A 65,379-nucleotide genomic window follows, 5' to 3' on the forward strand; every position below is an offset into this window, starting at 1 on the left:
ACAGGATAAATCTTATTTCTCATACGCACGAATCCAAGGAAGATTCTGTGACGCTCTTAGCCCTTGATAATGTAAGAGAGGAACACATGTCACATTAAGAACCTGACATGGCATTAGAGTGCTATAAAATGTTCAATTAAACATGGCAACTGCAGGACAAATGGTACCCAGGATACAGTTCTTTGTTTGCCTTTAAGAACTTTAATGTGTCTTATTTATTGAGGGCAAAGAACATAAGATAGTAAAGTGACAGCCTCCAACCCATCTGAAAATATTTGTGTTAGTGTCAAGACAAATAATAAATGGGGCTGCCTCAGGATCTTAGCCTTTTCATAAGATGGACAGAGTTGCGTTTGGTGGATTGCACCTTACGGAATTAGAGCCAACTTAAGGAAAACTGCTCCAGCATCTGTCTTCTTTCAAGCAGATTGTCAAGAGGCAAAAAGACCGGGGAGGGGGGATAAGTGGAGTGGGGCAGAAGAGGAGGGAGAGTGAAAGGTGGGGAGGAGGGGAGAGAAGCAAGTAGGGACAGCTTGCATGTTTTAAACCTTCAAGATAAGCTGTCGCTTAGAACCTTGACGGCTCCAGAACTTGACACATGCGTTTGCTCTCTGGGGGCCCTTTCTTGCTGCTCTGTGAGCAGATCACGGCCACTGAGCTGTGACGCCCCGGCACTTGCCTGACCTGACATAATGGGCAGCTATTTACTGCAAACAAGGTAGATGGAAGAACATAGGCTTAAATGATGCTCTGGTGTAAGCAGGAATCCACTGGGATCCCTTGCAAACCAGTCAATCTTCTGGGGTTTTTTCCCCCCCTCCTCTCCCCTCCCTCTTCTTCTAGGTTGGGACTATTTATTTCTTTCCCTCAGGACCAAACCACAGATGCCTGACTCAGAGCAATGCTCTTCTTCCGTCCAACCCCCTTCCCTTCCCACTCAAGATCAATAGAGTGGGTTAGAGAAGCAATTGCATGACAATAAATAAAATAGAAAACTAAGTTTGGATACTACCACTTCCAAAATGACTGTTTCTGGCATTGTTTTTAATCCATTGCTAAGGGAAAAAAAAAAAAAAAAAAAAAGGAAGAGCCCCAGGAGGCTTTCTGGTTACACTGTCAGATCGCTTCAATGAGAAACCCAATCAGACTTGATTTGTGAAGTGTCAAAAGCTGTAGTGAATCATGTACACATCGTCGTCTATTACGTGAGGCTGTTGCTTTGCAAACTGAAGGCTCCTCATGCGCGTTTCTGAAGCTGAAGCTGGTGGATGTTTATTTTTCCTGCATCTAAGAACACACATTTGCACTCTCCATTTTCTGGTCAAGGGGAACGATCAAAATGGGAGCCTTGGGTAGTGAATGTGAGTGGATGCACAACAAGGGGGATTTGCAGTTTTTGCCTCTATCCTCCAGACCTAAGTCCTTCATAATAGAGAAAATTATTAAAAAGTCTTTCTCCCATGGCATCCTACTTTTCAAAGAGCCAGAGATTTTATTTCTGTCATTGCATGTATTTTCCAATTAACTGAAGCAAGAAGGCAGGTGTACAAACAGGAATCTAAGGCTCATTTGCCAAAGTCAGCGTGTCAGTAGCACAATTTTCTCTAAGTTTTCTGACTTCCAAATTGGTCCCTTACTGTCCTGGATTAAAAAAGAAAAGAAAAATCCTTTTCTTAAATCTTATAAAGATTTAAATGGCACAAATAAGATTAAAAACTTGTTTGTCTTCAGCCTCCGGAGACTCAATGCATACCAGTTTGGCTGTGAATTTCCTTTTCTCCTTCTTTTCTTTTCTTTTGTCTCTCTCTCTCTTTCTTCTTTCTTTCTCTCTCCCTCTTTCTCTCCTTCCTTCCTTCGTTCCTTCCTTCCTTCCTTCCTTCTTTCTTTCTTTTTTCTTTGTTGACAGTCTTGCTCTGTTGCTCATACTGGAGTGCAGTGGTGTGATCTCAGCTTACTGTAACCTCTGCCTCCTGGGTTCAAGTGATTCTTGTGCCTCAGCTGGGATTACAGGCATGTGCCACCAATCCCAGATAATTTTTGTATTTTTAGTAGAGATGGGGTTTCACTATGTTGCCTAGGCTGATCTCAAACTGCTGGCTTCAGGTGATCCACCCACCTTGGCCTCCTAAAGTGCTGGGATTACAAGCATGAGCCACTGTGCCCAGTCGTGAATTTCTTTACATAATATAAGAAGCTCAAAATGAGAAGCTTGGTTCCTGAATGTCTGACAAGAATGGAAGGCAAGTTCTTTTTGGAAACTGATACTTTTTTTTTTTTTTCTTGGAAATAAAGCCGGCATTAGCTATAGAGGACAGAAATATTGTATAATTTTATTATTAGATTGTAATAGCTTCGTTGGACCTTTATACCATGTTTAAGTATAAGGTTATGGCTCTTTTTCAAACAAGTTCATAAACCAAGAAAATCACCTTATAACTCCAACTCTCCTTATTCATTGTTTCAAATGCTTTTATAAATCTTTACTGTCACTTGATAATTATTTACAGTAACATGGAACAAAAGCAAAACAGACATTTGAAATCTACAGATGACCTCTACCTCCAGTTCAGGTGATCCTTTCCAACTCACCTTTCCCCAGAGCTATGAACCAGCAGTGAAATTACTTTGTTTCAGTATCATCTACTGTTTCTCTTGTGGAGATCAGTGCAGGCGGAAGGCAGGAGATTGAACAGGGTTTTATTTTTCTTTACTTCCTTTTTTTAAATCCCTTGTTAGAATTTTCTCTGTGTCTGATTTCTTTTTTCTTTTTCTTTCAGACGGAGTCTTGCTCTGTCGCCCAGGCTGGAGTGTAGTGGCCGGATCTCAGCTCACTGCAAGCTCCGCCTCCCGGGTTCTCGCCATTCTCCCGCCTCGGCCTCCCGGTAGCTGGGACTACAGGCGCCACCACCTCGCCCGGCTAATTTTTTGTATTTTTTAGTGGAGACGGGGTTTCACCGTGTTAGCCAGGATGGTCTCAATCTCCTCACCTTGTGATCCGCCCGCCTCGGCCTCCCAAAGTCCTGGGATTACAGGTGTGAGCCACCGCGCCTGGCCAGTTCGATTTCTTCTTACCATCCTCAGCTGAGCTCTTTGGCGGCTGACCATGGTTTTGCAAATTGGGAACACAAAGGCCAATTCTGTTTCTTTTTTTAGGCTGCCGGGAATAATCTCAAGTTTCTGGGTAACTTTCATATTTTCAAATACATTATTTCCCAAACTCTTATTATTATATCTACTTTAAGAAATTCCACTCTTGGCCATGAGAGTGATCTGTCAGCGGACTGGTCAGGGTACCTTTTCATCACTATGGTTTCACCCTGGAGTAATGGAATAAAGAAGACAGTGTTTGGGCACCATGGTAGGAAAGGAAAATGGAACTTTTATTATCCCCCACCCATAACTAAAACTCGTTAAACAATTATGTTTTATACTAGAATGTTAACTCGGTAAAGAACATGGTATGTGTTGCATAGAAAGGTAGAGTTTTAGGTCATTTACTTCTTTTCTGACACACACAAAAAATTAGTCTTTCCTCAGTCCTGCAGGTGATGAGAACACTGTATGGGACACACATATCAACAGCTGGTAGACGACGCAGGACTCCAGAGTGGATGTGGCATTCTGCCTTCATATTATTCTCAATGTGCATGTGATTTATTTCATAGACTATACACACTGAAATAAGAAATGAGGAAGGCTTGAAAGTAGAATTTTGGGTCTACAGTGCTCTCCAGATGTATAGTGGCATGCCACATGTGTTATCCATGTCCCCATGCTCACCTGCCCTGCCACCTTGCATGCTTTGATTCAAAAAGAACTACATTCCTTGAAATGGAATTAAGATTTTTCTGTTTGATGTAAGGCAGGCTTCCTCAACCTGAGCATCACTGATATTTTAAGCCAGATAATTTTTAAATTCTTTGTGGTGGTGGGCTGTGCCATGCACTGTAAGGCGTTTAGCAGCATATCTGGCTGCTACTCACTAGATGCCAGCAGTATGCCTCCCCCAAACCTCCCCCAGCCACCCCCATGCCAGAGGTGACAGTTGCAAATGTGAAAACATTGCAAAATATCCCCTGGGTACAAAATTGAGTTTTGATTTTTGATTGAGAACCAATGAGGTAAGGTAATACATGACATTCGCTTTCAGTTTCCCTCTTCACAGCAGACGGGTGTTTGAGTAACTTACGAAGACGTTCAGAAGCCACTGTGCCAGCAGACAGAAGCCGCTGGGAGAAGCTTCAGCCACCATCGCAGCCATGCTGAGGCCACACCTTCCCCAGGCTGCTTCTAGCCAATGACTCTGCAAAGCAGGGGGACTGGAGCTGGACACTTCTGCCAACATGGGACCCATCGAATGGCGCTCCTCTTTGGCTTGGTTAGAACATTCTCAGAGCTGCGCTGTCATCTGAGGCTTTTTCTACCCATTCCTCCTTCCTTCTCCCTCTTTTTTTCCCAGGTGTCAGACTTGCATCATGGCCTGGGAATCTCACAGCCTTCACCTGCTTCTTCTCCTCTCTATGTTTCACGGACATTTCCCCAATACATCTCATAAATCTCTTGCATTTCTAATTTTGTCTTGGATCTGCTTCCTGGATTACCCGACCTGCTACAGATGCCATTGTGTTATTTTCTCTCCTTCTCCCCTGCGTCAATTTTATAATGTATGGTTTTATGAAAAGAAATGGCCTATGGGGGGCATGGGATGTGGGTTACGGGGGCAAATGAAGAGGTTCCTGGCTCTGTCTTCAAGGCCTTCTCTTAGCCTTGTGTGGGTGATGCAGAACTCCCAGGACTCAGAGATCCCCTGCTGTTTGTGATCTTTTTTTTTTTTTTAATTTTTTTTTTATTATACTTTAAGTTCTAGGGTACATGTGCATAACGTGCAGGTTTGTTACATATATATACTTGTGCCATGTTGGTGTGCTGCACCCATCAACTCGTCAGCACCCATCCATTCATCATTTATATCATGTATAACTCCCCAATGCAATCCCTCCCTCCTCCCCCCTCCCCATGATAGGCCCCAGTGTGTGATGTTCCCCTTCCCGAGTCCAAGTGATCTCATTGTTCAGTTCCCACCTATGAGTGAGAACATGCGGTGTTTGGTTTTCTCTTCTTGTGATAGTTTGCTAAGAATGATGGTTTCCAGCTGCATCCATGTCCCTACAAAGGACGCAAACTCATCCTTTTTTATGGCTGCATAATATTCCATGGTGTATATGTGCCACATTTTCTTAATCCAGTCTGTCACAGATGGACATTTGGGTTGATTCCAAGTCTTTGCTATTGTGAATAGTGCCGCAATAAACATACGTGTGCATGTGTCTTTATAGCAGTATGATTTGTAATCCTTTGGGTATATACCCAGTAGTGGGATGGCTGGGTCATATGGTACATTTAGTTCTAGATCCTTGAGGAATTGCCATACTGTTTTCCATAATGGTTGAACTAGTTTACAATCCCACCAACAGTGTAAAAGTGCTCCTGTTTCTCCACATCCTCTCCAACACCTGTTGTTTCCTGACTTCTTAATGATTGCCATTCTAACTGGTGTGAGATGGTATCTCATTGTGGTTTTGATCTGCATTTCTCTGATGGCGAGTGATGATGAGCATTTTTTCATGTGTCTGTTGGCTGTATGAATGTCTTCTTTTGAGAAATGTCTGTTCATATCCTTTGCCCACTTTTTGATGGGGTTGTTTGTTTTTTTCTTGTATATTTGTTTGAGTTCTTTGTAGATTCTGGATATTAGCCTTTGTCCGATGAGTAGGTTGCAAACATTTTCTCCCATTCTGTAGGTTGCCTGTTCACTCTGATGGTAGTTTCTTTTGCTGTGCAAAAGCTCTTTAGTTTAATTAGATCCCATTTGTCAATTTTGGCTTTTGCTGCCATTGCTTTTGGTGTTTTAGACATGAAGTCCTTGCCCATGCCTATGTCCTGAATGGTACTACCTAGATTTTCTTCTAGGGTTTTTATGGTATTAGGTCTAACATTTAAGTCTCTAATCCATCTTGAATTAATCTTCGTATAAGGGGTAAGGAAAGGATCCAGTTTCAGCTTTCTACTTATGGCTAGCCAATTTTCCCAGCACCATTTATTGAATAGGGAATCCTTTCCCCATTTCTTGTTTCTCTCAGGTTTATCAAAGATCAGATGGCTGTAGATGTGTGGTATTATTTCTGAGGACTCTGTTCTGTTCCATTGGTCTATATCTCTGTTTTGGTACCAGTACCATGCTGTTTTGGTTACCGTAGCCTTGTAGTATAGTTTGAAGTCAGGTAGCGTGATGCCTCCAGCTTTGTTCTTTTGACTTAGGATTGTCTTGGCAATGCAGGCTCTTTTTTGGTTCCATATGAACTTTAAAGCCGTTTTTTTCCAATTCTGTGAAGAAAGTCATTGGTAGCTTGATGGGGATGGCATTGAATCTATAAATAACCTTGGGCAGTATGGCCATTTTCACGATATTGATTCTTCCTATCCATGAGCATGATGTGTTCTTCCATTTGTTTGTGTCCACTTTTATTTCACTGAGCAGTGGTTTGTAGTTCTCCTTGAAGAGGTCCTTGACATCCCTTGTAAGTTGGATTGCTAGGTATTTTATTCTCTTTGAAGCAATTGTGAATGGAAGTTCATTCCTGATTTGGCTCTCTGCTTGTCTGTTACTGGTGTATAAGAATGCTTGTGATTTTTGCACATTAATTTTGTATCCTGAGACTTTGGCTGAAGTTGCTTATCAGCTTAAGAGATTTTTGGCTGAGATGATGGGGTTTTCTAATATACAATCATGTCATCTGCAAACAGGGACAATTTGACTTCTTCTTTTCCTAACTGGATACCCTTGATTTCTTTCTCTTGCCTGATTGCCCTAGCCAGAACTTCCAAGACTATGTTGAATAGGAGTGGTGAGAGAGGGCATCCCTGTCTTGTGCCAGTTTTCAAAGGGAATTTTTCCAGTTTTTGCCCATTCAGTATGATATTAGCTGTGGGTTTGTCATAATAGCTCTTATTATTTTGAGGTACGTTCCATGAATACCGAATTTATTGAGCGTTTTTAGCATGAAGGGCTGTTGAATTTTGTCAAAAGCCTTTTCTGCATCTATTGAGATAATCATGTGGTTCTTGTCTTTGGTTCTGTTTATATGCTGGATTACGTTTATTGATTTGCGAATGTTGAACCAGCCTTGCATCCCAGGGATGAAGCCCACTTGATCATGGTGGATAAGCTTTTTGATGTGCTGCTGAATCCGGTTTGCCAGTATTTTATTGAGGATTTTTGCATTGATATTCATCAGGGATATTGGTCTCAAATTCTCTTTTTTTGTTGTGTCTCTGCCAGGCTTTGATATCAGGATGATGTTGGCCTCATAAAATGAGTTAGGGAGGATTCCCTCTTTTTCTATTGATTGGAATAGTTTCAGAAGGAATGCTACCAGCTCCTCCTTGTACCTCTGGTAGAATTCAGCTGTGAATCCATCTGGTCCTGGACGTTTTTTGGTGGGTAGGCTATTAATTGTTGCCTCAATTTCAGAGCCTGCTATTGATCTATTCAGGGATTCAACTTCTTCCTGGTTTAGTCTTGGGAGAGTGTAAGTGTCCAGGAAATTATCCATTTCTTCTAGATTTTCTAGTTGATTTGCATAGAGGCGTTTATAGTATTCTCTGATGGTAGTTTGTATTTCTGTGGGGTCCGTGGTGATATCCCCTTTATCATTTTTTATTGCGTCTATTTGATTCCTCTCTCTTTTCTTCTTTATTAGTCTTGCTAGTGGTCTGTCAATTTTGTTGATCTTTTCAAAAAACCAACTCCTGGATTCATTGATTTTTTGGAGGGTTTTTTGTGTCTCTATCTCCTTCAGTTCTGCTCTGATCTTAGTTATTTCTTGCCTTCTGCTAGCTTTTGAATGTGTTTGCTCTTGCCTCTCTAGTTCTTTTAATTGTGATGTTAGAGTGTCAATTTTAGATCTTTCCTGCTTTCTCTTGTGGGCATTTAGTGCTATAAATTTCCCTCTACACACTGCTTTAAATGTGTCCCAGAGATTCTGGTATGTTGTATCTTTGTTCGCATTGGTTTCAAAGAACATCTTTATTTCTGCTTTCATTTCGCTATGTACCCAGTAGTCATTCTGGTGCAGGTTGTTCAGTTTCCATGTAGTTGAGCGGTTTTGATTGAGTCTTAGTCCTGAGTTCTAGTTTGATTGCACTGTGGTCTGAGAAACAGTTTGTTATAATTTCTGTTCTTGTACATTTGCTAAGGAGTGCTTTACTTCCAACTATGTGGTCAATTTTGGAATAAGTGCGATGTGGTGCTGAGAAGAATGTATATTCTGTTGATTTGGGGTGGAGAGTTCTATAGATGTCTATTAGGTCCGCTTGGTGCAGAGATGAGTTCAATTCCTGGATATCCTTGTTAACTTTCTGTCTCGTTGATCTGTCTAATGTTGACAGTGGAGTGTTGAAGTCTCCCATTATTATTGTATGGGAGTCTAAGTCTCTTTGTAAGTCTCTAAGGACTTGCTTTTTGAATCTGGGTGCTCCTGTATTGGGTGCATATATATTTAGGAGAGTTAGCTCTTCCTGTTGAATTGATCCCTTTACCATTATGTAATGGCCTTCTTTGTCTCTTTTGATCTTTGATGGTTTAAAGTCTGTTTTATCAGAGACTAGGATTGCAACCCCTGCTTTTTTTTGTTCTCCATTTGCTTGGTAAATCTTCCTCCATCCCTTTATTTTGAGCCTATGTATGTCTCTGCATGTGAGATGGGTCTCCTGAATACAGCAGACTGATGGGTCTTGACTCTTTATCCAGTTTGCCAGTCTGTGTCTTTTAATTGGAGCATTTAGTCCATTGACATTTAAGGTTAATATTGTTATGTGTGAACTTGATCCAGCCATTATGATATTAACTGGTTATTTTGCTCGTTAGTTGATGCAGTTTCTTCCTAGCCTCGATGGTCTTTACATTTTGGCATGTTTTTGCAATGGCTGGTACTGGTTGTTCCTTTCCATGTTTAGGGCTTCCTTCGGGGTCTCTTGTAAGGCAGGCCTGGTGGTGACAAAATCTCTAAGCATTTGCTTATCTGTAAAGGATTTTATTTCTCCTTCACTGATGAAACTTAGTTTGGCTGGATATGAAATTCTGGGTTGAAAATTCTTTTCTTTAAGAACGTTGAATATTGGCCCCCACTTTCTTCTGGCTTGTAGAGTTTCTGCCGAGAGATCTGCTGTTAGTCTGATGGGCTTCCCTTTGTGGGTAACCCGACCTTTCTCTCTGGCTGCCCTTCAGATTTTTTCCTTCATTTCAACTTTGGTGAATCTGGCAATTATGTGTCTTGGAGTTGTTCTTCTCGAGGAGTATCTTTGTGGTGTTCTCTGTATTTCCTGAATTTGAATGTTGGCCTGCCCTACTAGGTGGGGAAGTTCTCCTGGATGATATCCTGAAGAGTGTTTTCCAACTGGTTCCATTTTCCCCCTCACTTTCAGGCACCCCAATCAGACGTAGATTTGGTCTTTTTACGTAACCCCATACTTCTTGCAGGCTTTGCTCATTTCTTTTTCTTCTTTTTTCTTTTGGTTTCTCTTCTCGCTTTATTTCATTCATTTGATCCTCAATCGCTGATACTCTTTCTTCCAGTTGATCGAGTCGGTTACTGAAGCTTGTGCATTTGTCACGTATTTCTCGTGTCATGGTTTTCATCTCTGTCATTTCATTTATGACCTTCTCTGCATTAATTAGTCTAGCTGTCAATTCTTCCACTCTTTTTTCAAGATTTTTAGTTTCTTTGCGCTGGTTATGTAATTCCTCCTTTATCTCTGAGAAGTTTGATGGACTGAAGCCTTCTTCTCTCATCTCGTCAAAGTCATTCTCTGACCAGCTTTGATCCGTTGCTGGCGATGGGCTGCACTCCTTTGCAGGGGTGATGTCCTCTGATTTTTTGAATTTCCAGCTTTTCTGCCCTGCTTTTTCCCCATCTTTGTGGTTTTATGTGCCTCTGGTCTTTGATGATGGTGACGTACTGATGGGGTTTTGGTATAGGTGTCTTTCCTGTTTGATAGTTTTCCTTCTAATAGTCAGGACCCTCAGCTATAGGTCTGTTGGAGATTGCTTGAGGTCCACTCCAGACCCTGTTTGCCTGGGTATCAGCAGCAGAGGTTGCAGAAGATAGAATATTGCTGAACAGCGAGTGTACCTGTCTGATTCTTCCTTTGGAAGCTTCCTCTCAGGGGTGTACTCCACCCTCTGAGGTGTGGGGTCTCAGACTTCCCCTAGTGGGGGATGTCTCCCAGCTAGGCTACTCAGGGGTCAGGGACTCACCTGAGCAGGCAGTCTGTCCGTTCTCAGATCTCAACCTCCGCGTTGGGAGATCCACGGCTTTCCCCAAAGCTGTCAGACAGAGTCGTTTGTGTCTTCACAGGCCCCCGCTGCTTCCCCTGTTGGTCTTCAGCTGTGCGCTGTCCCCAGAGGTGGAGTCTCAGTTGAAAATGCAGAAATCACTGGTCTTCTGTGTCCCTCGTGCTGGGAGTTGGAGACTGGAGCTGTTCCTATGCGGCCATCTTGCTCCGCCCTCAAGAATTTTTTCTGTTTGTGATCTTGAGAGAGGGAGGGAAGAAAGGTGGAGAAGGCCTCACAGTAAAGCATACAAAATGGTCAGGTTAGGATCTCTTTGATGTTATACACTTATATTTAGTTTTGTATTATCTAGGTTTTGTCAAATTGGAGCATGGATTAACACAAAAATTTATTTGCACACTTTGTTGCATTCTAATTTTCAGTTTTCTACTTGGAAAAGCAACTTCACCTCTCAAGATGATACTCTAATCCATAAGATTTTTTCTCATTGAAAAATCAAAGGAAGGGTTAAATTAAAGGAGGTTTAGGGAAGCAGAAGAGGAGGAGGAAGAGAAAAGAAGGACGGTCAAACTCTTTGGTTCCTTTTCCCCAAGTTGTGAGTTATTCCCCCAGATCCCATATCAGAGAAGAAGGATTGTAGATATGAGAACTAGAAAGCCTATTTGTGCAACAATCTATATCTATCTATCTATCTATCTATCTATCTATCTATCTATGCAAAAAGAATGAACTATTTTGTGTGGGCATTACATTCTTAGCCAAAATATTTAACAAACATTTGAGAGCCATCTATGTGCTAAATTCTGCTAATGGTTGGTGATAGATGGAAACAAATAGGGTGTGCCCTCATGGAATTTAAAGTCTGATGGGAAATAAAAACAAATAGAAAACTATAATTCAGTTTGATATGTGCTATTAAAGGAAGCTATGGGGAAACAGAAGAGGTATTAACTATAGACAGGTGGGATCCCGGAAACACCTCCTTAGAGATCTTAGATCTGAAGAATGAATAGTCCAGGGGTGAAGCAGTAGACAGGAGAGATTTTCAAGTAGAGGAAGCATCATGCATAAACGTCCGCAGGCGGGAGTTCATGTTCATGAAAGTGAAAATAATTATGGTGGCTGGAGTATGTATGGTGGAGTAAGATGTTCAGGGGAAAGACCTAGCAAAGCTGTATTAAATAGTTTGTACTGGCCTCTAATTCCGGCACTTTGGGAGGCTGAGGTGTGAGAGCTGCTTGAGCCCAGGAGTTGGGCAGGATAATGATACCCCTTCTCTACAAAATAATAATAATAATAATAATAATAAAAGCTGGGACTGGTGGCCCATGCCTGTAGTCTCAGCTCCTCGGGTGGCTGAGGTGGGAGGATCGCTCACGTAGGGGAGGTTGGTCTGCACTGAGTTGTGATTTTGCACAGCACTCCAGCCTGGGCAACAGAGTGAGACCCTGCCTCAAAAACAAGCAAACAAAAACCCATTGTACTTTATTCTGAGGGCGATGGAGAAGTAAGGAAGCCTCCGGGTTTCAAAAACCCACTGTATTTGTGATGAGGGAAAGGACTGAATAGGGCAGTAATGAAGACAGAATGGTCTGGTGTGGACTGTTGCCATAATCCAGGTGAGAGATGATGGTCAGATATGTCTGTAACTGGGGACACAAATTTCAGTATTGGGAGGCAGTGTTGACAATCTTGGTTATAAGAGGGGGTAAGGAGAAGAGGGAATACAGTTTTCACGTTTGGCAGATGAGATTGAAAACACACGAAGAGGCAGAATTTTGGGAAAATATGGTGAGCTCAGTTTGTGGTTGCATGTGATTTAGGGGCTTATGGGACAATCAAGCAAATCTGGAACCTCGTAGAGAGATATAGCAGATTTGAATTTGTGAGACATCAAAATGTAGATGGAAATGGAGGGTGTGTGTGTGTGTGTGTCTGTGTGTGTATGTGTATTGAGTGGTGCAGTGTGGAGATAAGCCATTCTGGGGCAGTGTGTGGAGATAAGCCATTCTGGGGCATTGAAGGACCAAGTAGAAGTGGACCTTGCCCAAGAAACCAAAGGGAGAAGCCAGAGAAGTGTGAGGAAATCACAAGGACTCTGGAGGGAGGTCAGGTAAGAAGGGGCTGAAGAGGCGCCATTAACTAAGCAGCTGCAGCCCTCAGAGGCTTCCATGAGAACTGGGTGGATGGCAAGCACAGGATTCCAGGGGTAGTGGCTGAGGAAGTGGGAAGACAGGAAGGGGGGCTGTGCAAAGAAAAGAAAAGAGAGAGCCTGGCAGGGGAGAGAGTGATGTCAGGGAAGTGTTTGCTTAAGAGATGGGAGTGAGCTGAGTATAGTTAGACAGAGATGGAAATGAGTCAGGAGAGAGAAAGAGGATGAAGGCATGGGGAGAGAAAACACATCGAAGTGAGTGATCTTCTGAAAATTACAAATCAAATCATGTTACTTTTCAAAGTAAAATAAAACAAAACAAAACATCCTCCAATAGTTTTCATTTGCATGTGAATATGAATCCGGACTGCTTTCCCTGGCTTGTAAGATCCATGCCCTGCCTGTTCCCCTCCTCTCATTTCCCACCACATTCTCTCCCTTGCTCACAGTGATTGTGCAGTCCCTGACTTTCTTGCTGTTCCCCCAAACACTCTGAAATAGTATCTGCAGTAGTGTCTTTGCAAGGAGTGGTTTCTACTTTGTGAGGTGGGCTTTTCACAGCTCTTTGCATAGCTGGTTGTGTCACTCCGGTCTCAGATTACCTGTTATGTCCCGAGTGAAGCCTTTTCTGACACACAAACTAAAGGAGCCTCTAGTTAGTGCCCATCACATCATCCAGTTTGATTTTCATCATGGCATTTTTCGTTGATTTTTTTAATGTATCTGTTTCCCTCCGTCAGAATAAGCTTGTGATGGGTAGGGAGCAATGTCTTGTTTAACACTGCATTTCCACTGTCAACAACAGTTCCTGAAAAAAAAAAATGGGTGGAAATTGGACTCCTAACCTCTGGGAGAGAGAACTGACAAGGAAACAGCAGAAATGCCAGGCAGTCCTTAGATCTGGTTAGGAGTAGAAACATTGGACAGAAACAGAAACCATTTTTTATTGCTGTGTGATTTTCACCTGCCAGGTCAGTGGCCTTAGGAGGTACCGACAAGGCTCTCACTTAAGTAGATACAATGTCTGTGATTTTCTAGAACAAGTAATAGGACAAAAGGGTGAAGGGGGTCGATGCTATTGCCAAGAGTGTGTTTGAAGTGACAGAGTAAGTATTTGAAAGTAAAAGCAGGCTGGGCACAGTGGCTCACACCTATAATCCCAGCAGTTTGGGAGGTCAAGGCAGGTGGATCACTTGAGGTCAGGAGTTTGAGACCAGCCTGGACCAACATGGTGAAATCCCATCTCTACTAAAAATACAAACTTAGCCAGGCATGGTGGCAGGTGCCTGTAATCCCAGCTACTTGGGAGGCTGAGGTAGGAGAATCACCTGAACCCAGGAGGCAGAAGTTACAGTGAGCCAATATTGTACCACTGCACTTCAGCCTGGGTGACAGAGAGAGACTCTGTCTCAAAAAATAAATAAAATAAAATAAAAAAGAAGGTAAAAGCAGAGGTTCAGTAGGCTGGAGTTGAAGAATGGGTGGTATAGGTGCAATTGATGAGAGAACTGGTAGAAAAGGAGATTTGGATCAGAAAAAAATGTGTGAATGTTTGATTTCAGAGGTGGAGAAGTTCTAGGTAATGACACATTCCAGGTTGTGGCTAGGGAAGCAGTTGGCAGAATAGACTGGCCTGTTGGAGGTAGGTCACTGGAGATGAAGACGTGAAGTAGCCCCAAGGTTAAGAAGTGGGATGGGGCCGGGCGCGGTGGCTCAAGCCTGTAATCCCAGCACTTTGGGAGGCCGAGGCGGGCGGATCACAAGGTCAGGAGTTTGAGACCATCCTGGCTAACCCGGTGAAACCCCGTCTCTACTGAAAAATACAAAAACTAGCCGGGCGAGGTGACGGGCGCCTGTAGTCCCAGCTACTCGGGAGGCTGAGGCAGGAGAATGGCATGAACCCGGGAGGCGGAGCTTGCAGTGAGCTGAGATCTGGCCAGTGCACTCCAGCTTGGGTGACAGAGCGAGACTCCGTCTCAAAAAAAAAAAAAAAAAAAAGAAGAAGTGGGATGGTCTATTTTTTATGGACACTAAAGGTACCTAGAGTGGTGATTGAGCTTGGAGTGGAGAGGGAGAGGCTAAGCCAGACACCAAAATCTACAGCAAATGAGACAAGTGATTGGTAGGTTAGTACAGAACAGCAGTTAGAAGGGTGGTATAACCACATTGCTATGTCAAAGATGCAGGGGTTTTATATGAGAGAGGAAATAATCTTGAGAAGTGTTAGGAGGATGCTCTCGCACCTCCTGACCCTGAGATGCATGGAATGAGTAAATAAGCCATGAATTTAGAAGAAAACCAGGCTTCTGCTGTGACCAGCTGGGAACAGGACAGTTATGGAAGTGATTGAAGATATAGGAGCTCTTTGTTAACCATGAGATGGAGGTTTCTAGGCTCATTAGAAAGACTGGATCAGCACATGTAGGAAGGTCAAAAGAAAAGCAACACAGAGCAACAGTGGGATGAGGGTATACAAAAGGAAAATAACTGGAGCAATCTATGCCTTGAGTAGGAACAAAGGTACTAGGGATGTGAGGCACTGTGGCTTATCCGAGCATGCTGGTTTATCTAGGAAAATAGAAGTCAGTTGAAATCCAGAAGTCAGTTGAAACCTGGTTGTATTGCTTTTCTGTAGGAGCATTTCGTTTGTGCTCAGGAAAACTCTCATCTTTCTGGAAAAAGCATATTTTGGCTGGATTAATGGTCTGAGCTCTGGAAAAAGACTCCTCACCCCAGACTCTTGGAGCCAAATTCCTGTGTCCCAAGGCTGGCTTAGGCAGAAAGCCCCATGGTCAGAGTGCTGGTCTCTGGGAGATCAGGGTAGGACAAGCCTACTCTTGTTTTATAAGTTCACCTGGAGCCAATCCCCTCCTGGGGTGAGGCCACCTGGTATCATATTGTTGGGTGATGTGCAGCTTTGACCAGCAGGGTGATGTGAGGTGACTCTTACAAGTATTAGCCCCTTCTTCTACAAAATTTGTCATGCAATATTGACTTCAGACTAGCTGGTCCTCCCTGGCTTGGAGGAGATTTCTACTCTGTCTCTTTACCAAATATTTATATTTGGTTGTAAATGAATCACATAGTTTTTGGTAATTCAAACTATTTCACAGCACTGGACAAAGGAATATATAAAACACATTTTCTGCCAGAACATACACAGGAGTTATGCAGCAAAATCTCAATGAAACAGCAAGTAGGCAATTTCAGCCACAGTGTTGGAAAGAGGGACCCAGAGAGGGATGTTTGAAGGACAAGCAGAAAGTATGTACTAAGGAAATAACTGATTGCTGCTGAGGAGACAGCTTCTGGGAAGCTCCCAGGCCAGAAATATTTCTTTTTTTTGTTAAAAGACAGGGTATGGCCTACAAACATTTGCTTCCAACTGGTGAGGAAATCAGATAAGTGGATGGTTTTTGCATGTGCAGGGACCGAGGCAGGCATATGTACAGAAACTGAGAGGAATCATGCCTCTGTTTTGATTTGTTTTTGCATTAGCACAGTTTTCTATGACAGTAGTGAGAAGGTGTCATAGCTAATTAGTTGAAGAACCCATAACAGAGACTGCACTTTTATTAATTATAAGCAGGGAGATATAAAATTCCCAGTCATTATAAGGAAGTGACCACTTTGATGTGGCTTGATATAAATCAGCATGTCATGGACTAGCCTGAACCATAAAAATAGATGGTGGATTTATGACTCGAGAGGCATTTTAAAAAAAGATGGTGGATGATCTGGACAAAGGTTAGTGACAGAAGAGGACACAGCCCTTCCCTCACCTATATGTGAGGGAAGTTGACATAACTACTCTGTTGGTATGTCTATTTATTATTCACGAACATTTTGTGTATGTATGTGTGCATGTACATGGCCAATAGAATGAAGTAAAGTGGCATGTCCAACTTTAGTCTAGGACTCAAGAGGCCTTGTTCCCTCAGGACCTCTGCCTCCACCATGTGAGCAAGCCCACCAGCCCTGATAGAGGTTGAGAGCCCACAGGAGCCAGAGTCCAATCAGCCAGTTGTCCCAAGCAAGGACACAGAGATGCAAGAGACCCCAGCCAACATCACTAGGTCTATCTTCCTAACCCACAGCGGACTCTTATGAGTCCAGTTACGATCAACCAAACCTGGCGCAGATCAGCAGAACCGCACACCTGACCTGTAGACTTGTGCAATGTTAAATGGTGGTTGTTCAAGCCACCATTTTTTTTTTTTTTTTACACAGCAGTAGATAATTGATGAAGCACTATTCATGTGTGCTCCTTGTTAGCCTTAGAGTTGTGGTGGGTAGATCATATGAACACACAAAAATATAATTCTGACCAGAAAGAAGAAAACAATTAGAGTGGGCTTTGGTAGTAAAAGGATACACAAAGGAGAGAAGGATTTGGGGTGGATCTGAATGGTCATGCAGACTCTAACTTGGGTCTGGATCAGGACTCCTTTCCTGTAACATAACTTGGCAGGAGGTTGTGAGGGTGCATGGAAGCCATTCCAGGCAGAGGAATAATACCTGTAAATGTACTGAAGGGAATGAGAACACAGTGAGGGAGTAGAGAGTGACAAGACAGGAATCCCTGGAATGGGCAGCTAGAAGATGAGCACAGTGGCACGCAAGAGAGAGAGAGAGAGTGTGTGTGTCTGTGTGTGTGTGTGTGTGCACGCATGTGTGTGTGTGAAGGGGAACAACTGAAACTTGCCTAATCACATATAAAACCATGTGGCTTGTTGCTGCAGTGTATTACAGATCTAATTTCTGTTGACTGTTTTCTGAGAATTCCATCTCCTGTAATGTTTTATCAAGAGCATTTGTGAATGGTCAGGTCTGTATTTCCCAGTTGGCTGTATTTTCCTAGTGTTGTGTCAGAGCCCAGGCCCAAAGCAGCATCTTCTCCTCTCCAAAGTAGCCATGGCTCTGTGTGCCAGAAGCATCTCTACCAGGAAGACTACATTCATGCTCGTTTTTTTTTCGGGAACTAATTGTAAGTCACAGATGACATCCATGCTTTTCCCTTTTGATTTTCTGTAAGAATTCAGAGACGGAGGTGGGCAGAGAGCTGCTGGTGCTAACAAGCAGCTTCTCTACAAGGTATTGGGACTTCCTACTGCATCTGTTCTGCCTCTCTGTAACTCTTGTTGCCATGGCCAAAGTGCTAGTAATCAGTTATGGCCAAGGCTTGGTCCTGCTAATGGATCCTGCTAATGGATCTTCTCTAGCAGCATCTTGGTAGCAAGGATCCCAGAAAAGTATAAATCCTTACATTATTTTTCAAACACAAAAAGTGTTTTGCTCTCCAGAGGTATTAAGAACACAATAACACAATCCAAGATGGCTCTGTATCATTACTGTATCATTCTATCACTCTGACAGATTTCTTCATTGTCTAACCTGAATCTGTTTTTGAAACAGCATTAATGGAAGGAGTCAACATTTTCCGATAGTGAGGATTCATTTTGCTCTAAATGTAAACAGGGTGAGTTGATAGACTTGCAATCTAGAATTCTTCTAACCAGAAATGGCCTATAGCATTCCTTTTTTTTTTCTTACTCTGCCTCTTCAGTTGATTTTTTTAAAAATATTTTTTTGAGACAGGGTCTCATTCTGTCATCCAGGCTGGAGTGCAGTGGGGCAATCACAGCCCACTGCAGCCTCAACCTCTTGTGCTCAAGTGATCCTCTTGCCTAAGCCTCTAGAGTAGCTGGAACTATAGATGTGTGCCACCATGCCTGGCTAATTTTATTTTTTACTTTTTGTAGATACAGGAGTCCTACTGTCTTGCCCTGGCTGCCCTCAAAGTCCTGGGCTCAAGAGATCCTCCCACCCTGGCCTCCCAAAATGCTGGGATTATGGGCATGAGCCACTGCTCCCAGCCCTTGATCGGCCTCTTGCTACAGAAGGTGTTTTTTAAGGAACCTGTGAGCAAGGCCGCTTCCAGACTTTTTCCATTATTTTAATTACCTATTACCACTACTCTGCAACCTCAAAAACAAAAATAGCAAAGGGTTAATAAAGAGGTGAGTTTTGTGGAGGAGGACAAAATGCCTACATGGTGTCGTATTTTAAAGCTGTTTGTCCCAGTTTGGACTCACCCCTGTCTACCCAACCTATAGCTCAGCTTTTTTCACACTCCCAGTTACTGTTTGTGTTTCAACCACACCCTGGCTTATTTGAATTCCTAGAACTCTAACTTGGGTCTGGATTGGGACTCCTTTCCTGTAACATAACTAGGCAGGAGGTTGTGTGGGTGCGTGGAAGCCATTCCAGGCAGAGGAATAATACATGTAAATGTGCAGAAGGGAATGAGAACACAGTGAGGGAGTGGACAGTGACAAGATAGGATTCTCTGGAATGGGCGGCACTAGTCTCTCTTGCCATGTGTATATGACTGAAATATTCTCCCTTCTCTCCCTGTCCTTCCTACAATTCTTATGTCAGTAACTATTTTTTTCCAGGTCTTAGCTTAGTTATTACTTCTTTAGTTATGCCTCCCTTAAATTCTCAGTTGGGGGTAAAATTTCCCAATGATTAGCTCTCATAGTGCCAGTTACCTCTCATTTGGAACATTTACCCAATTTTCAAATTTCAATGTATTTGGGTTTATCATCTGTTTAATGCCTCTCTTTCATATTAGACTGAATGATCCACGAGGGCAAAGATGTCTTTTGTTGTTGCTGTTGTTGTCCCTTGTTACATCCACAGCGTCTGGCACAGAGCAGGTGCTCAATAAATAGATGTTGAATGAATGAATGAATGAATGAATGAGGGAATCCTAGGATTTTTCTCTGAGAAAGGACATGGAATACCCACTGTGGCTGGATCTTCAGAGATTTCTCCTCTATACAGTACTTGCCATGACTATCTACTGATGCCTGAAAAATGATAAGGGTATCTGGATTTATGGAAATTTGTAGATTCCGTTTTTGACTCAGCAGGTATTGTGGAAACTCCTCTGTGATGAGGTTTACCAAATGCTTTCTTGAAATACTCATGGAACAAAATTGTAGTTTGGGCTTTCATCTTCCTTAAACTGTACATTTACTGATTTTTCCCTTGAGGATTTGGATAATGGAAATTTTCCTTTAATTTTTGTTCCAGCCCTACCTCTAAATTTCATAATAATGAATGATGCACCTCAAAATCTAAATGCCAACCAATAGAAATTACAGAAAGTACTTGATGTTAGAAAGAGGAAGAATGAACTCCATAAACAAACATTGTTTTAGTTACAGGAGTTTTTCTAGTGTGATTGAAAACACATTTGCACTGTTAATTTAGGATGTTAAGTTCACATATCACAAAGTGATTTAAACACCGGAGATGATCCAAGGAAGACTACAGTTGATTTCGCATGACTCAAATGAGCCACAGATTATATTCTGGCAAACTTCAGGCAGACTTAGGCAGACAAAAATGGGCTCTTTACTCTGCATCCTCTCATTTTAAGTATTCAAGGTCTTCTTTGAATAGATCTACAGTGAATAGTCAAAGTCATTTCAGCCCTGGCACTGTCTTGTTAAGCCATGTGGCCTACTGTAACGCATCATTGCCACTGTCACTGACTCTGAAAAATGAGCATCCTAAAACCTATAGCTCCCTTAGCCTGAATAATTTGGCAGTTCTAGACCCAGGGTGCTCCAATGCCGGTAGGTTTTCCTCAGTTTTCTGCTCTGGCAATTAAATACTTAGGACTTTATGAGAACTCTTAGAATTGTTTGTTGCTCTGAGCAAATGATGAAAAAACTGGGGCAGAACCTCTTCAAAGACCACAGTTCAAAGGGAATCAATGTTAAGATCAAAGTCATGAGCTTGTCTTTGACTCAAGGCCCATCCCCAGCACTGCCTTGGCACCCTGGTACAGAAAACCCAGTCTCTTCGTCTGTCAGGTGCATAGTGCAGGTAGCCTGCTTCCTTCTTTCCCCTCCTTTTGTTCTATCTGGGTTGCTGTTCTCTCCTTGCACAAACAAGTGCTTATGCTAATAGCAAGATATAGCCCAACCTTAAAAAGGGTGTAGTGATCAGTATCCATCATCTTTCCAAGTGCCTTGTCACTACATCAATTAATACAATTGAGCAAAAAATGTCACGGGCCCGGTGGAAAAACCTTTTCACAGCCTTTCAGGGGGAAGTTTACTTCCAGCTTTTTTCCCTTGCATTAGCTCCTGTCATCTACAAAACAACAGAACCCAGTGGTGTCAATTATATTTGATTGACTGAGTAAAGCACACACACAAATAAGCGAAAACAATGGACACAAAAATCTATATATGACTCCCCTTGTCAGAGAGAATGCTTGTCTCCTCCATTTTCATGCGGCACGGTGTCCTGCTGCTCTTGGCTTAAATGTTTCCTTCAGCCCCCAAACTATCACCAATTAAGTTAGCAGGGTCTTCAAAGGTGTCAAACGACTCCCTAGGCAATCGGCTCTAACTGCTGTTCAATAAATGAGGTCTAATTTATCAGTTTAACTTCACTTCTAAAAACCTAATGCTTCACAGTGCTGGGCTCCATTTACCTACAGTGTGAGACGCTGCAGCAGACAGCATAGAGGGTGAAAGTTATGGCGCATCTCCTAACAACAGCACATGTTGTTGGGTGTATTTTTCCCCCTGATTTCAAAGTGCACTTTCTAGTTTTGTACTTTTTGCACTTACCTTGTATACATGTGTATGCAAAATCCCCATGGGCCAACGTAAAGCTCAGTCAGGACTCCCTCTGGGCTGTCAGCTTTAGCCACGGTCTAGGAGAAGCACAACCCTTCTCTCTTTGTCATGTTGTGCTTTTGTGTTGTCTCTACGTAGAGATTCACATTTTAAAAAACTCTGGGAGGCTAACTTTGGCAGCAGAACAGGAGTTAGTAAGTGGTCAGATTCCTAATATAGACATGAATGTATGGACTCTTATTCCTAAATAGATTAAACAGGTTCTGATTTGGCATAAAGGACCAGTGAAGTAGAAAGTCTTACAAATAAACGGACCAGAAATTTTAATGGGCAGTTTATGAGTGAAAGTTATTCAAATCCATCAATGAGACATAAAAAGCTATTTTAAAGCTCAAACTTGCTAACCACATTAGAATTGCTCATAATTAATATATCTTAATATCAAATAAAGACAATGAGTAAGATAGATAAAATATTTTTGATAAATTTAGACAGAGTTAGATGGAGACTTGACGAGACAAACAAAGCCAAAAAAAAAAAAAAAAAATCACCAAACAAAAAACCCTTGTAAGGATATTGGTTTATGTGCAGAATAAGACTATATGTGAAACTGAGGTGACTGGGCAGTATCATGTCTTAAGTAGGATAGCTGCAGGGTGCCTGAGTATATGGTGACTGTGGAGATGTTTTCATTGTAATGGGAAGACACCCCATTTGCAAATATTTCTAAATTTTCACTCTATTTCCATGAAGGGATAACTAGATCACATTTGTAAGTAAATTTACATTATTCATTCTGGAGTCTCCATATTTTTCCATGGCCCTGAAATATTTCTTAGGGACACCCTCACATGATATGTATTGAGGACAATATTTTATTATTAATTTGTTTGCCTGTTGTCTCTGTGAGCATATTAACTTTGCCCTAATTCACCTGAGGAATCCATCTGCCTAGAAGAAAATTAGGATTTGGTTACAGAAAGAAAACCAGTAGAACATATTCTTCAGCTCCTGACATGCAACTAGAATTTTACAGCAGGAAGAATAATCATATAAACAAGGCTTGGGATAGTATTTTACAGATTCTGTTGTTTCCCCTTTAGCATATCAACAATGAGGAGAATCCAGCTCATGAAGTTCTCTCATGTTTAGAAAAGATCTGCCTCCCATGATAGCTAGAAATGTTCTATGGTCATATTCTTCACATAGGAGAAGACAAGGAAACACTTCTCTTTGTCTGTCTTTCTGTCTCTCGTTAGATAAACTGTTGGAGAAAGGGAAAATTTGAAAAGAGAGTAGAGTTTCACTCTCCATGCTTTGGCCGGGAGAAGGGGAGGCATATGAGATAAGAGAGTATAATGGTGGGGGAAGAGGGAGCAAATATGCAAATTCAACTGGGAGGGACAGGATGATCAACTGGAGGGATTTAGCTGTCTTGACATTTAGTTTCATTGAGTTGTTCTCACTTTCTAACTTCTGTCCCACACCTGCCATTTAAACCTTTCTGTTTGCTCCAAACTGTACACATTCCCCCTACCACCTGCCACCTCCAACTCCTCTTTCTCTCATAGTCAATGTGTATAGTGCAGAGCTTGGTTACTTTCCATTGGTTTTTTCTATGGTAGCCCTAAATCTCCAGTAGTTTGCTGATCTATTGACTTCAGGGATAATATTTTATACTTTTATGTAAAAGTACAGACGATAGAGTCAAACAGATATCTCTTTGACTCCATACTCTGCTACTCGTTAGTTGTGAAACATTAAACTGATTTTCTTATCTGAAAATTGGGATAATACTTATCCTAGAGAATTGTGTTGAGAATCAAGTGAATTAATTTATGTAATGACTTTAATTCAGGAATTGAACTTTTCCTATTCAAAAAATATTTGACGATTTCCCATTGACTCATGGAAAAGAAATACAAAAATATTATCATGCATGATCTAGCCCCTGCCTACCTTTTCAGTGCCATCCGCCTCCCCTCACAAAATGAAACCTTAAGCATGTTAAACTTCCACAGGTCTGTGAATGTGGCATGCTGTTTCATGCCTCCATTCTTTTTGGGTTATTCTCCCTCTTCCTGAAAAAACCTGTAAGTATCGTCTCTATGCAGCTGAAGCCTTCCCAAGATAGAAGTGATCCTCCTCCTTGGGAGCATATCTGTAGCCTATTTCCTTTTATTTGCATATCTTGCTCTTGCAGATTGTAAATTCTTTGAGGGTGCAGACAATGTCTTACCCATCTTTGTATCTTGAGTATACAATATCTAGCCCATAGGAAGTTTTCAGCAAACACTGAATGAAAAATGGTCATTTCCCATGGCTCTAACACACAGAACATAGTGAATTCTCAGTTAATGTTTGATTGACAGGCAGATAATACTTTTTGTTAAACTTGGAACTGAGCTGACCGTGTAATCACAGAAACATATAACTGACAACTTTTAACATGTCAAGTTTTAATTTCTTTATATTTACCCTCTCTGCTAGTATTCCAAATATTTCAAGGACCTGTACTTCACTCCTGCATAGATTATTAGATCATATTATTTGAGTAACTTCTTATAAAAACCTGCTTATAAATCAAACATGTTACTCATTTGGAATTTTGATTTAGTGTCAACATTAATAAATTTTGGTACTACGCTTCTCCGCATCCTATCTCTATGAACAGACTGGCTATTGGTTAAAATTGGACTATAAACTGTGAAGCACAATAACAAAGTTGTTAACAATTTTCATGCTTTTCTTGAATGACTTGAAATCATGTCTTCCATTTCATAAAGGAGAGAACAGCTAACAGAATTTTAGAGAAACTGCTGTTCTCAGAAATCTTCTGCAAATATAATAGCATGTTCCTGCTGCAAGGCCAACAAAACCCAACTAGAAATTATCTCGTTAGAGACAAAATTTGGAGGAGGCCCATGTTGGTATTAAAGATTTTTGCAGGCAGACAGCAGGACCCAACAGCTTAGCTTTAGGGTGAAACCTTCACTCTTTCTCTGGTGGAAGAATTGGGTAGGACCTGATGGACAGATTTTTAGGCCAAAACTATCTAGCCCAGAGGAACATGGCTAGGATTGACTTGCAAACATCAAATTGGAGGCTGTCAAAGATGGTGAGATAGAGCAGAGCTCTTCGGATTTTAATGTGCATACAAATATTGTGGGAATCTTGTTAAAATGGAGATTCTGATTCAGCAGCAGGTAGGGCCCAAGATTGTCTATTCCTAACAAGCTACCAGTGACGTTGGGGATGCCAGGGCTCTTTTAAGGAGCAAGAAGTTAGAGAACACTGAGGATTCGCAGTAATCCTTCTCTGACTTTCTAGTACTCACTTTGGATAGTGAATTGAATAAAACAGGTTTCCCCAACCTGCAGCATGGGTTCTACCTTCTTGCCTTTTTTGATGTAGACGGTAGGGGTCAGTGGAAGGGAAAACTTGCTGCAGGGTTTTTTTTTTTTTTTTTGAGACGGAGTCTCGCTCTTGCCCGGGCTGGAGTGCAGTGGCCGGATCTCAGCTCACTGCAAGCTCTGCCTCCCGGGTTTACGCCATTCTCCTCCCTCAGCCTCCGGAGTAGCTGGGACTACAGGCGCCCGCCACCTCGCCGGCTAGTTTTTTTTTTTTTTTTTTTGTATTTTTTAGTAGAGACGGGGTTTCACCATGTTAGCCAGGATGGTCTCGATCTCCTGACCTCGTGATCCGCCCGTCTCGGCCTCCCAAAGTGCTGGGATTACAGGCTTGAGCCACCGCGCCCGGCCGGGTTTTTTTTCTGTATTTTGCTGACAAGGTGAACTATATGTGGAGCTTTTCACAAGTTTATATTTTCCCAGACAAGAATTAGAATCTGTAGGGATGAATACTAATATTTATATAGTTTCATACATAACTCTGATGACCAGCAAGTTTGCACCAGCTAAGCCCTATTTGAATGAAAACAGTTGGAGCTTATGCCTTGGTCACTGTGCTGGAAAAGAAGTGTGGTGGCAAGAGAGTGAGGAGGAGCTTGGTTAGTGTTTATTTTGTAATTTTACTTTATGCATACTACCATTTAATGTCTGCAAAATAATTATTTTAACATGTGAATTTTATTGGGTTTTAAGAATTAATTTTGTTGGTCTTAGTTTCCTTTAGCCCTTGGATGATGTGTGTGCACGCCATAACCTCACTTATATCTCATTTCCAGTCCTAGCAAAAAGATACTGGAAGCCTCTGATTTATAGCTTAAGTGAACATTCCGAAAATCTAAAGCTTACCTCACCAAAACTCTTTAAAGAAGACATAAGTGATTCGCAGAAGCCCAAGGCAAAAGCATGATGTGTCTTGTTTGTTTATTACCTGCTACTTGCTCCCATTTAGTCTGGAGACTGATTTCTTGGAACATAATTGAGGCCTAATTGAATAAAAATAAGCCCTTTACTCTGTGGGGGAAGGTTATGGGCACTGAAGATAAGTTGGAATCCAGGAGTTGTTTTCTCAGGACTTCTTATGAAGCGATTACTCAGTTTTTCACATTAAAAGACATCCCCTAGACAGAATCAGCAAAGACAGGAAAAGATGAAGAAAAATGACACCACAGTTCTTGAAGAAAACAAAACCTAATTCCAAATGCTGCCCATCAGCTCAAGCCATCCATCGTCTCTGTACTTTCATGTCATCTTATTTTATTCCAACTGAAAATCCACCAGGCAGGGATAGGCCTTCTGAGGGATCTGGGCAGCACCATGGATCCAATTGCTGATCAATGATTCTAAAGCACTGAGAGCCTTAAACTGAAGGAAAAAGAAGATCCAAAGAGAGACTAGAATTAGGAGATTTGTCACCAGATGGTTATTGGAGAAAACAGAAGCAGGAGTTAGGGCAAGAAAAAGTAGACAGAAGTTACTTTACTTTTTGAATTATTCGATGGTCAGGATATTTATTTATTTATTTGAGACAGAGTCTCGCTCTGTCACCCAGACTGGAGCGCATTGGCATGATCTTGACTCACTGCAACCTCCACTTCCCAGGTTCAAGCAATTCTTCTGCATCAGCCTCCTGAGTAGCTGGAACTACAGGCACATCCCACCATGCCAGGCTAATTTTTGTATTTTTAGTAGAGATGGGGTTTCACCATGTTGTCTAGGCTGGTCTTGAACTCCTGATAGATGGTCAGGATATTTATATTTTTATTCAAAGATGTGACATGTTTCAGATATTAAATTTTAGTTCTTCAGTTGGAATTCAGGTGAAAACTATTGAGAAAACACTGGATTTGTAAAATCCATATTTATCAAACAAATCAATTGAAGAAAACCTTGCTGCTTTTTCTCATTCTTAAAATGAGAACTCTAAATGTAGTTTTACTGATAAAGCTAGATGTGTAAGCATTTAGAATGAGTCCTGGCTCATAGTCGGTACTTGGTAATTGTTAGCTATTATCACAGCTATTTAGAAAGATTACTTCAACACACAAAAACAGCAAAATATTAAGTTAAATTGTGAAATTTCTCAGTACATGAATGTATTGCTATTTTAAAATACTCTTACACTGTTAGGATCTAGGAAGCTAAATTGTTAATTTATGGTTATAAATTCATTCTTCATTCAACTCATATTTTGAGTTCATGTTATTTCATGTAGTTCCTGCTCCAAAGTTTATTGTAGTCACCTCATATAATGCTCCACAAGTGAGACAGGTTAGTAAAGCAAGACTAAATATATTGTGGGATAAAAGCAAGGATCGAGGTGTGTGTAAGAAGATATGGCTGTAGAGAGGCAGAGCATCTTACTCAAATATTTCTTTCAGGAGATAAAGTTTAAACCCAGTAACGTCTTGACAGAAGAAAACTTACAGTCTGAAGAATCAGCATGTGGAAAACCTAGAAGCAAGAAATGCACAATGCATTCCAGGAAGCCAAATAATTGAGCACGTGAAGGAAAGGTTGCACGTTGGGGTGAAACTGGAGAAAGAGAGAACGGCGTGATCTTCAAGCAGCAGGATTCCTGACCTGAGCTAACGGGCTTGACATCTTTAAATTACAAAACTGACACATTCAGATTTGCATTTTGGTAACATCCCCTTGGTGGAGGATGGGTTGGTGATGTTGATCTCTGGTGCAGAAGCGAACAATTATATAGCTGTGACTTGCTGTATATTTGCATGGTGGCTCAATATAATATAATCAGAATGTATGTTTTCAAGTTCATTACACCAATGTGCCTGAAGACATCCAAATAATCTGTCTGAATTCAGCAGTAGGCAAGCACATAGTGTTTGGGTGGCAGTTTGAATAAATTCTTACCTAATAGCCTCTATTTTCTGAGATGGAGTTGGCAAGGTCATTTATTAAGAGCGAGGCAATGGAATTTGAGTTTTTATTTAAGCGTTTAAAAATATGATGAGGTCACTGAACTAGTCACACCAGGAAAGTGTCCTGTCACTCATGGTAGCAGAATTATTGAGGACTTCAGCAACCATTATGTCAGGGTTATCCTTGGATCCTCTGAGGACAGCCTGACCCCTAAGGTGCTCCTAAAGGAGCACCTGGGGGTTCCCCAAACATGAAGTATTTACTGTGAAACTATGAAAATGCAAAGTGTCCAAGGAACCTATTCTTTACTTCAATATTGAGTCATATGAAATGCCAATTTTAACAAATTTTTAACTTCAAAACCGGTAATTCTGTATGATTCAACCTAACTCCCTTTTATATATATTGACATCCTTAAATATTTTGAAGAATGAATTTGGAGGCAAATTCACACTGAGAGATAGCTACAGACAATTTCCACAGCTGAAGGAGGTAGGAATTTTCATGTATCCAGTGTTCCTGCATTCTGAGACCGTGAAGGATGGTTCTACTAACCAGGGAGAAAGGCAGCCCAGCCTGGCCAGAAGCGGCTTCAGATTCCACGTCTTCCCTCTGGTGAGAATCACATAGCTCCTGATTAATTGCTCTCCACTGTTAACTGATTACCCTTCTCAGTGTGGCACTTAAAACCAGCCTGGGTTAATGTGCCTCCCTCTTGCCCCTAGCTGGACACTCTCAGGCCTGAGAATGTCCTCCACAGCATGAGAACCTAATCTATTTTGCCTCTGATCCTTGTTCCCACAGCTGACTGCAAGCCTCTCACATCATCTGTCATTTCCCAAACTCTCAACCCCTCTCATCCCTGCCCTTCTTCTCCATCAATCCATACCCCCTTCTCCCCTCTCTTCTAACTCCTTCCAGGGTGCTCTTGGGAACCCCCTCTCAGATCAGCCTGCTTTGCAGGTGGTTGGGCAAGTCAGTTCAAATCAGAGTGTGCAGAGTTTGAAGCAAACTCACTGTGGCTGTAGATCCAAGCCTAGTTTCCCAATCCAGCTTTATCAGAAATTTTTCTGATGTTTGAGGTCTATTTCTGGGTCTGGTTCCCCCTACGTAATGCCAACAAAAACAGCCAGCCTGTTGACATCCCTCTCCTTTCCTGCCATATTCCTGTTATCCTAAAACCCCTTCAGACTTCCCTTCCCTTCTGGTTCTGCTTGAAATCCATGGCATATCATAATATTCCTTGCACAAAAATACTCTTGAAAATACCATGACCTTGCATTAAAAATATAATTCGATTGAAATGATAAATCTGTTATTATCCAGCTAAGGAAAGATTAAATCTAGGGATCCAGTTTCTCCCTCATTTTGAGAAAAAGAGAAATAGGCACACAAACAATTGGAGACACAAATGGTAGCTGAAGAGTAACTTTTTCTTTCAGTATAGTAGTTTTAGATAATATTCTCCATCTTCACACCATCTACTTAACGACGGGTGGTTTCACAATTTCCTGAAGTATTGCCTTTCAGTTAAACACCAAGCCCAGCAGCCAAGCCTTACTTTCTCCTTTCCCAATGGTTTCTCTACTTTCAAAGTAGTTTGCGGCTAAGTCAGGGATCACCTTCCAGAATGATGAAAAAAGTAGGAGTACAACTTACACTGGTTTTGGGCCCAAAGGCCCCAATGTCTAGAGTTCCTAAAATTCTCTGTGGTTGAAAATCTTGCTCATTGCAAATCATTGCCAAGGTGTATAAGGGTTTTCAAATGGAAAATTCTTCCAGGGTACTGTATAGGTTACAGGGAATGGATCTGTTGTATTTTGGCCAAACATTTTTCTCTAGTGCTATCACAGTGCCAGTATGCCTTCAACTGATCCCTTTTACTAATTAGAAGCATTAGACATAAAGGATTGGATACTGAGAAGTAATCCTTGGCCCCTTGTTCGTACTTTGTCAGCTTTGTGAGAAACTGGGGACATTGTTGAGCATCAGGCAGGGCAGTGTACCTGCAAATGGCTGGTGGGCCAATGCATAGCCCTTTTCCCTTCTGTTAGACTTCTACTCTGCTGCTGGTCCTGGTGTAGAATTTATATAACTAGAAATCTTACCTGTAGCAGAGGGTGCAAGCTGTTAATCAGAATTCATGTTTTCTTTTCTTCTCAGCTAGAACCTCTTTCCCAGATTTGTTTGGAGCTGGGTGTGGCTGAGTTTGAGTTCCAGTCAGCCACGTTGGAGTGCATGCTGTGCTGTTTCTGGGTCATGGCTTAAGGAGAACCTACCCTCCTCCAGTCTTTCTCTCTTCTCACTGGATGAAAAGCAAGAGGAGACCAATGGTAAGTCCCTAGGAGAAGGCAGAATCACCGCATGCAGGAAAACCTCCACCAACCAGGAGAACCTCCTTACCTTCTTCCATGAGCAAGAAAGAAACTTCTATTATGTTTGTCCTTACACATTGTTATTTCTTTGGCTTATTTACCCTGATTCACTCAATATGTTGACAGATTCACTTAACTCCTTTTAAAAGTTTTACCAGATTTCTTGTATTTACTTAAGAATCTTTTGTCCAGTTGAATAAAACAGTGGCCTGTCTGCATGGGAGGACTTTTTAAGATTCCATTTCTTGCCATTTCAGTATTGCCATTCGCAGCACTGAACTTTCTGAACTTTGCTGCTGCACAACTGTGCTCACTTTAAAAGCTCAGATTTCATGCTCAGTCTTTGCTTCCTCATTTTGATTTTTTTTCAATGGTTTCAGTTGCTGAGCCTGTTTAGGTTTGTGATAATTCAATCCTAGAAGGATAGACATTAATGTAACCGTGGTGCATATTATCTTTTCTAGATATGGCCTCCTCAGCCAAACCCAGAGAGTGTCTACGGCTCTGATTCTTGTCAGTTCCCTAATCACCATCTTTTACTTGTATTTGATTTGGTGAATTTTGAGGCATGAGAAAGGAGAAACATGAGAGCTACAAAACTCAAATCAGAATCCCCTTTATTTAGTTGTGAAGGGCATGGAAACTTCTTGTCATAACTTCATGATAGATGTAGACTCTTTTTTGCTTAGAACATGGGCTAGGCTAATGAATGTGTTGCTAACAACAACTAAATTGGCAAAGCCCTTTATAGCTTATATGATTTTATCTTGTCTTCAAAAACAACCCTGGGAGATAGTGAGAAAGGTATTTTGGTTCCAGGATTCTATTTGAGGAAAACAGGTTTGGGAAAAACAAGAGGTGCTTAAGGAACTGGCACTATAATATGGGTGGCCTGAGTCCAAATCCAGTGCTTTTTGCAATTAATGTTTATACAATACAGCGATTCTCACCTCCAAGTGTATGGTTCACTTTTATGTCCTCTGGCATTATATTTCCTCTAAGATGGGAGATCTGTATTAGGTGATTTCCAAGGTTCCTTCAGTTTACATGTTTTATGAGTACATTCTGCTATCTGCTTTCATATTTTAAAAAGTTTCTAGGCTTCCATGGTGCTAAAGAACTGGAATTTTCATTTTCTGCTAATTCTGTCTTCACAATGAGGAAAATGATCCAAGTTTTATTTACTGAGGTTCCCTTCTTTTCTCTTTACTCAGTATCGATTCCGTGCCCTTAAATACATTATGTTTGAAGCTGTGATTTTTTTTCCCCCTGGAATCAAGCCAGGAATGAAGTTAATCTCAGCCCATTACACTGCTAATGCTTATCTTCACCTCGGGATGCTTTCCAAAGTACTTAGAAGTCATTATCCCTTCTAGGACCTAGCACTTTACTGAGTTTCCACTTTGTTTAAAATTAGCATGACCACATAATTTATTATTTTAATCAGGATATGTTTCGTGGGAAAGGATCATCTATTAATAATTATGCTGGAACAACTGGCATTAACTGGGACTGTCGCAATCAAACAAGCACATATGTTCCTCTAGTTAAAAGGCATCTTTTGTTGGGGAGAGGGATGTGCTCTGGCTCTGCAGTCTAACGCTGGTACTCCCCTGGTTATTTTTTTCTACTTTAGCATCCAAGTATTGATTCTCATGTCTATTGTCCCAATGTATAAGAAAACATTTACTTATATACTTTTAAAATACCTGTGTCCTTCACTAGACTTCATTCCATAAGGCAGGATCTAACACTCAGTACAGCACTTAACACACCGTAGATGCTCAATAAGTGATTGTTAGTTAAAGGGATAATAAACAAACCTGCTACCCGAAGGCATCTGGTCAATTATTTAAGAACATCCCAAAAATACATATGGTTTTTGCAAAGGAATGAAAATGCTAGAGATTGTGCTACTTTTAAATATTTCAGGCCTACACATGCCCACTTTGTATTTTTGGTATCTGGAGTAAGTCTCATCATTTCCTTCACCATAGCAGTAGATTTGGTGCTAAGAAACATTCAGTTGTAATGGTGTGATAAAATGTACTAACAGTAAATGCAAAAGGTGTTAGGAAATTTTTTTTCCTTCAAATGGAATGGGGCCCAAGGTGTTTTCTAGCTGCTCCTGGAGCTCCACAGGGCTTTGGGTGCAGCATAAGCTTCCAGGGCTGTTCATCAGGATCAGCAATGAAATTCTACTGAATTGCTAAATCAGAAAGGTTTAGACAGTAGACTCGTACAAATCAAACTCCGAAGAGACTAATTAGTGGACTAGATTGCCAACTTTGTAATTTATAAATAAAATTAGGCCAGTCGTGCCAGAATGCTCATGTCTATTGGTCAACACAGTGTCTCCTGTTGAGAAATGCGAATTAGTGCCAAACGGCTGCTTAGAAATATAGACTGCAGGTAGGTAGTTATATGATCTGAATACTGTTAGAATAAAGTTTTGAGAGTGTGGAGTGTTCAGGTTCTCTACAGATGTAAATCACATCAGGTACTTGGAAATCCACCTCACGGAAATACTCATGTTTGCTCTTCCGAAACTCTTTTCCCCTGTACAGTGCTAGATAAGCAAAGATGTATATAATTTTAATGAGTGATTTAAAATTATTTGTAATAATACATACAATAAACTATGATGAGATATTTACACATTTAAATGAAAAAAATGGGATCCAAGAAGAAAAAAGGGGAAAATAATTTAATGTCTGCATAGAAAATACAGGTCTGTGAGATCCTGTCTGTTTGACAGAGGTTGGTCATAAATTTGAGTCTGAGCTTTCTGGTAGCTGGGATGGAAAGAGAAACTGATCAATTTTTCTTCTCCAGTTCGCATTCATCATCTCCTCATGCCTGACACGTTACCAAATAACTGGGTAGTTAAGTTATATCCTGGTTTCAGAGATTACATTGTATTGGAAGACAACCTAATTTTTCTGCTAAAGATCTACATACCATTTCCCAGGAATGGCACTTCTATATACGAATGAATTCATCTTTATTTCAATTCAGAGTGTTTATTTCTTAAGCTACCTTCCAAACTCTGTAAGGTGTACCCTCCTTGGAAACTGTAGAGCCCTATGTACTGACTCCAAAAAGTCACTTAATAATAATTATAAAGACATAGTGTATTCTTAGGTTATGTACAATCAACTAAACTTTCTAATATGCAAACCACAGTTTTTTTTAAAAGGAAATATTTTTTTCTGGACATATATATGATTTTTTCAATCCTAATTGAAGAAATATCCTGACTCATTTTTTTTTGGCATGCTGATAGAGTGAACTTCCATCCATTATTAGCTAATACCTGAAGTTTCTTCTTTAAACATACAGACCACAGGGAAGTATAATTTTGCTATAGAATAGTGATTCACAACCACGATACCCCTTCTATTGTCTGTTATCTTCTAGCCAGATGATAATTGTTGTTGTGATGTGGAGCATGTATCATGCCCCTCAGGTGTATTGAGTTACAAAAAAATTGAAAATCACTGCCATAAAGAATACTATTTAGGTACAGATTTAAAATTTTAATGATGAATCGCTTCACCTCAGCCACTGACTGTGACTTGGAAGTGTTTTAGTGAGTTATTGGAACCATACTTACTTTACTGTGATCTAAATTATGTTTGAAAAGATAATTACCAAAAAGTAACATTTATTCAAACTTTAAAATATGGAGTGTTATAGCTATATATTGCATATACAGACAGAGAACACAAGGAAAGTCCAGCAGCAAGTCAAAGAAAACTCTACAGCATAAATACATTTTACAAACTTACTAATGTCATATAGGTGACATAATTGCTAACTTTTCCAGCCAAGGATGGATGACAATCTTCATAATGTTCAGGGATTGCATTCAATTAAGCATTTGATAATTTCTTCCCTCATTAGAGATAATCAGTGTCTAGAAACCAGATTGATAGATGTTTCTAAAATTTTGGCTAGAACTGTATAGAAAAAATTATACTGGAATTGTAGAAAAATTATGAAGAAATTACTTAGTAAACACAACCAGCTTATAAGTAAAGATACCTCTTTTTTCTTCACTCTAGGATTAGGTCTTATTTATGAGGATTTTTTTTTTTTTTAACTCCACAACATACTCTTACTGGGGGCAAAATGTAAACACTTTTACTTATGAAAAATGTAACCAACTCATAGGCCCAAAGAGTTTTCAATAAATTTAATACCCTGATTTAGCAAATGGTGATATTAAAGCTTGTAAGGGACGGAGTTTGAAATTTGAACCTCCAAAGCCTAAGCTCTGAACTGTTTCGTTAAATGACTGTAGTAAGTACAGAAGTGAGTGCACGCGTGCGTGTGTGTGTGTGTGTTTTTTCCTAGGACTAGGGTTCTTGTCTTCCATCATATTCTTGCAAGTGTTTGTAACTTTCAAAAGATTAATTAAGGTGTATTGTTTTACTGGCCAATTTAGAAATTTGTATATAGCCACAGGGTTGGTGAGATAAGAATAAGACAAATATAATTAAATTCACAGGCTTAGCTTAAAGGAAGATGTTTATTGTATAAAGAAGAAAACATAGCACAGACCTAGAAAACAGAACTGAGGAGGAAGTCCTTGGTAACAATTTCGTTAAGCCAAAACAAGAAATGAATGAGTGAGAATTAGTTCCAGAAATTTTAAGATTCATAGTAAATTATTGGAGAGATTAGTTGGTGACAGTGACTAAAAATTGGCCATATAACAGGGTTTCACATAGTTTGTTAAGTTTCAGTTCATGACAATGTTTAGCATTACTCTTGTTTATATCAGGATTTGCATGCACTGTTATTGCATGTGGGTAGATGATATGGTTTGGCTGTGTGTCCCCACCCAAATCTCATCTTGAATTGTAATTCCCACACTTCCCATGTGTTGTAAGAGGAATCTGGTGGGAGGTGATTGAATTATGGGGGAGGATCTTTCCTACATTTTTCTTGTGACAGTGAATGAGTCACAAAACCTGATGGTTATTTTAAGGGGGAGTTTCCCTGCACAAGCTCTCTTCTCTTGTCTGCCACCCTGTGAGATGTGCCTTTCACCTTCCAAGGTTGTGAGGTTTCCCATCATGTGGAACTGTAAGTCCAATAAAACTCTTTCTTTTGTAAATTGGCCAGGCTTGGGTATGTCTTTATCAGCAGCATGAAAACGGACTAATATAGTAGATATTGTGAAAATTAAGACTCAGAAACCTATCAAATTATTATCTGTTTCAGAGTCTCATTTGAAATTATTTGGAACTCAAAAATCTGAAAGCTTACATTGGTCTGTAATTTATGTACCACATCCTAGGACTAATGTTTTTTCTAACTGAAGAGTAACTGTTTGTATTGTTCTGCATTTGCAGCACTTGCCTTGCTGATGGAATAAGAAACTTCCATGCTATAGAAATTAGGCCTAGAATATGGATCAACTATGTCTTTGATCAACAGACTCAGATCCCCAGCCTGTGTTGATGTTAGGTACCGGAATATTAATTAGATAGGAATAAGTGTGACTTGGTCAGTAAGTATTGGTGATTTAATTACACCATGGGTCAGGGACAGAATTGAAACTACAATTCCACATCTTGGTCATTGTGCTGGTTACTCAAACTCTTGGTAGCCATGTTCAGGCTCATGAGGGGTTCCAGAGAGATTGATGCATTACAGTTCACAACAAAGAAAGGCAGAATGATGTGGTTATCTGATGGCTGATGATGTGGGTCCAACACCTCCACATAGCAATTTGTAGGACATTCTGACATTATTAATTCAGCATCAAATCAGCTTTCCCAACCACGACTTCTATTTCCAACTCGTAGGAATCTCAAGTGTCCCACCTTGCCTTGCTCTATAGGGCTTCCTTCTTTAGGGAATGAAAAACAGACTTTCTAGGAAAATGGAGAAAGGCTGAGACCCATCATGGAAAATGAGACTTAGAGAAAAGAAGGGAAAAAAAGCATGTGTGTGTGTATGTGTGTGTGTGTGTGTATGTGTGTGTAGGCATTGTCTGTGTGTGAATTGTATAGCTATAAAAATTATAAGTGTAAAATATGAATTTATAACTTTCTAAATGATCATCTTTCATTAAAATTAAAGTCAATCTTCTGATTCTAATTTTTTTCTGAAGATGTTTTTGTTTTATATTAATTCTAGCATTAATTGGGCATTTGTTCATTATTTACCATAAAGATAAGGTTGAAAAATAGTATTTAGCCAAATGTGTGCTTCATTTATCAAACTCATCTGACATATTTTTAACAAGCATATTCCAGAGATAAAAATGCTAAAGAAATGCAGAGCAATAAGAAAACTGATTTTTTAAAAATTTCTAAAATTTTAAACAAACAATAGTAAAGAAAATAGCTAGGCATGCACCTGTGTACCTGTAGTCCCAGGCACTTGGGAGGCTGAGGTAGGAGGATGGTTTGAGCCCAGGAGTTTGAGGCTGCAGTGAACCATGATCACACCTATGAATAGTCACTGCACTTTAGCATGAGTGACAGAGCAAGATTCTGTTACTTAAACAAAACAAAAACAAAAGGAAACAAAACCCCTTTCTCTTCAGCCTAATGTAATGTTGATGATACATTTGCTTCTGGCTTTAGTTATTCATATCCCAGGTGAGAGTTGTCCTGGTTTTTATTTCACAGAGCTACATAGTAGGTTTTCAATATTTACATGTGAATAAACAAAGTGCTGAGTATTGTTAAAGAAACAGGTTTTGTGCTATGTTTCAAAAATGAGTTTATTTGAATTACAAGATTTTGTGTGGTTTTTAAAGGGACTGTAATAAAAAGATAAAGACAAAATTAATTTGTCCCTCTTACAGGCATACCTTGGAAATATTGCAGATTCAGTTCCAGACCACGATAAGAAAGTAAGTCACACAAATTTTTTGGTTTCCTAGTGCATATAAGCATTATGTTTACACTATGCTATAGCCTATTAAGTGTGCAATAGCATTATGTCTAAAAATGTATATACTTTAATTTAAAAAATACTTTATTTCTAAAAAATTATTTACAATCATCTGGGCCTTCAATGAGTTGTAATCTTTTTGCTGATGGACTGTATCCTTTGATGTGGATGGTTGTTGACTGATCAGGGTGGTGGTGGTTAAAGATTGGGTGGCTGTGGCAATTTCTTAAAATAAAACAACAATGAAGTTTGCTGCATAGATTGACTCTTTTGCGAAAGATTTCTCCGTAGCACACAATGCTGTCTGACAGCATTTTACTCATAGTAGAACTTCTTTCAAAATTGGAGTCAGTCCTTTCAAACCCTGCTACTGGTTTATCATATGAGTTTATATAATATTCTAAATCCTTTGTTGTCATTTCAGCAGTGTTCACAGCATCTTCACCAGGTCACCAAGAGTAGATTCCATCTCAAGAAACCACTTTCTTTGCCCATCCATAAGAAGCAACTCCTCATCTGTTAAAGTTTTAGTATGAGATTGCAGCAATTCAGTCAGATGTTCAGGCTCCACTTCTAATTCTAGTTATTTCGCTGTTTCTTCTACATCTGCAGTAACTTCCTCCACTGAAGTCTTGAACCTCTCAAAGTCATCCGTAAGGGTTGGAATCAACTTCTTTCAAACTCTTGTCAATACTGATATTATGACCTCCTCCCATAAATCGTGCGTGTTCTTAATGGCACCTAGAATGGTGAATCCTTTCCAGAAGGTTTTCAATTTACTTTGCTCAGATTCATCAGAAAAATCCCTATCTATGGAAGTTATAGTCTTTCAGAATGTATTTCTTAAATAATAAGACTTGAAAGTGGTAAGTACTCCTTGGTCCATAGGCCACAGCATTGATGTTGTGCTAGCAGGCATGAAAACGTTAGTCTCCTTGTAGCTCTCCATTAGAGCTCTTGGGTGACCACGTGCATTGTCAATGAGCAGTAATATTTTAAAAGGAATCCTTTTTGCTGAGTAGTAGGTCTCAACAGTGGGCTTAAAATATTCAGTGAACCATGCTGTAAACAGATATGCTGCCATCTAGGCTTTGATATTTCACTGATAGAACACAGGCAGAGTAGATTTAGCATAATTTTTAAGGGTCCTAGGATTTTCAGAATAGTAAATGAGCATTGGTTTCAACTTAAAGTCGCTGGCTACATTAGCCTCTAACAAGAGAGTCAGCATGTTGTTGTAAGCTTTTGAAGCCGGGTGTTGACCCCTTCTCTCTAGTTATGAAAGTTCTAGATGGTGTCTTCTTCCAATTGAAGGCTATTTTATCTACATTGCAAATCTGTTCTTTCGTGTAGCTGCCTTCATCAATGATCTTAGCTGAATCTTTTGAATAACTTGCTGCAACTTCTGCCTCAGTCAACACTTACTGCTTCACCTTTTACTTTTAGGTTATGGAAACAGCTTCTTTCCTTAAACATAATAAACCAACCTCTGCAAGCTTCCAATTTTCCTCCACTTCCTCACTTCTTTCAGCCTTCAAAGAAATGAAGAGAGTTAGGGCCTTGCTCTGGATTAGGCTTTGGCTTAAGGGAATGTTGTGCCTTGTTTCATCTTTTCCCCATGTCAGCAATAAGGCTGTTTTGCCTTCTTATCATTCATGTGTTCACTGGACTGGTACTTTAAATTTTCTTCAATAACTTTTCCTTTGTAGTCACAGGCTGAGTAGTGCAAGAGACCTAGTTTTCAGCCTATCTGGGGATTTGACATGCCTCTCTAACCAAGCTTAATTATTTCTAGCTTTTGATTTAAAGTAAGAGCATGTGTGTGCTACTCGTCCTTTCACTTGAGCATTTAGAGGTCATTGTAGGGTTATTAACTGGCCTAATTTCAACATTGTTGTATCTCAGGGAATAGGGAGGCCTGAGGAGAGGGAGAGAAATGGGACAGCGTGTTCATCCATTCACAGTCTTAAATGGTGCAGTTTGTGGTGCCCCAAACAATTGCAATAGTAACATCAAAAATCATTGATAAGAGGCTGAGTGCAGTAATCAGCCTCTTACCTCTTACCTCTTACCTCACACCTGTAATCCCAACACTTTAGGAGGCTGAGGCAGGCGGATCACTTGAGGTCAAGAGTTTGAGCCCAGCCTGGCCAACATGGTGAAACCGCATCTCTACAAAAAATACAAAAATTAGCCAGGCATGATGGTGCATGCCTGTAATCCCAGGTACTTGGGAGGCTGAGGCATGAGAATTGCTTGAACCCAGAAGGCGGAAGTTGCAGTGAACTGAGATGGCACCACTGCACTCCAGCCAGGGTGACAGAGCAAGACTCTGTCTCAAAAAAAAAAAAAAAAAAAAGAAAAAAATCATTGATAAGAGATCACTATAACAAATATATAATAATGAAAAAGTTTGAAATACTATGAGAATTATCAAAATTATTAAACAAAGACACAAAGTGAACACGTGGTATTGGAAAAATTGTGCTGGAGCCTTGCTTCATGCAGAGATTAGTTGTCACAGACCTTCAGTTTGTAAAAAGGGAAACACTTTATCTGCAACAGACAATAAAGTGAAGCACAATAAAACAAGGTATGCCTGATTATACTAATGGATTTATGGAATAAAATTAGTAATAATTAGTGAAATAATCATCATGGTGGCTAATGGGTCTATTATTGATCAGATAGTGAAACTCAGCTGCCTGTTAGTAGCATGTTAAAACAAATACAATCTTCTACAAATCAAATTGTACATAAATATAATTTCATGCCTCACAGGATAAAATAAGTTCTGAGTTTAAGGATCGGTTTCATAGGAGATTAACTCTTTTTATTTTAAAAGGCAGAAAATATAAATGAGCCTGTCACCTTTCTCAGCAAACAAGTTAAATGAAGACCACATTTGAGGTTCATTTGGTGATAAAATATAAAATATGTTTAGATCTAACCAGCAACATAACCTTCTTCTCATCTGGCTAATGTTCTTTAATCTTTCTGCTTTTCAATGATCGCCAATCGTTGATCTTATATTTACAAAAAAGTTAATAACTAGCCCAGTGCTTTGGCATAAAGTATTTAGGTCTCTCATGGTTGTTCGTTAAATACTGGGAATATGGTTTTCCACACAATTTTAACCCAGGTTGACTCAAAATATTTGGGGCTTGTAATTTTTCTTTCATTTCCACCTTATAGTAACCTCACAAACTGGGAATAAATCCTCAGGCGATATTAGCATTTTTAGTACAAAATCTGTCATGGTAAGCCTGGTTAATTAGAAGTTCAAAAGTGCTGAGCAGTGATGAAGAAGTTCTGTTCATTTTTTATTGCTGCTGCAACAGATTACCATAAGTTTAGTGGCTTAAAACAACATAATTTTATTATTTTACAATTCGGAAGGCAGAGGTCCAAAATGGGGCTCACTTGGCTAAAATTAAAGTGCAGGCAGGGTTACTGTTCCCTCAGGATGCTTTAGGGTAGAATCTGTTTCCTTGCCTTTCCCTCCTAGAGACCTCTTCGTTTCTTGGTTCGTGGCCCTTTCCTCCATCTTCAAAGACAGCAGCCCAGCATCTCAGCATCTTCACGTTTTTGACTCTGGCTCTCTTGCCTTCCTCTTTCACTTTTAAAGATCCATGTGATTACATTGAGCTCAGCTGGAAAATCCAGGGTAATTACTCTGTCTCAATGTCCTTAATTTAATCACATCTACAAAGTCCCTTTTGCCAGGTTAGGTCACGTTCATGATTACAGGGATTAGGACATGCACAGTTTGGGGGTCACTATTCTGCCTACCACAGGGGTGTTAACATTTTATTATTTTTAAAATTAAAATAAATGTATCTTTAGCTGTATAAGTAATATATAAATACATTCACTTACATAAAAGACTACAGATGAATGTCCCTTTCACCCTCTCCCATCCATATTCCCAGAAATAACTATTGTTGCTCATTTAGTTCATGACCTTTATGATTTTTTGATGTACCTGCATATATTTTTATGTAGCTAAAGAGGTAGTTTGGTTCATTCTTTTCTTTCTTTCTTCTTTCTTTCCTTTTACAAATGCTTTGATATTTTGATGTGATTACTTTGTTGGTTAAAGATGAGTTCCCTAGTGACATTAATACCTTTACAATATTTAATCTTCCTATTCTGGAACATGGTTTTTATTTTACTTTATTTTTAGTTGACAAGTAAAAATTGTGTACGACGTGATGTTTTGAAATATATATACATTATAGAATGGCTCAGTTGAGTTAATTAACATCTGCATTCCTTTACATACTTAGCATTTATTTTGTGGTGAAAACATTTAAAATTTTACTCTCAGCTATTTTCAAAATACAATACTTTTTTTCTTTTTGAGATGAAGTCTCGTTTTGTTATCCAGGCTGCAGTGCAGTGGTGCGATCTTGGCTCACTGCAACCTCTACCTCCTGGGTTCAAGTGATTCTCGCACCTCAGCCTCCCTAGTAGCTGGGACTACACCGCATGCCACCATGCAAAATACAATACATTATTATTAACTATTGTTTTTTCACCATGTTGTACTGAAACGTATTCCTCCTATCTAACTGAAATTTTATATCCTTTAACCAACATTACTCCAATCTACTTTCCCACTTTCCCAGCCCTAGAACCACAATTCTACTTTCTATTTCTGAGTTCAATATTTTTATATTTTATTTATATAAATGAAATCATGTGGTATTTGTCTTTCTGTACCTGGCTTATTTCACTTAACATAATATCCCTGGATTATTATTATTCCATTTTTTAAGTCTTGTTTTAAGGACTTCAGTGAAGTTTACTAGGTTTTTTGAGGTTTTTATGGGTTTGCTATCGGCTATTTTATTTTTTGTTGTTGACACAGTGAATGTAATTTTTTTCAATTGAATTACCTAATGGATTATTACTGAGTTATAGGAAGTATTTTTTTATACTATTCCTATATCTAGCCATCTTGATAAACTCTGTGTGTTCTAAATTTTATCAATTTATTTTCTTAGGTGTTTTGCAAGTTAATAAATGTATTTGACAATGAGAGTTTTGCCATTAGTCATCCTTTACCAGAACTATATTCTTTAATTAATGCATTTAAAACTATAAATTTACCACTGAGTGCCATATTGGCTGCATCTCACAGATTTTGATATGTAGTACTTGATTACTGTTCAATTCTAATATTGCAATCTACTTTTAAAAAATTGTGATAAGAACAAATAACATGAGATCTACCTTCTTTTTTAATTCTTTTTTATTTTTAAATTTTTATGTTATTTTTTGTTTGTTTTTTGAGATCTACCTTCTTAACAAAATTCAAAGTGGACAGTATGGTATTGTATATATATAACAATATAAACATAATTTTTTGCATTGTGTTTCATGAGTTTGACCATTTTACATAACTCATATAAGTGGATTCATGCAGTATATGTACTTCTGTGATTGACTTATTTCATTTAGCATAATGTTCTCAAGATTGATCCATATTGTCTTATATAGCAGAATTTCTTTTTTATGGCTGAATAATATTCCACTGTATGTATATACCACATTTTTCTTTGTTCATTTATCTGTTGACACTTAGTTTGTTCCATATTTTGTCTATTGTGATTAATGTTGCAATGAACATGAGAATGCATGTATCTCTTCAAGATCTTGGTTTCAATTCTTTTGGATGAATATTCAAAAGTGGGATTGCTGGATCATATGGTAATTCCATTTTTAATTTTGTGAGAAACATCTATACTCTTTTCCATTTTGCATTCCCACCAACAATGTACAAGGATTCCAATTTTTCCACATCCTCACCAACAGTTGTTACTTTATTTTATTTTATTTTATTTGTATAATAGCCATCTTAACAGATGTAAGAAGATACCACATTGTGGTTTTGATTTGCACTTCCCTGATGATTCGTGATATTGAGCATCTATTCATATACCTGTTGTCCATTTGTATGTCTTCTTTGCAGAAACATATATTCAAGTCCTTTGCTCATTTTAAAAATGGGGTTATTTGTTTTTTTGCTATTGAATTGTTTGAGTTCTTTATATATCAATCCCTTCTCAGATGTATGGTTTGAAAATATTTTCTCCAATTCTGTAGGTTCTTTCAGTTTGTTGATTGTTTCCTTTACAGAGCAGAAGCTTTTTAGTTTGATATAGCCCCGCTTGCCTATTTTTGCTTTTGTTGCAGTCTACTTTTGAATGGGATCTCTCTCTCTCTTTCCCTGTTAACTACTCCTTTCTATACTCATTAGATTTATGTTTCCTTATTCCTGGCTCTTTGAAGTTTAGAAATACATAATATTTCTGGATTTCTTTTCTGTGGTAACATTGAAACTATCAAAGATGTTGCCACTCATCCAGCAATTCCTGTTTCTGGGACTAGGTCTTTGTCATCCTACCTTCGTAACTGCAGCTCCAAAGGGACATTTCAGTTCCTTTGGCTCTTCAGGGGATCCTCATCATAACTCCTGATTTCAAGGGGGTAAACCAAGTGTTAATCACATTGAAAACTTTTAGTTCCTGGTACCTCATAGAAGCCATACTCTTAGCCATCTCTGTTTGATTTTAAATTTGGCCTTCAGCAGACCTGCACTGTCAGTCCTGCTAAATGCAGTGTTTCTGACCCATGGAGTTGTTCATATTTTTTTTGAATCTAGCGGTTTTGCTTACTTTTCTCTCTTTATGTTTATCTGTCTTTGGAGCAGAGAGGTTACATTAAGGTAAAATTTTCCCCTCTGCTTTTCTAGGTCAGAGACTGCTCCTTCCGATTGCCCTGATGGCTTTCCTGCTCTTTATGTCATCATTATTCTCTACCTTCAGAAGTCCTTGCTTTTTTAAAAAAATTATTATTATTATTATTTTATTTTCAGAGGAAGAAGAGCGTTTACTCTGTAATGGTGACCCTCTTCATTTTCTTCTGAATCTAGTTCTTCCTGTTGTTCTGGGCTTTTGCTCTATCAATTACTCCTCCCACCCCATCTTTGAGTTTTCCTTTTCTGCCGTTTTCTATTCTGAAGACATGCTAAGGTCTCCATTCGATAAGAGAAAACAAACAGAAAGTCCTTTCCTTGACACTGCTACTCTCTTAAATGATAACGGGTCCTTATTTCTCTTTACTGTTAAACTTTTTGAAGAATATTACCCAGTAGGTAAGTCTAATCTTTTTTTTCCCGTCTCATCATGCTGCTTGCAATCTGGCTTCTGTTCTCACTATTATACGCAAACTTTCCCCTCAAAAATCATTAATAAATCCTTGTAGACCAAATACAATGGTTATTTTTAGTTTATATCTTCCTTATCTTCTTTGTAATACATCAAGGTGTTGGCCATCCCTTCTTGCTTATGACTCATCACTATTTTAATATATCTTCCCCCAAGCTTTTTTACTTAACCTTTGGTGACTTTTTTTTTTTTTGACAGAGTTTCCCTCTGTTGCCCAGGCTGGAGTGCAGTGGTATGATCTTAGCTCACTGCAGCCTCCACTTCTCAGGTTCAAGTGACTCTCATGCCTCAGCCACCTGAGTAGCTGGGATTACAGGCACGTGTCACTACGCCCAGCTCATTTTTGTATTTTTAGTAGAGATGGCTTTACCATCTTGGCCATGTTGGTCTCGAACTCCTGGCCTTGAGTGATCTGCTCACTTCGGCCTCCCAATGTACTGGGATTACAGGCATGAGCCACTTCACCCAGCCGAACTTTGGCAATTCTTTGTCTACACTTTTGCCCTTAACATCTTCATCTGCTTCCGTTTTTATCGTTTTAATGGATGACCTAAAAAAATTTCTTTCTGTGCAACGATTTCATATCTTTCTAGAGGTAGCAAGTTATCTTAGAAACAGTTTTGGATCCAGACAGATCCTACCTGTGCCATTGGGTAATACTCTCACTATAGAGTGTGGCTAATAATAAGTTGGTGGGTGGTGGTTACAATTAAATGAGATATGCAAAGTGTTCAGCAGGATGTAGGCACTGAATTAGAGCTCACAATATTCATTTCTTTTTTTCTTTCTCCTTATAGGAAGAGGTAGAACTTAAATAAACACAATAATTCAGTAACACAAATTCAATTCAATGAACACAAGAATGTCCAGCCTTATAGTTCATACACTGTATTTCTATACAGTATTTGGTACTCTTAGCTGGACTACTTCTTACTCTCTGCTGATACTCTAACAATGCCTAAGATCACTGTTCCAAAGTAAATGTATTATCTTCCCCTCAATTTTTGTGTTTATCTGAAATTGTGTTTCTAGTAATTATGGCAGCATTCTTCTGAAGTGTAATTTGGTCCCGATGCGATACCTACGTGTCTTGCATTCATCTACTATTAAACTTTCTACAATTAGCATCTTAGTTTAGAACTTTATTACCTTTTTCCAAGGCTACTGGAAGCAGATATCTAAGTTAATTTCAAGCCCAGTTGCTAAGATGAATCTTCTTAAAGCACAGTTTGAAACTGTCACTTCTTTATTTAAAAATCTTCAGTTGCTCTCTATGCTCTCCTAAGTAAAGTTCAGAACTCCTTTTTAGATTGGTATTCAAGGCTTTTGACAAGTGAAGTTCAGCAGTGTTTTCAGAGTTAATATTCTCTAATATCTCACTCAGTAGTTAGCAAATGTGTGTTTGTGCATGTGTATGTGTGTGTGTGTCTGTGTGGGTCTGTGTTTTGTTTTTAAGCAGTGGTCCTACTTTTTCCAACCTAAATGTTAAGGGAACAACCCCTACCCCAATATATAAAAGAATAAAAAGTAAATTTTAACTGGCTAAACTAGGGTAGGAATCCTTGTCTAATCACGACCAATCTTACCCTCATGCTCTTGGTAACTCCCAAGAGTGACAGATCCTTTGAGCCCTGGCATAGTCAATGCCCCTTTCACTTCCTGGAAGTGTCTCAAACTTCTCACTCTCTGTGCCTTTACTTTTACTGTTGCCTTTGCCTTGAAAGAGCTATTGGCACCTGTTGAAACCATACCCAATCTTTGAGACCCACCTTGGCTGCTACCTTATTGGTAGCACCCTGCCTCCAGTTGCCTGTTAATAGCTAGCCCAAAGACACTTTAGATTCTGCCTTATACACAGTCTGCCATATATATAGTCATCCACTTATACTTCTTTCAATCCCATGTTGTAATTTACTTTAGTACAAGTTTTAAATTTTAAACCTCACTTGGCTGTTCCCTTTATACAAAGGGCTTCAAAGAGAGGATGCTCAATAAAACATTTTGCATGATAAACTTGTGTATATTACTTATAGCTTTGAGATCCCTTGAAAGACTAAAGAAAATTGTGATAATCATACTTCTAATACTTATTTTAATTTCATATTTATTATGGCTGGAAATGTGTGTGTGTGTGTGTGTGTGTGTGTGTGTTTGTGACCTCCACAGGTTAAAACGTGGCTCATTTTTGTTCAAGTAGCCAACTGGGCAATATATCCGAGGGTCTGTTGATGGTCCTGCTGTTTTGGTGAGTCAGCAATGCTGCATTCTATATTCCAAGGGCATAGCTGCAGTCCTAATTTTCAAGGGTGTTGATGTTCCATAAAGAATTCCCAGACAATGTAGGGCATTCTGACTCTCTGTGGTCACTGAGGTTTCTTCAGAGAAGAAACTTAAAGCTTATTAACTACTATGTGAAAAATCACTTTCAGCAGTAGATTTGATTACATCTCTACCTTAGGAGTTAAGTTTTGCTTTTTTTTAAAAAAAATAATCGATGTTGAGTTGCTTTTAATGTACAACCCATAGTTATTTTAGCATAGTGTGATAAAAATTACTTGGCTTGCCACCAAAAATACTGTTTTTGAAGAACCCGAGGTACTCTTCTTTAATTCTCTTGTTTCTTTTCCTCCCAATATATAAATGAAAATAAGTTCAAAGCGGCTGCCTAAATCCCCAAAGTCTCTCAGAAAAAAATGAAATCTTATTTTCCCAGACCACAGTGCAGTGAAATAAATTAGTATAATGATTTATGCTTACTCTTTTAGTCAATTCTGATAGAGATTATAGAGACAAAATGACAAACTGCCTTAGTGGTAAACTTAAATCATGTCAGCCAATCTTTAGTTTTTCCTTACCCTAATTGCTCCTCCTGTTCATTTATCTTCCCAGGCAATCTTTGGAAGAAATACTAGTTCAATCAGTGCATGTGCAAACCACCCGAGATAAAAAAGTTTAGTCTAATTTGTCTCACTAAATTGTAATGCCTCTAGTAAACAAATCTTGGTTTGAAAGGAGACTAAAGAAATCCGAATAATTATTTGTATAAAATGCTCTTTTTGCATTTCTAAAGATATCATTTATATTCAGGTTTCTTCTCTCTCCACTCTTACCTCTGTTTCTTTTCCTTATTGTCTTTGGAGATGTGTTCTATTTTCAGGTCAGGGTTCAGAATTGCATGCAATATTTTTATTCACACAGTTCAGGACCTGTTCAATATATAAGTGAAAGATAAAGACTTTTTAAAGGAAAAAACCCAGCAGCATTGTATACTGAAAAAGAGTATGTTGATAAATAGCTTTTATAGGGATAATAAGAGATAGTATTTTAAAATGGAAATCAAACCTCTAGCCATATGCAGAAGACTTTGAAGCACATAAGCTTTTAGGTGATGAGAACAATGTTAAGAATGTGTTTTTTGTCTCAACATCAAAACTTTTTAATGGGACGACTGTGTGCCAAAAATTGTGCTGAGTTCTGGGTATGTTACTCTTCATTTAGGAGGGACCAGGGAATCCAGGGAAATTGGCTTTTATTAAGTTTCTTTGTGTTTTTATTGAAAAATCACAGAATATCATTTTCATGTTAGAAAACATATTAAACCAGGGTGATTATAATTAAAATCTTCCTTTTTTTTTTTTTTTGAGATAGGGTCTTGCTCTGTCACCCAAGCTGGAGTGCAGTGGCGTAATCTTGGCTCGCTGCAACCTCCGCTTGCTGCAACCTCCGCCTTCCGGGTTTAAGTGATTCTCCTGCCTCAGCCTCCCGAGTAGTTGGGATTACAGGCATACACCAAAACACCTGGCTAATTTTTTTTGTATTTTTAGTAGAGACAGTGTTTCACCATGTTGGCCAGGCTGGTCTCGAACTCCTGACCTCAAGTGATCTGCCCGCCTCAGCCTCCCAAAGTGCTGAGATTATAGGCATGAGCCACCGCACCTGAACATTAAAGTCTTTTAATTGTTTTCTTTCTCTAAACTCAGAGCAAGTTTTCTTTCTCTATGATTTCTCTCTGCAGCTACAGAGAGAAGATTCTGAATCTGAGCTATTATGTGATGCCAGAGACAAGCTGGGTGGCCTTGTCAACAACAGTGGGGTGAAAATTAGTAGATGCACAGCCTTTCTTACTCGTTTGCTTAAGAAGGAGAAAGTCTCTAAGGCCCTTGGTGGTCTGTGGAAATCACAGCCTTCACTGGCTGCCCACCACAGAAGTGTCTGATATAATATTCTAGGAGTTTCAGGTAAGGGTGCCTTGTCAAGCCAAGCTTACCGGCATCCCTCAAATGCATAAGATAGATTTTCATGCTTGTCAAAAAGTGTTAGAATGAAGGGGTCTTAGAAACCATCTCTAAAATATGAAGCTTGGATATAACAGAGACACTGTGTTTAGAAAGGATGAGGGACTTTCTTAAGGTCATATGAGGAAAGAGAGCTGGGATGAAGACTTGGGTTCTACAAAACCAGCTGGACTGACTCTAGACTCTAGACCTACTTATAGGAGGGAATAAAAATGACACAAACCAGAGAGACACATTCAAATAAAGAGAAAACTTGAAATGTTTTAGCAAACTTTACGAATAGAAAAGTTGCTTTCATTCTTGGACTTGGGAAAGTAACACACTTGCTTTGAGTCTTCTCTTTAAGAAGAGTAATCAAGCAATTAATCACTGTATACAAATCACTGTGCTAGGAGCTTTGAGGGAAAAGAAGATCATGGCATGACCTCTAGGAGCTTACAGTCTAGTGGCTGAGATGGATGTGTGAATGACCAGCCACAGTGTTAAGTCAAATAAAACAGGGAATAACCACATGGGGCCTATGTATAGTTAAATAAATATTTGTGAGATAGATTATTTGGACATAAAATTTATCTTCATTAGTGGATCTTAACTGTGGAGGCCAAAAAATTAACATATAAATATTGGGGAGTAACACATCTAGACTGAGGTGATGCAATTCAAGTGACACAGTTAGTTGAGTTATATAAGTGCTTGCCTTTATTTTTCTAACTCAAAAGGAAAAAATATGTAATTTATACAGACAAGTAACAAATAGACCCATTGTTTTCTTATATTTTACAACATAAGTCGTCAACTTAATATACACATCATACCCTTAATATTTCTCCTTTGTGGGAATTTGTTGCAGGAAGATATATCTGCCAATACAATGTTTATGCAGGGGGAAGGGGAATCTAACATTGATCAAATACTACTTGTGTGCCAACCATTGTCATAGATATTTCTGTTATAGGAGAGGGGTCCTGATCCAGACCCCCAGAGAGGGTTCTTGGATCTCGAACACAAAAGAATTCAGAGCAAGTCCATGGAGTAAAGTGAAAGTAACTTTATTAGGAAAGTAAAGGAATAAAGAATAGCTACTCCATAGACAGAGGAGCGTTGGTTATTTTTTGATGATATGTGAAACAAGGGGTATATTATTCATGTATCCCTTTTCCAGACCATATAGGGTAACTTCCTGACATTGCCAGGGCATTTGTAAACTGTCATGGTGCTTGCGTGAGTGTAGCAGTGAGGAAGACCAGAGGACACTCTCAATGCCATCTTGGTTTTCGTGGGTCTTGGCCAGCTTCTTTACTGCAAACTGTTTTATCAGCAAGGTCTTTATGACCTGTATCTTGTGCCCGCCTCCTATCTCATTCTGTGATTTAGAATACCTTAACCATCTGGGAATGCAGCCCAGTAGGTCTCAGCCTCATTTTACCCAGCCCCTATTCAAGATGGAGTTACTCTGGTTCACACGCTTCTGACACTTTGATGTATTTTATCTGATGCAACCAGCGTGGCAGTCCTATAAAGAATTGTTTCTATCCCCATTTTATAGATGAGAGAACAGGACGTTAGAGAGGTTAAGTAATATGTCGAAGATCATATAGCTAATAAGTGGCACAGCCAGAATTTTAACTGGATCTGAAAACCCCAGTATCCATGCTCTCTATCATCCAACTGCTAAAGCATGATGCTACAGAGAACAGAGAAGGAAATGATTAGTTTCAACTAAAAAGAAGGGACAATGAAAAGTAACATACCCAGAACTCAGCACAATTTTTGGCACACAGTAGTCCCATTAAAAAGTAAAAAGAGAAGAAAGCATAAGTCGGCAGGCAGAAGAAGGAAGGAAGAAGGGAATGATGTAGCACTCAGAGGCACCACACTCTCACCTCTCATTATCCCTTGCCAAGGCTCCTGTGCCAGAGAAGGATTTTCTGTGAATAATGGTGAGTGAAGGTGGATTTGAACCCTTTCCTTCTGCAAGCTGAAGAAGGAGGCCAGGAGTCTGAGGGGTGGGTTTGAGTTAGAATCCACATTTGCGTGTAAGCTGAGGACTTTGACAGTGAGGCTAGAGGCAATGAACATTTTATGTGACAGGACTGGCTTACAGGGAGGGCGGGGAGAAGTCTGGAATCTCTACATATGCAACGTAGATTACCGATGCTCAAGTTAAATGACAATTTTTGCTTATTTGCCATTTTAGTAATGAAGTGTTTCTATTAAAGGAAAACAACTTCAATATTTAATAAGGCATGTTATCTTTTATTAAAAATGCTATCAACAGAAATGAAATGAACACAATAACAAAAAAATCATGAACAAGGAAAAGATCTTAGTGCAAGATATTTTGGTCTCAGGCAATAGTCACAAAATGTTTTGTGAACTCCCTCAATATAGACAGGATTTTTTTTTTTTGTAATTAAGAAATTAAAGAGTAAAGATAAGAGACTCTTTACTTCTGTTTGAGTGAGGACATAACTCATGCCAAACTCCTGAGTTCTTATCACTTTCCTACTATACTCATTTATCATGGGAATCTATCTGCTTATTAGGCCTGTGCAAGGTAAAACATCAAAAAGCACAAGCAATCTTGAGCCCTTAAAGAAACATGAATTTGGGCATGACCCTTCAAAACGCATCTTCATCAACCGAAGTTATGTCAACTCAACTCTCTCATGTGACAAGAGGTTATAATGCCAAAGACTAAAGACTTAAGGTTACAGGAGAAATAGAGTCTACATTAAAAAAAGAGTAGATTTCGACCGGGCGCGGTGGCTCAAGCCTGTAATCCCAGCACTTTGGGAGGCCGAGACAGGCGGATCACGAGGTCAGGAGATCGAGACCATCCCGGCTAACACGGTGAAACCCCGTCTCTACTAAAAAATACAAAAAACGAGCCAGGCGAGGTGGCGGCGCCTGCAGTCCCAGCTACTCGGGAGGCTGAGGCAGGAGAATGGCGTGAACCCGGGGGGCGGAGCTTGCAGTGAGCTGAGATCGGGCCACTGCACTCCAGCCTGGGCGACAGAGCGAGACTCCCTCTCAAAAAAAAAAAAAAAAAAAAAAAAAAAAGAGTAGATTTCATTTTTTTACTGTGTTCTTTTCGTTGTTGTTGTCTGCAACCCATTTTATACAGAATGTTTGGAAGCAGTTTTATGAAGAAAAAAAGTTTAAGGGAAAAATATGTCTTTGAAAATTTAAAGAATTATTTATTTGTGTTATGTTACCTGAGATCTCATAGTCTATCTGCCTAGCTACAATGCTAAACTTCAAAAATACTAGAATGAGAAGAGGTTGGGGAATTGGTTAGCAGGAAAGGTGTGGACATAGGCTTCAATACAACATGACTGGACCCATCATAATGTTTCAAAGCCTCAAACCAATCCAGTGTCACTGCATCTCACAAAGCCAATAGGTTATTAGCTGTTATTCTCAGCTATTATTACAGCAAGTACTTATAGAAAGTTATTTGTGTACAACCCAGATGAACATTGAGTAGAGAGTAGTAACTCAGCAGCCACATTTGAGCTCTTGCTACCAAGACAATGTTTTGCAGCATTATGCAGGAAGTGCAGTGGTGTCACAGATCTGTCCCTAGCATCTGCTTCAAGCAGAGATTATCCCCCTGAGCAGTGTTATAAAATCTCTCTTCACCCTGGCCTGTGGAGGAAATGTTATGCTATAGTGAGAGGTGGTGGGCGCAGCCTTGCAGATGAGAAGGCTCGAGATCGGTGGCAGTGTAACTCAGCCACATTGGCAGTGCACATCAGAAGGAATCCTAGCCTTCCGTGGAGGAGCTGTGATGATGTCTTGACTAAGCACTCAGCAAGATGACGAGCAAGAAACAGAAAACAGGGAGAACAAACTTTGGAGGTCATATAGGAGATGCAAGATGAACCAGACTAACCCAGAACTGTCTACTTCATCACATTAGGTAAAAGTTAATCTGCAGGTTCTTTAGTGGGGAGAGAAGGGAATCTGACAGCAGCACTTCTGAGTCTTTTTTAGAGTATGGGGTCCACTCTTGAGACTTGTGAACCCTGGGGTTTCTTGGATGACCTCAGGAGGACCAGGAATCTTTTGAAACTGTTTTAAAACTTCTTGATGTTATTGCATAAATGCATTTTTTATGGGGAAAGGATTCTCAAATGTGTCCAGAACCCCAAAAGAAGATTGATTATTGCAATAGTCAACAATGCGTAATACTTATGCATGTATAGCTAAGTACATTGCTCTTATGCAGAATGGGTTAATCAACTCAATAAGTCAATCTCAGTACGTATTTTATCATCTGAATTTTCAAAAAGTCTTGAGTTCAAAGATTCTTCTATGTTTTGCCATGTTGATATATGAAATTAAGCAGATGATGTCTTGTAATGGGCACCAACAGTTCTATTCTGTGTGTAGACAAAGCCACAAAAGCAACCCCTTTCCCGAACTGACCTTATGAGGCTTGGTCCCATCTGGATATGCAAGAGATTGCAGCCAAAGGTTGCAAACTCAGATGCCTACAGGGGCAAGACAGATTACAGAAGTGAGTGAAGAGGTCAATTCATAACACGATAAAGTACAAATCAACACTTATCTTCTCTTTGGGGGAGACTCTGAGGAACAGTGGAGCACCTCACAGGGATTAGCCATCACTCAGGTCCAGCTGACAGTTGCCACAAGGGAATACATATCCAGCATTTCCAGATCTTCTAGAGGATCTAGAGAATCTACAGATCTGAATTTTTACACAAAAATGTCTCCTATGTTCAGAATATCCAGAAAAAGTACTACAAGATACATGGATCTTTATCTCTTTGATGCATGACTGAGCCATAAATCTTTGTTTGAAATGACATGGATTAAATGCTTTTAAAAGTCTTCTAAAACTTAAGGTTTATAACACTCTAAAATCATTTTAACTTAAACGATATTTTGTAAAGATATGTAGGCAGTTAGAAACTCACTGTTCTTTGAAGATGGAGTTGGTCATATTATCCACATAACATAGAATACCACTAGGAAGGCGTCCAAGGACAGCATTCCTTCAGGTGTTTCGGGAGATGTGAACTTGATCCATATTGTCCACATGAACAGCTAGAACCTGTGATGTTACTAAACCTAGAGAGCAGTTGGTTTTTTTAGAAAATAAATTTTACTGTACGGGAAGTGACACTATAAGGAGGCCAAGTTGCAGGTCTGTTCCTTCCCTGAGATGGCAAGAGTGGGGCATGAACTGTCAGAACGGTCCCAGGCAGAGAGAGGGCTGGTGACCTGGTGAGTAGGAAGGCATCGGATGCTCATTTTGGCAGTAGAGGCATCTCTACCAAACATGACAGTCAAGTTTCTAGCTTGCCTGGTGACACATACCAAGTCTAGAGACTCATATACTCTGAACCTGAGTCAGCCACACCCAGGAGACACTTACTCTCCCAAGCCCAGTAGCTAATGGGCAATGGTAGACGAGAGCCCCAAGTGGTCATGGGGGGTTTGCATTGGGTTCTTATAGAAAGTCGTGCTTACAGAAGGGGCTCTTTCACAGTGACCCAACTTTTAATCCCTTTGTCTTACTTCTAACCAGAAGTGTGTTCTGAAAGCTTATTTTTATGGCAGTAATTATAACATTATTTTATATTCATTAGGCCTCTGCTCTTAGGGCTGAGGATACCATCATGGTATCTGTCGTGAGGGCCATGCCTAACAAAAGAATATTCTTTTTTCTTTTTTTTTGAAACAGTCTTGCTCTTGTCGCACATGCTGGAGTGCAATGGCACGATCTCTGCTCACTGCAACCTCTGCTTCCTGGTTTCAAGCAATTCTCCTGCCTCAGCCTCCCGAGTAACTGGGATTACAGGTGTCCGCCACCATGCCCAGCTAATTTTTGTATTTTTAGTAGAGACGGGGTTTTGCCATGTTGGCCAGGCTGGTCTTGAACTACTGACCTTGTGATCCGCCTGCCTTGGTCTCCTGAAGTGTTGGATTACAGGCGTGAGCCACTGTGCCTGGCCCAAAAGAATATTCTTTAAGACTACTGTGGACCATTGTGAAAACTGATCACTTATTTTTTTTTTTTTTTTGAGATGGAGTCTCGTTCTGTCTCCCAGGCTGGAGTGCAGTGGCCGGATCTCAGCTCACTGCAAATTCCCTCCCGGGTTTACGCCATTCTCCTGCCTCAGCCTCCTGAGTAGCTGGGACTACAGGCGCCCCCTACCTTGCCCAGCTAGTTTTTTGTATTTTTTTTAGTAGAGACGGGGTTTCACCGTGTTAGCCAGGATGGTCTCCATCTCCTGACCTCGTGATTTGCCTGTCTCGGCCTCTCAAAGTGCTGGGAACTGATCACTTACTTTAAAAACATGCATTTTAAAATAAATATCTGTAAACAAAAGGTTAATCTTTAGTGATATCAGATTCCAATGTACTATAATTTAGATATGGAGTTACAGGTTACACAGTATTTGATATGTCTTTAATAAGATAGCATTTAATATGCAAAAAAGATGTTTATTTTTCTCATACTTTTTTCAGAGATTTAAAATTGCTCCCTAATTAAGAGTCAAAGTTTTAAACCACTGCTAAGTAAACCAATGTGGTTATTGAGAAAGACTGCAAATCCCGATGCATTGATTTACACAAAGTAATGGCCATTATTACACTGAATTCAAACCTTCTGGGAAAGCAGAACACAAGTCCTGAACTTAAATAAGATTCAGAGTTGTTCTAAAAATGGAATAAGTCAATATTTAATCAATCAGAACAAATCTGTTTTTGTATAAAAATTTAAACACACGAAATGAACACCTTGAGACACTTTTGGAATATATAAAGCAAAGAATTTCCAAATAAACATGATCTTTGCTTGTGAGTTAAGTCCTCCGTTGTTGTGGGCTGCAGAATGGCAGTGCAGTATAGACAAAGCATGATAGGGCCATAGATCACAGTAATAACATTTGCAATAAACAATAACAGAACAAAGCAGACATCTATAAGAATCCCACGAGGAATTTATGTTATCCATAATTTTTCTTTACATTTGAGAAACTATGGCAGGAAAGACCATTACATTCAATGGCACCAATTAATTTCTGCAACTTTTAATGACATCTTTCTGAGTAAAACCCTCACATAATGCCCTAAGCATGTGATTGATGGCAGCTTATGTTTGATTTGTACTGGATTCCTGATTTTTTTTAGTATTTTTAAAGAGTCCCTCTGCAGCCAATCAAGCAATCAATGTGAAATACTCAGATTCGCTCTTGAAAAGTACAAGAAAACAGAAAAGACAATGTGGTTTCCTTTCCTGGCCAAGAGACGATTGGTGATGCTATTTAAGTAGTTTTCTGGCTGATGGATTACGGAAATTTTTATTCCAAAAGAAAATGACAGTCAAAGAAAACCACTTAATTTTTCTTCTATTCAAGATATCAGAGTATAACACTACCCTTAAATATGAGTTTGTCATATACAATTTCCCTTTATTGACTTTTCTAGACTTTAGAAAAAGTATTTCCCCATATCCTAGAAAATGTCTCGAGTTTATAATATCAATGAAAGGATTTAGATTGAACAGAAAGGACCACACAAAAACTCACATATGCTTTTAGTGGGCATGACCTTGGGAAACGAATCCTTAATTAGCATGGGGTTTGGTAGGAGCTTCTGTTTTATTTAACTGTAAAAGCTCCAGTCAAAAGTTGGTTGAGTACTTTACAAAATAAGTCTGCAACCTAAAAGAGTGAGTATATTTAGTAGTAAGCTGGTAAGCAAAAACTTCCTACCCTAAAGGTATTTACAATTTATTTAGAAGGGTCTCCTGAATGGAAAACCAAGAAACTTAGAAAAATGCTGTGTAACATTTGTGCAAGTAACACCCTGCAGAGCAAAAATAACCCAGTGGAGACCAAATACTGCCCAAAATCATTTATCAGTGGTGATTATAAGGAGAATATGGTGTCTAGGAGAAACAAAACATCCATTCACTCCATAAATATTTGTTGAGTATCTATTATAGTCCAGACAATTTACTAAATCTTTGTCTCTACGGAATTATAAACCAAAAGGGAACAAGCTCAGAATGGCTAAATGGCTCTCCCAAAGGCGCAAGCAGGAAGTAGAGTTGGGATAATCCAATTTACTCTAAAATTCTAGTCAGTAAACAGTATGTTTTAGTCCATCATGAAAATAACACAAATAAAAGGACTTTAGATTTTAAAAGCTAGTGAATTAAGATGAAAATTAGTGAAAATATCCTATTATTTGATGGCTTAGATATTTCTGAACTGTTTCAACCTTAGATTTTAACCATATTAGAGGATGATAGTTCTTGTCCAAGGAGGCTCTATTTAACTGATAGCAGTCTCATGTTTAAAGAAAAGTCAGTGCCTAGAAACTTGAGAAATTAAATAAACCCCTTCTTTTAAATTCTCATAACTTTCCTAGAATTATCCAGGGTAGCTGATATATTAATCAAGAATTCCAGATTACCCAGCAACCACTCAAATCCCTGCTGACAAATAAGGTTTTGGATGACAGAGAGCTAGGTAAGAGATGATAAAATTCATATTTTTCTATGTCTGTCAATATTGTCACAAAATTGTTATGTGGTTTTATATGAGAGCAAGTCATAGGCTATGTTCTGATGTGTGCATTTTATGTGATCTCTCAATCCACAGAACACTACATGAAATGGAATGGTTTTTTTTGAGTGAACTCATTCATTTTTCTACACCTCTTTTACTTATAAGATTGTTACCTAATTCTTCACTTCCAAAGTGTTGTCTTTCTAGATAACGCCTGAAGATTATTGCATATTAAAGGGGATCCCAGAACTAGAAGGGTCCTCGGAGATAATAACTCTAATATCCTTACTTTACAAATCCAGAAATTGAAGTTTTGAGTATTAAATGACTTGTCCAAGACCACTGAGAAACTGTGGGATAAACCAAGATGGAACCCTAGTGATCAGACTCCTGGTAAAATGGTGATGTTCCCTAATCATTCTGTCTATAACATCAAAATTAGGGCAAACGAGAAATAGGGCACTGTACTGGCTTCCTTAAAACATTCTGTGAGCCTTGCTGAAGACTGGAATGTTCTTTTTGCTTTCTCTTCTTAAGGAGACACAAACTAAACCTTGCCCAGAAAGATCAAGATAAAACTTAAAATGATTCCTCCATGTATTATTCTGAACAGTCAGTGTTGGTCATTCTTATTCCCCTTAGCAGAGGCTGAGAGTCTTAATAATTGCTGTCTACCTTTTTTTTTTCCCTTGTAAAACAAAATGTATCCATTGTATTTAAATTAACTTCCTTATTTAACTAATGTAAGCCAAAGAAAAGGGGAAAAGAGTGTCAAGAAGACCAAAGACCACTTTACACTCACTCTTGATAATGGCTATTATTACAAAACAAACAACAAACAAAAACAAACAAACAAACAAAAAACAAGTACTGGCAAGGATGTGGAGAAATTGAAATCTTTTTGCATTCTTGGTGGGAATCTAAAATGGTGCCGCCACTGCAGAAAACTGTATGTCGATTCTTCAAATAATTAAACAGAATTACCTGATGATGCAGCAATTTCACTTCTGGGTATATACCAAAAAGAGATGAAATCAGGAACTTAAACAAATATTTATGCACCCATGATCATAGGAGCATTATTCACAATAGCTGAGAGGTGGAGGCAACCCAAGTGTTCATTGGCAGAAGAATGGATGAACAAAATGTGATATATACATACAATGAAACATTATTAAGCCATAAAAAGGAAGAAAATGCTGACACAAGCTCATATACGAATAAACCTTGAAGACCTGATGCTAAGTGAAACAAACCAGTAACAAAAAATACACTATATGATTCCTCTCACTTACATAAGGAATCATAGAGTAATACTTAGGGTAGATTGAACGTGGAATCATATAGTGATACTTAGAAAGTAAAATGGCAGTTGCTAGAACTGGGTGGAGGGGAAACTAAGAAGTGTCTGCTTAATGGGAACAGTTTCAGTGGGGAAAGATAAAAAATTCTGGAGATGGATGGTGCTGATGGTTGCATACCAAAGTGAATATACATAATGCCACATAACTGTACCCTTTAAAAATCGTTAAAATGGTAAATTTTATGTTATGTATGTTTTACCACAATTAAAAGAAAAGAGTTCTTGACGAAAGTTATGAAATGCAAAAATGCAAATGACCCTTATACTTTAGGATCTACTGAAACAATTCTCTGAAGTAATATTTATTATTCTTGGCAAGGATAATTATTTTTGTTTCCAAAACAAGCAATGGTTTTTCAAAAACAAGTGACTTACAGGTGATCCACTTTCTTTCCCCGCTGGCAGTTCTTAGTAGCTGAAAAACTAGTGCACTCTTTCCAGCTTGAAAAAGGTGTCAAGGATTCGAGAGTTATTCCCTCCCTGGAGCCAAGAGATACTTTCCTTTGCACAGTACAACGTTTGCTTTGATTATTTCTATTTGAAAATAAATAGACAAGCCTTTCTTTTTGCAATACTCTTTCTGATCGATCCAAAGGCAGCAAGAATGAAATATTTGTTCTTTCTACTCCTTGACAGTTAGTTTTTCTTTAATTACAGGAAACTCTCATTATAAATATGCTCTGTGTTATCAGGAAGCATCAGCTATTGGATACTTAGCCTGTCTGCCAAGTTTATTTTAGTCTTTACAGTTCTTACCTTGCAAGGGCATTCCAATTTCTCTGATATCATTTAGAGACTGGTTAATGTCCAAATTGCAAAGAATCATTATTTGTTAAATGATAGAATATCTTCCCATGAGCATAGATGATATTAAGCAACTAATTTAAGATATTTAAAGCAATGCTCGTTTTTATTGGCAAAATATACAGTATCTTGAGAGGAATTTTTAGTCTGAATTTTTAGATTGCATAGTTACCACTATGAGAGTATCATATAATTATTACTCTCAGAGATTTTAGGAAGCTGCTACTGTGTGCTAAATAATATACTACGTTGCTGATACAAAGGGCCAACAGATATGATGCTGACTCCAGAGGATATTACTATTCTTAAAGGCACTATATGGATAGCTAGTGTTTTAACTTGTTTTACAGAATTTTATGATTAGAATGGTTCAGGGGCACTTCTGTTCTCAATATTGCCAGAAAATGTGTCTTTTTAATGTATCTCCATCTCGCGTGGTGTGAGAACCAAAGTCATTTTTTTCCCACTACAGCTTGTTGTCTATATTAACATGATGCTACTATTCCATTGGTTTCAATAGCATAACTTTACTATTTCAAGAGTCTCTTCTCTAGGTCAATAACTTGATTGTTTATTACATGAATTTCCTGAAAGATTCATCAGTTTTCAATAGAAGGCATCAATAGGTAGTTCATATCCAACACTCCTTGAACCCTTGCCTCAAAATGCTTGCTGTTTCTACCAATCCCAAACTATTATATCATGATCCTTACCCAATCCTACTCAAGTCTCCACTTTGAAAGGCCAACTTTAAACCCAGACTTCACAATTCCAATAAACCAGACCTTGCCCTTCCCTCAAGCCTGTGTTATTCACAATAGCCAAAAGCTGAAAACAAACAGACAAACCTAAAAACTCAAATGCCCATCAATGGAAGAACGAATAAACAAAATGTGGTTATCCATATTATGGAACACAATTCAGCCATAGGAAAGGAACCAAGTACTGATACATGCTGTAAAATGGAAGAACCTCAAAAACATCATGCTAAGTGAAAGAATCCAGATATAAAATGTCATATGTTATATAATTCCATGTGTATGAAATATCCAGAGTAGGTAAAGCTATAGACACAGAAAGCAGATTAGTGGTAGCCAGCGGTTTGGGTGGTGGTGGTAGGAATATAGGGAGTGACTGCTTAATAGTTGTGGGATTTCCTTTGGGGATGATGAAAATGCTTTGAAACGGGGAAATAGTGGTGATGGTTGTACAAGATTATGAATGTACCAAATGCTATTGAATTGTATACTTTAAAATGGTTTGCTTTATGTTACATGAATCTCACCTCAATTTATAAAATTTTTTTAAAAGTTTGTAGCCAGGCATGGTGGCTCATGCCTATTATCTTAACTACTCTGGAGGTTGAGGTGGAAGGATCACTTGAGGCCAGCAGTTCGAGAACAGCCTGGGAAACATAGCAAGACCCTGTATCTACTAAAAATAAAAATAAATTAGACCGGCATGGTGGCAGTGTCTGTAGTCCCAGACACTTGGGAGGCTGAGACAAGACAATTGCTTAAGCCTGAGAGTTCGAGGCTGCAGGGAGCTATGATCACACCAGTGCCCTCAAGCCTGGGTGACAGAGCAAGACACTATCTCTAAAAAATAATAATAATAACAATAAAGTCCGTGAGGTTGATGTTCTCTTTGGATAAGCAATAAACTCAGGTTTGTCTTTTTAACAGATCATTCTAGTGATATTTGGGTAGCTAGCATTCAACAAGTATAATTTAAGCCAGAGACTATAGACCTATGTGAGTTATAAAAATAGATCACAGTCCCCTAGGTTGTGACTCTGGATGGCTTCCAAAGCTAGACTTCAGTTTCTTGTTTTCTCCCTCTGTGAGTAACTGATCCCCTTTTCCCCACCTTATTTTATCCTCACACTTTTCATCGTCTTTAGCTGTAAGCTGTAAGTTGATCTTCACTTCAGCTGTAAGCTGATCTTTAAGCTGTGGTTGGTTTCGAGGCACCCTTATTCATCCATTTTAACCTCTCTTTGGCCAACTCTACATTTCTAGCTTATAGTCAGCTTTTTCATTGTGATGCAACAGTCCTTAAAGATATGGTAGTGTTTAGATGTATTCAGATTTTGCTTTGCTGTTGCTTGTTTGTAACATTTTCTTTTTAAAGTTAGGTTCCTATATTGAAAGTACAAAGACCCTCTCAAGCCACCTTGAACAAAGAGCTCTATTGTGAGGACCTACATTCAGAGGAACTGAAACAGGGCTGGGATGGCGTTGTTGGGCTGGAGCTAGTCTCGCTGTTTCCCTAAGTGCAGGTATAAGAGGTATGAGCATGTCAAAAAATAATTCCCCATTTCTGTCTCATTTATGTAAGTGTCTTGTTTCCACTCAGATGTCTTGCTCTGACTGACTTTTATTCCAATTTTTTCACGATATCTTCTTAATTTGATGAAAGGATCATATAGCCAGAAATGAGTTATTGGAACAAGTATAGTGTGAAGACGCCCCACGCTTTGCCATTCTATCACCCATTCCTTCCCACATTGCAAAATATACTCAGATCTAACAGCATTCTAAGTCTTGGGTAATTTGTATAAGTATGTGTCTACTTTGTTCAAAGACAACTATTTCATCCTAAAGCCCAATTCGGTAGATTTATCTTCAACAATTACGGAGCTTTGATCACCCTAGAATAGGTGGTGTCATGTGGTATGTAGCTGTCCTTTTCCAATGCACTTCCCTTATCAGGATACATGTCTGTTGATTTGTGGGAAGCTGGCTGTTTTTCGTTCCTGACAAACTCCAGTGATTAAAATGTAGTGGCTTGCTCTTGTTCCCCTGATAAAGGTGACAGCTGCAGAGTTTCCAGTGGTGGTGGATATCGTCCATGCAGATTGCTTTTTAATGAAAGCAATATATTATCTTACCTAGAGACCCTGAAGCCTTACCTTGTTAATGTATTCTAGCTTGGCACCACATTTATCTATAAATTAGTTGTATTAAACACACTCCTTACTATTTATCCAGCCTTTAAAGAGGTTTTCTAGTGAGAGAATTTTGCCCTCTTTCTTCACCTTAAATATTATTATATTCAATGACAACCTCACCAATATTTTAAAGTGTAGCTTTGTATAAAACATTCCTAGGCTAGAAGAATATTACTACAACTACCTCTCTACTTAATAACTTGATAATCCTTTGCCACATTTAGACATTAAAATAAGAGCAAACAGATGGAACTGATTAGGGCACAAGGTTTTTGTTGAGTATCCTAAAAGTTCACAAAATTCTGAAAGCAAAACTCGCTAAATAGCATGGTTAAATAGACAAAAAAGAAGAAATCAACTGAAAAATTAGGCTGTAAGTATTTGAAATGTGAGATTATAGGAAATTTCCTATACATATGTAGGAAAATAAAGAATAAATGCTGTGATAGCTTAAGACTCAAATATTTCCCCAACATGCAACTTTTTTCTATCTTTCTGTGTCACATAGGATGTGTATAATAGCATGAGGTCTAATGTGAGTGGTCACAATTCTGGGCGTGAATAACATCTATTGTATTCTTAAAGGAAGACTCCATAGTGAGGTGCAAACTTCATGCTGTGGCTCTGGAAAGAACTACAACACCAAGGCCTTGTAATGATCCATGAACCAAAATTGGAAACAAACAACTATTTTGCTGAATGTGTCCTCTCTGACCTAAACCCAATATTAAACTTTTTACAGAACTATAAATCAAATCCATTAAAAACAAAAAACCTAGTGAACCAGTCTGAACTAAATCCAAACCTACATATTTTCTAAAACAACTGAACTGTAACAAAACTAAAACATCAAAATATTCTCCAACCTGAATCGATATTTCATTTGGTTCAAGTCTCTGAACTGTATTTTCTATTTCAAGACAGGATTATTGTTAAGTGTTAACCATCACTTTAAAGAGGAAATATAGAAAAGAAGTTAATGCCATATTTAGTACTGAGGAAGAAAATAATCCAGTAAACTGTATGAAAATATCCATTTTATAAATAATTTAAGTAAACATACAATAATTCAAAGAAAAGCTAGAGAAAATTGTCAAAAAGAAGTAAATGCAATTATCAAATTTGTGAACAATTGAGAAGGCACAGGGGAGCAGGTTTCATGGTAGAGGAAACATGCAGACATATATATTAAGCACTGTTAACAGCAACTTATATTTTAGATTCCAGGGAATTATATTCACCCTTGTTAGAATCTGCCTTTTTTTGCTGGTTATTTGTTGATTATGAATGGTAGAAAATATATACAGGATAGAACATAATTTTAGGATGACTTTTGGTATGTATGAATAAGAAACTACAAATTCAAAAGTATCATATTTGAATTTTTAAGTTATTATAGGCAGATTAAATTTTTAAAATAATTTTTCAGAAAAAATTTATATTTAAGGAAATGATTCTCTTACATCTAAAATTTTGTAGAAATGTGAATATGCCTCTAAAAATAACTGGAATGCATTTGCACATTATATTTAACTATGCTCTGGCACACACACACACACATTTACCTAAAAAAGTCTAGCTTCTAATCAATGTTTTATTATCAAGAAAGTGATCACGGGGCATAAAGTCTGCCAATTCATGATTTTTTCCTACAGCTTCATATTCAATCCATCTCTTAAGGCTGTGATGAGAAGTTAGAAATCTGATATATGTTCAAAATATTTGTAAAATAATAAAATTATTCTTCATTTCTGGAAATTTCTCTAAAGATACAATTAAGACTTTGAGAAGATTTACCCACAAGGATTATTTACAACCAATATGTAGCGGAAATGGTTAGCTAACCAGCAAGCCTGCTTCCTCATCTTCCAGGACACACAGCTAACATATATGTCATAGCCTTCCTTGTAGTTAGAGGTGGCCATCTGATTAAGCTCTATCCAATGGAATGTGAGCAGAAGTGATGTGTGATGTATGCCACTTCCAGTCTTATTGAGGAGTGTTTATACTCTTTCCCTTTCCATGGTGACCCTGGAAGCCATATGTTAAAGATGGCAGAAGCATGATATGAAAGGATCTCGCATCCCTGGATCATCATTTGGAAGACAGTCACCTGATGATCAGAAACACTGCTTGGGATAGTACATGAGCAATAAATAAAGTTCTAAAATTCTACTGCGTTAACCTGTTGAGATATAAAAGGTTTATCTGCTATAGTGCTTTTTTTTTTTTTTGAGACAGGGTCTCGCTTCATTGTTTGGGCTGGAGTGCAGTGGTGTGATAATGACTCATTGCAGCCTTGACCTCCCAGGGTCAATCTATCCTCCAACCTGAGCCTTCTGAGTAGCTGGGACTACAAGTGTGCACCACCACACCTGGCAAGTTTTATTTTTTTATTTTTTGTAGAGACAGATTCTTGTTATGTTGCCTAGGTTGCTCTTGAACTCCTGGCCTCAAGTAAACCTCCTGTCTTGGCCTTCCAAAGTGGGATTACAGGTGTGAGCCACTGTATCTGGCCTACAGTGCTATCTTAATATAAAACATTTAAGAAGATAATAGCAAAAAAATTGGGAACAACCTAAATACCCAATAAAGTTGTAGTGACTATTCTGTAATGGTGAAGATCATTGATAATTTCCTTCCTTGTATTGTTCTGGATAGTCCTCATTTTCTACAACACATACCTATAACATTTGTAATTAATACATAAAGTGAATAATTTTGATTTAATAAAAATCAAATCAAACATGTATAATTTGATGGCATGCAGTGTTGATGGCATCCAGAAATGAATACTTTTAATAGGAGACAAATATTATGCTCATGAAATGTAGTAAGTAGTTGGATAGAAGAAACTATGCCCTTTCATTTTTCTCGCAGTTTAATTTGATTATATCCAATGGAAAACAGATGATTTTATGTGGAAGGAATGTTATAGGGCGACTCTTGCCTATACTCTCTTAAAAGTCTTTACTTTTGTATGTGTGTTGTGACATCTAATAGGAATCAAATCTAGACTTCACCAAGCAAATGACTATGGCATGGCGGGATTGTTAACACTCCTAAAAATCCTATTGAAGGTTGCCTAATTGTTCTGGAAAATACTAAGAATCAACTACTATTAAGGAACGAATCTAAGAATAGAAGAGCATATCTAATTTTCTTTTATATTCATGAAGTTTTTATTTTGGGATCAACTATATGGTTATTACCCCTTTTCATGATGGTCTTTATTTATATGATGTAATCAGCTTCAACTCATCCACTCTTATTAAAGTGATGTAAGTATTACCCTTTATTTACATAGTATGTGCTGTCTAGACTGATTGTACATAATCATATTAACCAGCATAAACCTGCTTTGAGGATTATTCATGGCACTGCAAGCAACAGGAGCATCAGCATATTTGTATCAGTTA

General features: G+C 38.9%; 1 long non-coding RNA gene across 1 annotated transcript; it reads right to left on the bottom strand.

Moving 5' to 3' along the window:
• Nucleotides 1-47,100: 47,100 nt before the first annotated feature.
• LOC117064622 lies at nucleotides 47,101-53,381 on the bottom strand. Its single transcript, XR_004429559.1, has 3 exons — nucleotides 53,232-53,381; nucleotides 52,720-52,784; nucleotides 47,101-47,196 (listed from the first exon to the last, which is right to left on the bottom strand). It is a non-coding gene; the product is annotated as an uncharacterized LOC117064622 (long non-coding RNA).
• Nucleotides 53,382-65,379: the final 11,998 nt, after the last annotated feature.

The sequence above is a fragment of the Trachypithecus francoisi genome, unplaced genomic scaffold, assembly GCF_009764315.1.
Source record: "Trachypithecus francoisi isolate TF-2019V2 unplaced genomic scaffold, Tfra_2.0 Lachesis_group2, whole genome shotgun sequence".
In the NCBI taxonomy this organism is placed as follows: Eukaryota; Metazoa; Chordata; class Mammalia; order Primates; family Cercopithecidae; genus Trachypithecus; species Trachypithecus francoisi.